Source organism: Nuphar pumila, chromosome 5 (genome assembly GCF_984573655.1).
Source record: "Nuphar pumila chromosome 5, dmNupPumi1.hap1.1, whole genome shotgun sequence".
Taxonomy (NCBI): Eukaryota; Viridiplantae; Streptophyta; class Magnoliopsida; order Nymphaeales; family Nymphaeaceae; genus Nuphar; species Nuphar pumila.
In genome coordinates this window covers 103,953,943-104,026,031 of record NC_143253.1, presented here as the reverse complement: position 1 = coordinate 104,026,031, position 72,089 = coordinate 103,953,943, and the positions used below count along the sequence as shown (strand labels likewise).

Here is a 72,089-nt window from a genome sequence, read left to right as displayed (position 1 = left end):
CACACATTTGATCTGGTAAAGACACCTAAAGGAAATAAGGTGTTGAAGAACAAGTAGGTCTTCAGGCAGAAGACTGATGGGATCAACTCTCAACCTAAATACAAGGCACAACTTGTAGTGAAAGGTTTGCTCAGAAGAAGGGAGTTGATTTTAATAAAATTTTCTCACCAGTTGTAAAGATGTCCTCCATCCAAACTGTGCTCGGTATAGCTACAAGCATGAATTTGAAAGTTAAGCAGCTTGATGTGAAGACTGCATTTCTGCATGGTGACTTATAAGAAGAAATTTATATGGAGCAACCTGAGGGCTTCATTGACAAGGGTAAAGAACACCTAGTCTGCAAGCTGAAGAAGAGCTTGTATGGATTAAAGCAAGCACCAAGGCAGTGGTATAAGAAATTTGATTCCTTTATGACTGAGCATGGATATTCAAGAACCTCCACAGACCATTGTGTGTTTGTGAAGAAATTTTCATATGATAATTTTATCGTTCTCTTGCTTTATGTAGATGATATGCTGATTGTGGGCCAAGAGATCAACAGGATAAACAAGTTAAAGTTGAAGCTGAGTGAGACCTTTGCAATGAAGGATTTAGGTCCAGCAAAGCAGATTCTTGGGATGAGAATCATTCATGACATGTCACATGGGTTGATCTGGTTATCACAAGAGAAGTATGTCAGAAAGGTTCTTGAGAGGTTCAACATGGACAAAGCAAAGCCTATTAATTGTCCACTTGCAGGCCATTTCAAATTTAGCTTAAATCAATGTCCTGCAAATGATGAAGAAAGAATTGAGATGCAGAAAATTTCCTATGCTTAGGCAGTAGGTTTGTTGATGTATGCTTTGGTCTGTACTCGACCAAACATGGCTCATGCTGTTGGAGTTGTTAGTCGATTTCTGTCAAATCCAGAAAAAGAACACTGGGCAACAGTGAAATGGACTCTGAGGTATCTTCAGAAAACTTCGAAGTTGAGCCTGTGTTTTGGAAAGGGTGAACCTATTCTTGAAGGGTTCACAGATTCTGATATGGCTGGTGATGTAGACAGTAGAAAGTCTACTTCTGGGTATTTAATTACTTTTGCAAGGGGAGCAGTTGCATGACAGTAAAAATTACAGAAATGTGTAGTTCTCTCCACTACAGAAGCTGATTTCATCGCCATTACAGAAGCCAGTAAGGAATTGCTGTGGGTGAAGAAATTCTTGCAAGAATTGGGCTTGAATCAAGAAGAGTATGTTCTTCACTGTGATAACTAGAGTGTGATTCACTTGAGTAAGAATTTCTTGTTTCATTCAAGATCAAAACATATCGATATTCGATACCACTGGATTCGAGATGTCTTGAATGAAAAATTGCTGCAACTGAAGAAAGTGCATACTGATGACAATACATCAGATATGTTGACCAAGTCACTGCCCAAGGATAAGTATGAGAAGTGTCGATTCCTAGTAGGAATGGAAGAAACTTCTACATAAGTCGAGAAGGGGGAGAATTGTTGGGTTACCCTCCTTTGTGGGATCCATTGGTTTGATGCACATTCAATATCGCTGCAGAATTCTAAGCACGACGTTTGATCTTCTAGACGATGATTTGGAGTATTCGCTGGATAGCGATTTGTAGAAGTCCTCTCAGCTGAATGACGATTCAGTTGTTCAGAGTTTGAGGTTCAGCGATTTGTCGATGACGATTTGTGGTGACTGCCTTCAGCTGCATAGCGATTTGTGGTTAGCATTATGTGCTTCAGGCGGATGACTATTTGTGGGTATCGTTGATTAGCGATTTATGGTTATCGCTGGATAGCGATTTATGGTATCGCTGGACAGTGATTTGTGATAAGGCGCTTCAGGCGTGTCGTAAATTGTGCAAGACGTTCATTATTTTGCATTAAATGCGGGTCTCATCCTCTTTATAAGGGATGGATAAGAGAGAGATCAGGGTAGTGCTGCAGAGCAAAAAGCAGAAGAGAGAGAAAAACTCTTTTAGGGCACCAAAAGGGTGTAGAGAGAACAAAGCAAGAAGTGTTGCTACACTTCTTTCAGAACAGTTTCGTGGAGCGGGTTCTTCAGATCATTCGCTCTTTGTTCTTTGTTCTTCAGTGAGGTATATCATCTTGTTCATCTCGTTACACCTTGTGTGTTTGTAAGGCTTATGCTTTTTGGCCACTTTGTAATCTTTGTAAGAAGATAGTGGAAGTTGCTAACCTATTGGTCATCGTGGACGTACCTCAGTTGAGAGAGAACCACGTAAATCGTTGTGTGCTGTTTTGTTTCCGCTGTTGGTTTGGTTTGGTTTTATTTCTTCCACTATCATTGCTTTATTGTTTCCATCGATTCACACTTATGGGGAGACCCGGTACGTCCTCTTTAACCCCCAACAAAAAGATGCGCTTTACAAGAGCACCAGAGCTTGGAAATGCTGGAAAAGATCAAAGAAAACAGTGAAGCTGGAAATATTGTTGCTGATTGTGATCTTCCGCACATGGAGGTATGTTCATCCTTGTCTGATACAAACCAGAAAATGCTTGTTGAAGATGCTTATAGTAAATCGAAGGATGTAAAAGGAACTATGGAGCTCATGAAGAAGAAGCCAGAATATGAGATTGCCCCTGAGCATGTAAACCTATCCCTTGAGCAGAGAGATCGAGGAGGTGCACACAATGATATTCAAGATGAGAATCATGCGACTGATGCTTATTTGGCATACAAAGAGCGTGTACAGACAAAAGAAGATGAACAATTGACCGATCAGTGTCTAGAAGGTTTTTATGGACAAGCTGACCCACAGGAGGTTGAGTTTAGTCGTTCTGAAAATGAAAAAGATACCCCACCACAACAAAGCAGTGGATTAGCGACAACCTCATTCTGTCGCTAATCCGTCGCTAACCAGCTTAGCGATGGATTAGCGATGAAAAGGAGACGGACAACTGACATCGCAAATTTTTCGACACTAACTGGCGGTGGAAAAATTCCGTCGCCAGTTCCATCACTAATTGTGATGGAATAACGAACGACGGATCACGTCGCAAATCCACCAGTACTAAACGACAACCTCGGCTTGGAGACAGATGTAAATCCGTCGCTAAGCCGTCACTAAATTATATGTATAGCGACAGATATATCCGTCGCTAATCCATCACAAACTTGAAAAAAAATTATTTGAAAATTAAATATCGAGAACGCTACAATTTATATTTCCTGTACAATTTATATTTCCTGTAAATAAAAAACAAAGTACACATAAAATTTCATATAAAAGGAATCTACAACAATTAATCGTTCCACTTTAAAATTAACAAGTTTAATTATTTAAAATTCAACAATTACAATTTTGAAACAAACAAAAAATAGAACTTCTTCAATACATTAATCTAATCATCGCCAAGATTTTGTGCGTCTTCTTGTTCATTGCCTTGATCTGTCCCTTCAGCTCCGCTACGCTGATTATCGCTAGCAGCCTACACAAGAAAAGAACAGTCAGTATTGATAAACAAAATATATTGAAATAAATCATACACTATATGTGATTCTATCATGTGCTCATATGTGTTCTAAGGCAGTAAAAAAACTTTATATGTGATTCTATCATGCTCATATGTGCTCTAAGGCAGGCAAAAAACTCTATATGTGATTCTATCATGAATGATATGTGTTCTAAGGCACTAAAAAAACTCTATATATGATTATATCATGCTTATATATGTTCTAAGGCAGCTAGAAAAACTCTATATGTGATTCTACCATGCTCATATGTGCTCTAAGGCAAGCAAAAAGCTATATATGTGATTCAATCATGCTCATATGTGTTCTAAGGCAGTCAAAAAATTGAATATGTAATTATAACATGCTCATATGTGTTCTAAGGCAGTCAGAAAAACTCTATATGTGATTCTATCATGCTCATATGTGCCCTAAGGCAGGCAAAGCAAAAAACTTTATATGTGATTCTATTATGAATGATATGTGTTCTAAGGCAGTAAAAAAACTAAATATGTGATTCTAGCATGCTCATATGTGTTTTAAGACAGTCAAAAAACTGAATATGTGATTATAGCATGCTCATATGTGTTCTAAGGCAGTTAAAAAACTGAATACGTGATTATAGCATGCTCATATGTGTTCTAAGACAGTCAAAAAAACTTTATATGCGATTCTATCATGCTCATATGTGCTCTAAGGCATGCAAAAAACTTTATATGTGATTATAGCATGCTCATATGTGCTCTAAAGCAGGCAAAAAACTCTATATATGATTGTACTATGCTCATATGTGCTCTAAGGCAGGCAAAAAGTTATATATGTGATTCAATCATGCTCATATGTGTTCTAAGGCAGTCAAAAAACTGAATATGTGATTATAGCATGCTCATATATGTTCTAAGGCAGTCAAAAAAACTCTATATGTGAATCTACCATGCTCATATATGCTCTAAGGCAGGAAAAAAGTTATATATGTGATTCGATCATGCTCATATGTGTTCTACGACAGTCAAAAAACTAAATATGTGATTATAGCATGCTCATATGTGTTCTAAGGCAGTCAACAAAAGCTGAATATGTTAATGTAATCAAAGTTACATGAAATCTAACAACATGCAATATATTGCATGAAACTTTCATACCTGAGAGGGACCTGCAATCAAAGTTTTCCTGTTCAGCAAAAAATCGTTGAACTCAGCTCGGAGAACGTCGGCGACAGTTTCATGGAAGCAGTCACGCATTGTGTCCTTAACGATCTGGCGTACATCATCATCGAAAAGAATAGGCTGCTGCTTGGAGCTTATGGTGGCGGAAGAAGTCTGTGAGCTGTAACTAGAAGAAGCAATAACATGTGAAGTGTTCATATTACTCCCAAACCTGAACACACGGCCATTTTTGGGTTCACCTGCTGCAGTCACCCATGCTGCAGGATCAAATGATGGATGCTGAGTAGCGTCATTGCCATATCACTCTACCATCTGTTGCTCATATGTCTCCTACAAAATAATGTTTAAAGTATGCATTAATAATTAATGATAACATTATGATAACTTGCATATTGCAATGATTATTAATAGAATAAATACATACCGTTGTCGTTCTCGCCTTCTCTGATACGAAGTCTCCCGTGGTCTTCCATTTATGTGTTTCAACAAACACATCCTTATATGGCACAATGTCTCATTTTTCTGCTTCCTGCGAAGTTAAATGATAAAAGATTTAGTTAACAAGTTTGCAAAAATACTTATAAAATTAATATTATATATTGATGAGTTACCATTTTCTTCAGGTAGCTCTCAAATGTCTTAGATCTACCTGTGTGTAGATGGGCTTCAGACATTTTCGCTCAATTTTGTGCAGCTTTCGCAGAGCGATTTCGAAATGCATCCCCCGCCCACTTATCGCACGTTCCATCCCAATAATCTCTCCTGATAGTAATAGGGTCATGGCCCTTCCACTGTAGTGGATCATCTATTCCGCCAGATGCTTTTTTTGCTGCAGTCTTCATATTGTGCAGCATGTCTGCGAATCGATTGACAGCCACCTTCTGCCACACCTTTCTTGCATCATTTTCCTCCACCGTAGTTGTGAAGCGATTCGAAGCCTACAAATATTTTCAGAAAGTTAGTAGACATACTATGAGAAACAACTGTATATCGTGAATGAGGACCACAATCTATCTATCACCTTTTTTGGATACTCTTTCCATTGAGCGACTGGTCCTAGTAGATGTTGAAGAAGTGAATTCCTAATCTCGCGTACTACTTCTTGTGGCTCAAACTCGTGTTGCACATGAATTGGTACATAGTAAATATCAATATAAAATATTTATAAGATATGCAATAATTGAAAACAAAATACTTACGATCGATTATCGATATACACTATTTGAATGAGTCTTCTTGTGCCAGACTGAGAAGACTCTGCTTCCTGTGTTGGCTCCTGACTTGTGTGATCAACTGGTGTAGGTGGGTTGTGTACAGGCGAAACATCATCTATAAAAAAATACGTTAGAAATTCTCAGAATGCGCATTTCAACTAATCAAGCATCCAATTAGTTAAATGATATACCTATCACAGGAGCCCGTGAAGATGAAGGTTGGGCCTGGCTGCTACTGGATGAGCAACCACCGTAACATCCACGAACCATATTTTAACAAATAACATATGTCATACAATACATTCAAATAATTCGCATCAAGTATTACAATACATTCAAATAATTTGCATCAAGTATTGCAATACATTCAAATGATTCACAACAAGTATTACAATACATTCAAATAATTCAAATCAGTCACATCAAGTACAATACAACTCATTCATTCGCATCAAGTATTACAATACATTCAAGTCATTCACATCAAGTATTACAATAATTCAAGTCATTCACATCAAGTATTACAATACATTCAAGTCATTCACATCAAGTATTGCAATGCATTCAAATCATTCGTATCAGGTACTACAATGCATTCAAATAATTCACATCAAGCATTGCAATGCATTCAAATCATTCACATCAAGTATTACAATGCATTCAAATCATTCACATCAAGTATTACAATACATTCAAATAATTCAAATCATTCACATCAAGTATTACAATGCATTCAAATCATTTGTATCAAGTATTACAATATATTCAAATAATTCAAATCATTCACATCAAGTATTGCAATACAACTCATTCATTCGCATCAAGTATTAGAATACATTTAAATAATTCAAATCATTCACATCATTCATTGCAATGTATTCAAATCATTTGTATCAAGTATTACAATACATTCAAATAAGTCAAATCATTCACATCAAGTATTGCAATAGAACTCATTCATTCGCATCAAGTATTACAATATATTCAAATAATTCAAATCATTCACATCAAGTATTGCAATGCATTCAAATAGAGGTTTGTATTACAAGATTTTGCTCACTAACTTAAGAATTCTTCCTCGTCACTTGTTTGACTTTCATATTCTTCTTCTTCTTCTTCTTCTTCTTCATTGTTTACCCATCTACTTGGTATATCATTTGGATCACATTCTTCTATGAATGTTTCATATTCCAATGGAGATATGACATGCATATCATGCGCAACATTGTGACCATAAGCAAAGTCATAGATATCATCTGATTGATAGTAATCATTGTCTTCCGCTAACTTGTCTTCCTGTAACTGATCATACTCAGGGTATAGTTTGGACTTCACCTTGCAAACTGCCCACCATTCATTTCTATCTGACTTTTTTATACTCAGATATGAAATATAATAAACTTGTTGAGTTTGCGAGGCTAATATGAATGGTTCATATGTTCTAAACCTGGATTTATGATTCACCTCCACAATGCCTGATGCTTTGTCGAGTCTTGTTGCAGTTGGATCAAACCAATGACACTTGAATAAAGTTACCCTGTTATTTATGCCTAAGTAAGTCAACTCCATTATTTCCTCTATAACACCGTAGTAATCATGTTCATTTTCATCATAGCTACTACCCTTGACACATACACCACTATTCATCGTTGATTTGTTTATACTGTAATCTTTTGTATGAAATCGATAACCATTTACGATGTAACCATTGTAGCATTGCACAACTTTGGTCAGACCATTTTCTAAATCACATATTTCTTAATCTTTAACATCACCATGGTGGACCTACGCATAAACATAAACAATGATTGTGATCATGACCAATTAAGTAGCTTAGTGTTGTTTACAAGTACAAAATTTATGTTAGCGTCTTTACCAATTGTTTGAACCACTCCACAAACTTAGTTTCACATTCTTTTTGTACTTCTGCATCAGTGAGATGTGAAACTTCTCTTTGCAAATCCAGATCAAATCGTCTGCAAACCACAAATACTTATATTACTGAACCATGTATGCACATATAGAACATAAAAGGATTTATAATTGTGTTGCGTCTACATATACTTACTCGATGTATGGGTCGATCGCTGAGCAATTAAAAAGAATATAGATGTGTGTTGCGTCTTGCTCTTAATCTGTCAAAAGCCTTGATCGGCAACTACCAAATGCATGCCCAAGTGGTTGAAATATCGACAGCTTATCAGCTATTATTACTTGTTCTTCATCATCGTTACTGGGCGGGCATGTATAACGTGTTGTAATGTGAGGTTCAAAGTACATAGATGAGAAATTTGAAATCTCTTCTAAAGTGTACGCCTCACAAATAGAGCCTTCTACTCTTGCTTTATTATGAACTTTTTTTTTAGGTCGAACATGCATCTGGCAAAAATATACATTTCAAATTTTAAATATCTGTCATTAAAAAGACAAATATAAAAAAACATATACCTTTTAAATCGGTACATCCATCGATATTGCAGAGGGCCACCAACCCTTAGTTCATATGGCAAATGTATGATCAAATGTTCCATAACATCGAAAAATGCTGGCGAAAATATCTTTTCTAGCAGACAAACAGTGGTGATGATAGAGTCCTCGAGATTCTTTACATCAGATACTATGACTTCCGATGCGCACAATGTTCTAAAAAATCCACTCAACTCAGGCAATACCCCCCATATAGGTTTGTCTAACATATCATGGAATGCTAGAGGTATCAATTGTTACATAAAGATATGACAATCATGGTTCTTCAACCCATATAACTGTCCATCGTCAATCTTCACAGCCCGAGCAATGTTAGAGACATATCCATCTGAAAATATCAATTGTCTCAGCCATTGACATACATGTTTTATTTGATCAGGTCCAAGCACGTACTTTGCCTTTGGTTTCAGTACTTTGCCATTATACTCTTTGAGTTCCAATTCTGGTCTTTTACATTATACTTTTAAATCCATACGGACCATCGGATTATCCTTCATTTTCCCTTTAACATTCATTACTATATTGAACACATTATCAAACATATTTTTCTCCACATGCATCACATTCAAATTATGTCGTATCAATAGGGTCGACCAATACGGTAGTTCCCAAAAATTAGATTTCTTCGTCCAATTGTAATCCTTCCCAAATCCACGGAAGGGTGTAGGACTGCGGACATTTGTTAATACATCTGGAAAGTAAAGCAATCTTCTTAGAATCTCTATGTCAGACAATCTTGTGGATGAACCTTCCATTTCAGTTGTGCATGCTTTAAACGCATTCTTTTGTCGTCGGAACGGATGGTCGCTAGGTAAAAATCGACGATGACACTCAAACCAGCAAGGCTTCCTTCCATGCGTCAATCTAAAAGCTTTGGAATCCTCCATGCAGTACGGACATGCCAACTTCCCATGTGTGCTCCAACCAGATAGCATACCATATGCAAGGAAGTCACTGATTGTCCATAGAACAACTGCCTTCATGTTGAAATTTTGTTTTTTGTGGGCATCATACGTGGTAACACCGTCATCCCACAGTACTTTTAGTTCATCAATCAATGGTCTTAAATATACATCAAGATTTTGGCCAGGTGAGGTCGGACCAGGGATCAACAGAGACAAGAAAAGATTTGGACGTTTCATACACAAGCTTGGTGGAAGGTTGTATGGAGTTACAAATACTGGCCAGCATGAGTATGGAGTTGATCTACCCCCAAATGGATTAAATCCATCTGTACATAGACCGAGTCTAACATTTCACACTTCCATTACGAAGTTCTGATGAGTACGATCAAAGTGCTTCCAAGCTTCAGCGTCAATAGGATGCGTGATTTTGTTTTCATCATGTCGAACTTTATTTGCATGTCATCTCATGTGTTTAGTTGTCCTTGAAGACATATACAATTGTTGCAATCTAGGAGTGATAGGAAAGTAGCGGAGCGACTTGTATAAAACTTCCTTTGATCTCGTGCTACCATTGCCTCTTGTCTTTGGCTTGAATCGATGATGCCCACATGACGGGCATGATAGGTTGTTTTCCTGCTCCTTGAAATACAACATGCAGTGATTTGGACAAGCATCAATCTTTTTGTACCCCATACCTAGAGCGTTGACCATAACTTTCGCACAATAGAAATTTTGTGGCAATTTCTCATCTTTGAGCAACATACTTTTCACAATCATGCATAAACGGTCAAAACATGATTGACTAAAATTATACTCGGACTTCAAATTCATTAGTTGAAGAACTGCAGACAAGATAGTGTGACTCTCACAACCGTTTCAAAGTGGCTCATCAGCATCTCTAAGTAAATCATAAAATCTACTAGCTGCATCGTTTGGTGATTCTTGATCTACGACAGTTTTTACATCACTAGAACTCATAGCAGAACCCAGTTTTGTTCCTGCGGCATCAAATATCAAATCCATATATGGATTATTGCGCACCATATTCACCCGTGCATCAAAATTATTTCTAAATTCTTCTCCATGAAACGTCCAGTTTTGATAATCACTCACAAAACCCTTCTTGTATAGGTGATGTCTAACGCCATGAGGTTCTATAAATCGATTATTATTACAAATCTTGTAGGGACACCTAATTCGACCAATGGGATCCACTGTACTGACACTTGCCGTTGCAAATTCAATAAAACTTTCAACACCATCCATATATTCATGCGATAACTCATTGTCCACTATCCTACGGTACATCCATTCACGGTTTGCAGTCATTTTCTTATGATGTTACGAATAATAACCTAACCAATTAAAAGAGAACCATCAGAATGCTATTATGAAGAAAATATCAAATTTATCATGCAATATATGATGTCATACAACAACAAGAATTTTGATGCATGCATTGATAACTTAATATTTTCATGTGCAAACTATTAATGACACAATACAATCATTCGAAACATGCTTTTATTATACAATTTCATATGGAAGCCATAATCAAATTGAAAGTAACTACATGTAAGCATGAATACAATTACATCAAACATTGCAATACATCGTAATCATTCATATCAAACAAATGACAAACATGTACCTTCAGCAAACACACTTCAATATTCCACTAACTACTACCATGCCTAGCATGGACTCCGTACTCCAAAAATAAGAACACTTCCATATTCATACATTAAAATCATGCTCAGCATGATCTTCGAACTCCAACAAAGCAACCCTAAATATCAACAACTAAGTGAGTGTGTGAAAAATAAAGTGTTACATCTAATAAATTAAATAACATATGATACGCTTGCATCACTTACTCACCATGGGTATTTACCCAATTTGCATTGTTTTTGTCACTTACTTACCACGGGTGGCTGAGCACAAGCGGGTTCCGTTGAGAAATCTGCAAAAAACAATGTTTTAAAATGAAGTCACCACAAAAAAAAACTGAGGCAAATGAAAATATTTTGCATAGGCCTTAAGAAGCCCAGTACCCAATGACCTACCAAAACCGCAGGGGGTCGACCCCCTACAGAAACACAGGGGGTCGACCCCCTGATGAAAACTGCAGGGGGTTGACCCCTTGTGTTTCGACAGGAGAGTCGACCCCTTGCCGAAACAATAGGGGGTCGACCCCCTGCTGTTCCGACAGGGGGTCAACCCCTTTCCGGAACATAGGGGGTTAACCCCCTGCCTTTCCGACAGAGGGTCGGGGTCGACCCCCTGCCTGTTACGGCAAGAGGTTAACCCCCTACCGAAACGGGGGTCGACCCCCTACCAGTTCTGGCAGGGGGTTAACCCCTTGCCTTTCCGGCAAGGGGGTCAGGGTCGACCCCCTGCCTGTTACGGCAAGAGGTTAACCCCCTACCGAAACGGGGGTCGACCCCCTACCAGTTCTGGCAGGGGGTTAACCCCTTGCCTTTCCGGCAAGGGGGTCAGGGTCGACCCCCTGCCTGTTCCGGCAGGGGGTCAACCCCCTGCCTTTCCCGCAAGGGGTTAACCACTTGCCGGAAAGGCATGGGGGTTAACCCCCTGTCGGAACGGGGGTCGACCCCCTGCCAGTTTCGGTAGGGAGTTAACCCCCTGCTGGAACGGGGGTCGACCCCCTGCCGGTTCCGGCAGGGAGTTAACCCCCTGCAGGAACGGGGGTCGACCCCTTGCCTTTTCGGCAGGGGGTCGACCCTCTGCCTGTTCCGGCAGGGGGTTAACCCTTTGCCGGAAAGGCAGGGGGTTAACCCCCTGCCTTTCTCCGGGCAAACGTCGGTCCCCGTAATACCTTTCTCTGGGCGAATGGCGAGAGAGGCGAGAGCGAGCGAACGACAGGAGTGGGCGAACGGCGAACGACGGGAGCGGGCGAACGACGGAAAAGAAGAAAAGGAAGGAAAAGAGGTCTGCTATTAGGTTTATCGAAGATTAGCGACGGATTAATTCCGTCGCTACGCCGTCGTAAATGAAATTTTTGAACTTAGCGACGGAATATATTCCGTCACAAAATAGCGACGGCAAATTGTCCGTCGAAAAATCTGTCGCTAAATGGTGTGTCCATTATGACAAAATGTTCCGACGCAAAATCCGTCGCTAATTAGCAACAGATTGTGTGAGGGGATACATTCCGTTGCTATTTTCGTAAATTTCATTAATTATAGCGACAAATATATTTCTCTCGTTAATCCGTCGCTAACTAGCGACATAATTATTCCGTCGCTAAATTCCGTCACTAATCAGCTATTTTCTTGTAGTGCCCCTCTCGACAAATCACTTCTTGCTTGCACCATCCCTACAACCTCCTCCAACTGTAAGTGAAATATTTTATTTTACTTTTTCTTCTCTTTTTTCTTTAAAAAATTTTCCTCTACAAATCTAATATCATGAGAAATGAGGAATTCTTGTCAGCTTCTTTTGGAGATATTTAGCCTCCAAATAGCTGACTAGAATCGTTGCAGGCAAAGAAAAGATTCTTGCTATTCCTCGTATAGATGAGGAAATTGATGGAGATAATGGGAAGGTGGATATAGATGAAGTGGTTCCTGAGGTTGTGACTGAGGCAACGAAATTTCCTAAAGTTGTTTCTGTAGAACATAGTGGTCAGGAACCTTGTTTCACAGAAGTTGGGAAGATTGATATGGAGTTTTTCTCTGAGATTGTTCTGGCTGATGAAAGTGCATCCGATTGTGGTCATTCTTGTTCAAATGAAAATTCACCTGCTGATGAACATAGTGAACTGTGTAAGTATCCTTATTCTTTTTTGCATTTTCCTTTCATGGTAAATTTGCAGAATTTGAATGGAAGTGCTAAAAGTACTACTCACCTGTCAATTTTTAAATGCGTTAAATATAGAGGCTTGACTGTAATCATTGCAAAACTGTTTCTCACCTTGCTAATATTGGTGTTGATCAAATGGATACGGCAGTTGATGAAGCTAGTAACAAGGAGAGCTTGGATGGTGCGATTACTGAGGTTATGAAAGAAGTAACAGAAACACCTAAAGATGTTCTGGATGTTGCAGAAAAGCTCATAGGTGACAAGGATTTAAATGAAGATATAGGTCTGCAAGAAACATCAGTAACAAATGTGCAGTTTTTTCCTGAGAATAGTACAAACGAGGAGTTGATAGAAACTAAAGAAACTATACTCGATTGTGCGTTTTCTTGCATGACACCCATGTCAACTGCCAAAGAACGAAGTGAAATAGGTAAATTCCTATATTGGCTCCCTTTTTGTTTGTATTATATGAACCACTTTCTATTTTAGAAAGGATTTTCCTTTTTGATGGCCGAGTGGAATTTTTGTAGGAAAATTCATGTCGAGCGGTTGTGTATCAGACAGCTCGAAAACAAGGATCCTAAAGAACACAGTCCCCAGAGGCATTACCAAACTGCCTCTGGAGTTCAGTCTAGAGGCTAATGCAGCAACAGAATCAAGAGAGAGCAATGAAGATATGACTGGCTCCAGGGCTTTATTTGACATAGCTGCCTCACCACCCTGTGGTGGACAAAATGAACTGGGTAAGTAATTTCATCTTTTTTATCTTATTCTTGATCATAAACTCTAGCACTGTTGGTGACTTGTTTAAGAACACGTATTCTGTAAATAGCTTACTGAAGTTCTTGCAGGCAAATCAGCGACCACACTTATTGGTACCAACATGGATTTACTGATGGTCAGTGATCCAGAAGATGATGACCAGTGTTGTGAGAGGCGTACACCTCAGTACTTGAAGCATATGCCTCACAGGCGAGGCGCACACTCAGTACCTGAAGCGTTGATACGTCTTTTAGCCTTTTTATATTTCATTTGTTCATAAGATGACTTTTATGACCTCTTAATACTTTGAGAATTCTATGTCACTAGGACGAAGACATTACAAGGCCTACAGAGATACTATGTATAATATTTTAGTAGATTTTCATAATAAAAAAGATCAAAAGTTATATATTAAATTTAAGAAATATATAATTATATATCATCACTGTGTTTGACCTTGCATATAATGTACTCATGTCTAGAATCCATATATCACATCCATGTTTGTATACGTATCCATGTGACGTCACCTGAGATATAATAAAAAGAACAAAGTGTGCTTGATTACGGATATGCTAGTATGCACCCGTCTGGATGCGTGTGTATTCCATAGTCATAAATCTAATTAGCGATTTTCTTGACAAAGGAAAATGTCATGATAATCTGTAAAATTTATTTTCCTCAGGAAAATCTTAAAAAATATCGGTATATTTAACATTTTAATATATATTAGATAAACTATATAGAAAAATATAGGCAAAAAATATAAAAATGCCAAGATCACATTATAACAAGAAAAAATTGTGATAAAAGATGTGATATTTTCAAAATTGGTGATATTTTGAAATATCACATTTTTCTCGAGATTGTGTCAGTTTTTTAAAATCTCACAATAAAATCACGATATTTTAAAAAATGGCCGGTATTTGTGACTATGGTGTGCACTTAGTTTGGCTATCAATGCAAAATCCTTTTGCCGGATCCATATTAAACTCTACCTTTATCAAATTTTGGATATGGATTTGGATTGGGATCTTGTACACAAAAGTCAGATTTGGATATGGATCTGGTGTGTTCAGTTAATGGCGGACGCATAGATCGGTGATGAATCTTTATTTTATTTTCTTATGATTTTGTACTAAAGTAACTAAAAGCAAATTAGTAGTTATTATTTAAAATTTCCATTATTTTATTAATATTATATATTTTATTATTCTGATCATGAAGCTTACGCTTCAACGCCTCGCTTCATAACATGCTCAACGCCTGGCTTCGCCTCATCGCATTTAACAACCTTGATGATGACGTAGACTACTCAGATGAAATAATCTCTGAGGATGTAGAAGATAAAAGAGACTTCCCTACAACTTTATCGGAAGAAACTGCATGTCATGGCCTTACAGAAGATGGAGGATTGAGAGAGACATCTGAAATTAAAGCACACAATTCAAGAGAACTCTTTGCATCATTGACAGGCAGTGATCCAGATCAAGCTGATCCAGATAAAGCTGATGATGCAAACTGGTCAGATGAAATAGTCTCTGAGGATCTAGAAGATGAAAGAGACTTCCCCACAACTATCTCAGAAGAAATTGCATGTCATGGCCTTATAGAAGATAGAGGATTGAGAGAGACATCTGAAATTAAAACACAACTCAAGTGAACTTGTATCATTGACGGGCAGTGGTCCAGAAAAGGCTGATGATGCAAACTGCACAGATGAAATAGTTTCTGAGGATGTAGAAGATGAAAGAGACTTGCATACAACTTTCTCAGAAGAAACTGCATGTTATAGCCTTAGGGAATATAGAGGATTGAAAGAGACGTCTGAAAATAAAGAACATGGAGACTCTACATCAGAAAGTGAATATGATGCTTCCTGCATCATCACAACCATGCTTGCTAGTGAACCGGGTAAGAGCTTCTTCTTGTGAACTGACCTAAATGATATATTTTATTCAAGCTTGTTCTTTGTTTAATTTAGAGTTTTGGCTTACATGTCTGAAATTAATTGCAGCCAAAACAACTTGTACCCATCTGGACAAAGGTACATGTAGCCAAGCAAAGGAGAAGCATTTCTTGTGTGAGGAGAACATCAAAGATGAATATAAAGGTCCGTACGATAATCAGATTTCTGATAATGCTCACTCCAATAGAGAATAGAAAAGAGTAGGCATTATTCGTTGATCTGGTTCTGCTTCCAGTTACGAATACCATTATATATATAGGGAAACTGAAATATATTTACCAATCAAATATAATTGCTGGTATGAATCAAGATTTTCATAGGTTTTTTTGCAAATCTAACCCTGCAGATGCATTCGGCGTGCTTCATTTGCTAATAAACGACTCTTGGATTATCTTAATCGGATAAAAAATATGACTTTTTATGCTCGAATATTTATGAAAAATCTAAGTCATTGATTTTCAACCCTTTAAAGATCCTTCTTATACATCGTAATTGGATGATCCAAGAGTCTGTTTCTATAAAACCAATCGTCCAGATCACATCAGTATGGTGAAATTTTCAAAAAACAGTAAAAAAAACCTATGAAAATCTTGGTTCACACTACAAGAAAAATGTTAATTAGCGACGAAAATTTACGACAGAAATAACCCGTCGCAAATTTACGACGGATTAGTTAGAGAAAACTAGTTGTCCTTAAAATTAGAATTAGCGACAAATAAATTCTATCTCAAAATCTGTCACTAATTAGCGATGAAAACAATCCATCTCAAAATCTGTCGCAAATTAACGATGAATGAGCGAAAGAATTTATCCGTCGCTAATTCTGTCGCGCATTTACGATGGATTTTGCAATAAAAAAATTTTGTCGCTAATTTGTAGTTGGTTGCCACGTTGGCAATTCGTGTGCGACAACATTCTACCAATCAAAGCACAAAGCGTCGTGCATCTCAAACCTATATAAGTACATCGCCATCTCTTGGTTCCCCATCGTCGGTGTCCCGATCACATAAAGTTGACCCTGTCATCCTCTCCTCCGGCCAGACCTACGAACGCAACTGTGCCTACGCCTGGCTGTACTCCAGCCAGACCTGCTGCTGCTCTCTCAGCAATCTCATGGCTCCAGGAGTTTCAGTATCGGGCACGATCGCAACCCCTCACCCTCGCCGATGATGACAATGAGGCTGAGAACACCCGCCAGTAGGAGCTCTTGCTAGTCCTGACTGAGCTCCCTCCACCACCACTCGAGCCTCTCTGCCTGCTTCGTCGATGCCTCGTGGGCCACAGCGCACCTGCGTCGCACCTCTGTGGCTGGCCATCGCTTTCCTCGTTACTGCAGATCGATGAGCAGCTCCCTGACGGGCACTTCTCCATCAATTCCAGCAAGACCACCGAGTTGGAGAGGTCCATTGGTGATGATCCGTCTTCATCTCTCATCTCTGCTCATTCCCTGAGGTCGTCGGCAACCCATTTTAGATCATTGTTGTCTCCGGGATCCTGTGGCGGATAGGCCAATTGCTCAATCCATGAGGTGAGAGAATCGACGTGGACGAATCCGAAGGCAGCAATGCGGGCTGAGACCAAAAACCCTAAACCCTAAGTGGAAAAAGAAATGTGCAAGGAATTTTTTTAATTTTAATTTTTTTTTTAATTTTGCAATGAATTAGCGACAGATATTATCTATCACTAATATCCATCGCCAATTTAACGACGGATTATGGACGAATATTTATTTGTCGCAAAACCAAATTTAACGACGAACTCGTGACAGATCATGTTCGTCGATTATCCATCGTAAATTAGAGACGGAAGTAGCGACAGATCCATTCTGTCGCTAATTAGCGACCCAGAATTTGCGATGGACTCTATCCGACGCTAATCTATCGTAAATTCGTTTAACAATGAATTTGCGACGGATTAACGTCGGATAGAGTCTGTCGCTAATTAACGTTTTTCTTGTAGTGTCATACTAGTAAACATATTTGGTTGGTAAATATATTTCAGTTACCCTATATATATATATATATATATATATATATATATATATATATATATATATATATATATAAGGAGCTTCTATGGTGGTATTGTACACATAGCTTACTGTGGTACACACTTGATTTGCGGAGATCTAAGCTCCAAAAGCAAAATCTAAACACTAGATCATGCTTAGAATATTCTATTTATTATTTTTATGTATTAAAGTTGATTCAAATATGATGTTTTATACCATTTTTAAACCACTCTTATTTTCATGAATTGTAAGAAGTTGATTTTCACCGTCTCAAAAATAGAATCATATGGTGTATTAAACATGATAAAACATTTTAATACATTAAATAAATTATGTTAAACACGTCTGTATGGTTAGATTTACCATTTGGTAGCTAGATCTTTGCAAACAAGAATATCACAATATAGTATCATGGTACAGAACCACCATATATTTTTCCATATATATATATATATATGTTTTGATTGATGATATTATTTTGATTGATGAGTTTAGAGCTAGGGTTAATGCTAAGTTAGAATTATGGAGACAGACATTGGAAGCAAGCGGCTTTAAGTTGAGTAAGAGTTACATGGAATGTCGGTTTAGTAAGCAAGGAAGTAGTGATGAGAGTGTAGTGAAGCTTGGTGAGCAAGAAATATTGGTAGATGATTCTTTCAAATATTTGGGATCTATCATTCAAAAGTATGAAGAAATTGATGGAGATATAAATCAAGGGATAAAGGTTGGGTGGATGAAATGGAAGAGTGCAACTGGAGTGTTGTGCGATCATAGAATGTCGTTGCGGTTGAAGGGAAAGTTTTATAGGACGACTATTAGGCTCACTTTACTATATGGTATGGAATGTTGGGCTGCCAAGAGACATCATATTCAAAAAATGAGTGTAGCTGAGATGTGTATGCTGAGATGAATGTGTGGAAATACAATAAAAGATAAGATTCGGAACGAGGAGATACGTAAGAAGGTAGGCGTTGCACCCATTGAAAATAAGATGAGAGAGAATCATTTACGGTGGTTTGGACATATTCGGCGAAGGCCTAATGATGCTCCAGTTAGAAGGATGGAGAAATGGGAAAATATATTAGTTAAAAGAGGTCGGGGTAGGCCTAGGAAGACATGGATGGAGGTGATAGGAAAGGATATGAATGCTTTGAACCTCACCGAGGACATGGCATTGGATAGAAATGATTGTAGGAGAAGGATTCATGTGGAAGACCCATAATGATTTTCTTTTTTGGTTCATATCGCCGACCCCAATTGTTTTGGGATGAAGGCGTAGTTGTTGTTGTTGTTGTTGATATATATATATATATATATATATATATATATATATATATATATATATATATATATATATCAGAGTTGTCAGTCGTTTAAGCAGGAGCGAAAAGCAAGGCACTTTCAAAATTTTAGGAAGCAGGAAGCATGGGACGACTTAGAAGCGACCTAGAAAGTGAACCGAAAGCAACCTAAGAAGCGAACTGGAAGCGACCTAGGAAGCGAACTGAAAGCGAAAAAAGAAAAAAAATAAAAATAAAAATAAAAATAAAAATACAAAAAAAGATAAAAAAGGTTGAAGCGAGCTTCCCATAAATGGGAAGCACACTTCCTAACTTTTTTTTGCGAGTGCGCTTCCCCACTTCCTATGGCGCTTCTGGTGTATATATATATATATATATATATATATATATATATATATATATATATATAAACACACACACACACACCTGTGTGTGTAAAATATTGGCTACACTCTATAGGTACCACCACACTCTAGCTAAAACCCATAGGTGTAAGTTTTATTTGATCAGTTTGACCCACAGGTGTTCTAGGGAATGCCCTTTTGGTTGAGTGGTTCCATGTAAAAACATGATTTTCTCAATCATGAAATTTCAACACATTATGGACTATTGAATTTTGAAGCCCTTAACAATCTGCTTACACAATGTGACTGGACAATCTAAAAGATATTTTTGACTGAACTCTATATATGGGTACTTCTATATTAATTATCGATAATCTTAATTTTTGTTTGCTTTTCCGTAACCTCTATTTGCTGTTTATTTTCCCATTTGCAATCCATTGAAGGCAGGTTTCGAAATTTTCATGGCGTACTAATCTTTATTATCTTTCGGGCATTATGAATGTGCAGGAACAGTGCAAGAAATGGATCAGTTTATCTCTGCGGCTTCTCCATTAAGCAGTCAGGCTGGTGCTCCTGAAAGTTCTCATATACTAGAATTGACGTCTGAAACCTCTAAAGTTTCTCGCTTCAAGAAACAGGAGGAAGGAAATTATCTCATCAAAGGTGTGGCTTGTGAAATAGTTGATACTGGGATGTGTCATGAGTTTAGAGGTGCCATGCACGCTGCAGAGAATAATCTCCGTCAGGGGTGTAAGGTTGGGTCTAAGGTTGGGTCTTTTGGGGGACATGACATGATCCGAGCAGGTTGTATGTTACCCCCTGGAACATACACCACCCTCTCTGACATGATGGAACAAAGTGCTAATCCTGTTTCAAAAGAGTGTGAACCTATTGCGAGTGAAGAGAATTCAGTGGTGAACAAACTGGAAGAGATAGTTATGGCCGAGGAGAGAAGTACAAAAGAAAATGGCCAAGAAGATTTGGACTATCAGAAGGATAACAAATATTCAATTTCTAATGACCTTGACCAAAGCATTTCGGGTGAGAGTCAACACCAAGCAAATGAGCTCATCATGGGTCCTTTGGTGGTGCCAACTTCAGACAGTGTTGAAGATGTTATTGAAGCAGTTCGACCTGCTGAGGCTATTCCGGAAGAGCATCAGAATGAGAATGGGTACGCTTCCGAGGAGCACACTCATGAAGTTTCAGAAAAAAAGTCTACGGTCTCTTCTTCAGATAATGAGGAGATCGAAGCTTATGATTTCTTTGACATGAGATGGGATGAATACTTGGCAGATGAAGAAATTAATGGAGCCAATGTCAAAAAAACTTCTGGTTGTATCAAGTACTTATATGAAGTTGCTGATGGAGGTGAAACTTTCACTTTATCAGGAAGTTGCAGAGGCTGAACAAGATGTTGAAACCAGAGTTACCGGAAGCTTCTTAGCTGGGTGGGAAGAATGCTTCCCGGAAACTTGCTTCGAAACGCAATACTCCTCGCTTCCAAAACTTCATGGGAATCTCGATTCCCCCACGCTTCTTCTATGCTTCCCACACGCATGGTATATGCTTCCTATATGCTTTTTCACATTTCTTTTCAAGTTTTTCATGTATTTTCTTTCACGCTTCCACTCACTTCCCATGTACTTTATAGAATCAGTAACCATCATTGTTAGATTTTAACAAAAATTTAACTCTTACTGAAAAATCATGAATTATAAAAATGATCAATTTTATTTTAGTTTTTATTTGTTTCTTGTTCGATTCCTATTCCGTTACCATATTGCTTCATTTTTATTCATATTTTGCTTTAAAATTAATACTTTACTTCTCGTATCCTATAAATTTTAAATGCCTTGCTTCCGCTTCCCGTATTGTTTCCCGCTCACTACAACAAACCAGCGGATTAGCGACGACCTAAATCCGTCGCTAATCCGACGCTAATCCATCGCTAACCTGTTTAGAGACAGATTAGCGTCGAATTAGCTACGGATATCTTCTATCATAAATTTTTTGACGCTAATAAGCGATGGCATATATCTGTCTCCAATTCCGTCGCTAAGTAGCGACATACTGTATATGTCGCCCGTTTCGACGCTAAATTTCGACGGAATAACGAATGACAAAATCCGTCGCACGTCCGTCTTCACTAAACGACGACTTCAATTTAGCGATGAATTTATCACCGTCGCTAATACGTCGCTGAAATCAATGCCCATACTAATTAGCGACGGATATATCTGTCGCTAATCCGTCGCAAAAAAAGGAAAAAATTTAAAAAAAATATTTGAAAATTAAATATCGAGAAAAAATTTCTCGTGATACAATTTATATCTCTTGTACAATTTATATTTTCTGTGAATAAAAAACAAAGTATACATCAAAATACATATAAAAGGAAACTAAAACAATTAATTGATCCACTTTTAAATTCGCAAGTTCTAATTATTTACAATTCAACATTTACATTTTTGAAACAAAAAGAAGGTAGAACAAATTCAACACATAAATCTAATCATCGCCAAGATTATGTGCGTCCTCTTGTTCAGTGTCTCTATCTGTCCCTTCAACTCCACTACGCTGATTATCGCCATCAACCTACATGAGAAAAGAAATGTCAGTAATGATAAACAAAATATATTGAAATATAGCATACTCTATATGTGATTCTATCATGCGCATATGTGTTCTAAGGTAGTAAAAAAACTTTATCAATGATTCTATCATGCTCATGTGTTATAAAGCAGTAAAAAAACTTCATATGTGATTCTATCATGCTCACGTGTGTTCTAAGGCAGCAAAAAAACTATATATGTGATTCTACCATCTCATATGTGCACTAAAACAGTCAAAAAGTTGTATATGTGATTCTACCATGCTCATATGTGTTCTAAGGCAAGCAAAAAACTGTATATGTGATTTTAACATGCTCATGTGTACTCTAAGACAGTAAAAAAACTTTATATGTGACTCTACTATGCTCATATGTGCTTTAAGGCAGTAAAAAAACTGTATATGTGATTCTACCATGCTCATATGTATTCTAAGGCAGGCAAAAAACTTTATATGTGATTTTATCATGCTCATATGTACTCTAAGGCAGTAAAAAAATTGTATATGTGATTCTACTATACTCATATGTGCTCTAAGGCAGTAAAAAAATTGTATATGTGATTCTGCCATGCTCATATGTGTTCTAAGGCAGGCAAAAAATTGTATATGTGATTTATCATCCTCATATGTACTCTAAAGCAGTAAAAAAATTGTATATGTGATTCTACTATGCTCATATGTGCTCTAAGGCAGTAAAAAAACTGTATATGTGATTCTATCATGCTTATATGTGTTATAAGGTAGTAAAAAAACTTTATATGTGATTCTATCATGCTCATATGTGCTCTAAGGCAGTAAAAAAAATGTATATGTGATTCTATCATGCTAATATGTGCTCTAAGGCAGTAAAATAACTTTATACATGATTCTATCATGCTCATATGTGTTATAAAGTAGTAAAAAAACTTTATATGTGATTCTATCATGCTCATATGTGCTCTAAAGCAGTAAAAAAACTGTATATGTGATTCTATCATGCTTATATGTGCTCTAAGGTAGTAAAAAAACTTTATATATGATTTTATCATGCTCATATGTGCTTTAAGGCAATAAAAAAACTGTATATGTGATTCTACTATGCTCATATGTGCTCTAAGGTAGTAAAAAAACTGTATATGTGATTCTACCATGCTCATATGTGTTCTAAGGCAGGCAAAAAACTGTATATGTGATTTTATCATGCCCATATGTACTCTAAGGCAGTAAAAAAACTGTATATGTGATTCTACTATGCTCATATGTGCTCTAAGGCAGTAGAAAAACTGTATATGTGATTCTATCATACTTATATGTGTTATAAGGTAGTAAAAAAACTTTATATGTGATTCTATCATGCTCATATGTGCTCTAAGGCAGTAAAAAAACTGTATATGTGATTCTATCATGCTAATATGTGTTTTAAGGCAGTAAAATAATTTTATACATGATTCTATTATGCTCATATGTGTTATAAAGTAGTAAAAAAACTTTATATGTGATTCTATCATGCTCATATGTGCTCTAAGGCAGTAAAAAAACTGTATATGTGATTCTATCATGCTTATATGTGCTCTAAGGTAGTAAAAAAACTTTATATGTGATTCTATCATGCTCATATATGCTCTAAGGCAGCAAAAAAATTGTATATGTGATTCTATCATGCTAATATGTGTTCTAAGGCAGTAAAATTACTTTATACATGATTCTATCATACTCATATGTGTTATAAAACAGTAAAAAAACTTCATATGTGATTCTATCATGCTCATATGTGTTCTAAGGCAGTAAAAAAATTGTATACCTGCCGAGCACCAGAGCTCATGTTGAATGCAGACAAAGTTCCTTTGTCTTGAAAAAGTTGCACAATTCATTATGGACAATGTTGGAAATGGTTTCATCTAAAAAGTACTGCATTTTGTCCTCAAGACGCTAACAGACACCATCCCAAGACATAGCAGGGTCATTTGGACGTTGAGAGTTGATGCTGACGGGAGAACTATGTGGGCCCAAGCTGCAGGAGGCAACGACTGGTGTGGTGTTCATGTGACTCCCAAACCCGAACACACAACCTTTTTTGGGTTCACCGGTTGCAGTCGCCCATGCTGCAGGATCAAAAGGCGGATGCTGAGTGGAGTCATCACCATATCAATGTACCATTTATTGCTCGTATGACTCCTACAATGTAATGATTAGAATATGAATTAATAATTAAGAATTACAATTTTTGTGATAACGTAATTCATAGTAACTTGTCTATTATAATGTTTATTAATAAAATAAATACATACCGCTATCGCTCTCGCCTTCTCTGATATGAACTCTCCCGTGGTCTTACGTTTATATGTTTCAACAAATACATCCTTGTATGGCACAATGCCTCCTTTTTCTGCTTCCTGCAAAGTGAAATGATAAAAGATTTAGTTAACAGGTTTGCAACAATACTTATAAAACTGACAATATATATATTGATGAGTTACCATTTTCTTTTGGTGGCTCTCAAAAGTCCTAGATCCACCTGTGTGTAGATGGGCTTCGGGCATTTTCGCTCGATTTTGTGCTGCCTTCGCTGAGCGGTTTCGAAATGCATCCCCTACCCACTTATCGCACATTTCCTCCCAATAATCTCTCCTGATAGTAATAGGGTCATGGCCCTTCCATTGTAATGGATCATCTATTCCATCAGATGTTTTTTTTGTTGCAGTCTTCATATTGTGCAGCATGTCTGCAAATCGATTGGCAGTCACCTTCTGCCACACCTTCATTGCATCATGTTCCTCCACCGTAGTCGCGAAACGATTCGAAACCTATATATATTTTCAGAAAGTTAGTAGATATGACTATAACAAAAAATTAAATATGAAACACATTAACTATGACAAACAACTATATACCGTGAATGAGGACCACAATCTGTCTATCACCTATTTTGGATACTCTTTTCATTGAGTGACCGGTCTTGGTAGATGTTGAAGTAGTGAATTATTAATATCGCGTACTGCTTCTTGTGGCTCTAACCTCGTGTTGCACATGAATTGGTACATAGTAAATATCAATATACAATATTTATAAAATATGCAATAAGTGAAAACGAAATACTTGTGGTCGATTATCTATATACACTATTCGAATGAGTCTTCTTGTGCCAAACTGAGAAGACCTTGCATCCTATGTTGGCTTCTGACTTGTATGATCAACTGGTGTAGGTGGGTCATGTACAAGCGCAATATCATCTCTAAAAAAATACGTTAGAAATTATCAGTATGCACATTTCAACTAATCAAGTATCCAATTAGTTAAATGATATACCTATCAAAGGAGCCCGTGAAGATGAAGGCTGAAATTGGCTACCACTGGGTGATCGACCACTGTAACCTCCACGAACGATATTCTAACAAATAAAAAATATTAAAATATACATTCAAATTGTTTCAAATCAATCACATAAAGTATTTCAATACATTCAAATAATTCAAATCAAGTATTATAATACATTCAAATCATTCAAATTATTCACATCAAGTATTGCAATAATGCATTCAAATCATTCACATCATGTATTGCAATAATACATTCACAATATTCAAACCATTCAAATCTAATATTGCAATAATACATTCAAATACAGGTTTGTATTACAAGATTTTGCTCACTAGCTCGATAATTCTTCCTCATCACTTGTTTGACTTTCATATTCTTCTTCTTCTTCTTCATGATCTTCTTCTTCATTGTTTGCCCATCCACTTGGTATATCATTTGGATCACATTCTTCTACGAATATTTCATCGACCAATGGAGATATGACATGCATATCATGCTCAACATCATGACCAGTTAAAAAAGAACCATCAAAATGCTATGATGAAGAAAATATCAAATTTATCATGCAATATATGATGTCATACAATCATAAGAATTATGATGCAAGCATTGATAACTTAATATTTTCATGTGCAAAACTATTCATAACACGATGTATTAATTTGAAGCATACTATCATTATACAATTTCACATGGAAGTCATAATTAAATTGAAATTAACTACATGCAAGCATGGATATAATCACATCAAATATCGCAATACATGGAAATCATTCATATAAAAAAATGTCAAACATGTACCTGCAACAAACATACTTCAATATCTCGCTAACTATTATCATGCCTAGCATGGAATCCGTACTTCAAAAATTACAACACTTCTATTCTCGTACATTAAAATCATGCTCAGCATAATCTCCAAACTCCAACAAAGCAGTCCTAGATATCAACAACTAAGTGAGTGTGTGAACAGTAAAGTGTTGCATCCAATAAATTAAATAACATGTGAAGCGCTTGCATCACTTACTCACCACGGGTATTTACCCGATTTGCATTGCTTTTGTCAATTACTTACCATGGGTGGCGGAGCACAAGCGGGATACGTTGAGAAATCTGCAAGAGATACTGTGTTAAAATGAAGACACTCCAGAGGCAGTGATCGTCTCCCAAAGCGGCAGACACAGGGTGATGATGTGGTTTAGGAACCCGACAAGCGTCGGGTTCCTGAACCACGACCTGTCGCCCCCTGCCGAAAAAAAAACAGAGGCCGAAGGGTCGACCATCTGCCAAAAAAAAAGAAGCAGGGTCGCCCCCCTCCCCCCTACCAGCGGATCACGGGGGTGACCCCCTGCCCGAATAAAAAAATGAGGCAGGGGGCGACCTCCTGGCGGAGAAAACAAGCGAGGCAGGGGTCGCCCCACTGCCGAAAAAAAAAAGTGGCATGGGGGCGACCCCTTGCCCGAATAAAAAAATGAGGCAGGGGGCGACCCCCTGCCCGAAAAAAAAAAGAGGCAGTGGGTCGCCCCCCAGCCAAAAAAAAAAAGGGGCAGGGGGCAACCCCCTGCCGGAAAAAAAAAAAAAAACAGGCAGGGGGTCGCCCCACATGCCGAAAAAAAAGGGGCAGGGGGCGACCCCGTGCCGAAAAAAAAAATAAATGGCAAAAAAAAGGGGCAGGGGGGCGACCCCCTGCCAGAATAAAATGAGGCAAGGGGGTCGCCCCCCTGCCGGAAAACAGAAAATGCGACAGGGGGTCCCCTCCCTGCTTCAGTTATTTTTTTCGGCAGGGGGGCACCCCCCCTGCCGAAAAACAAAAAATGCGGCAGAGGGGTCGCCCCCCCTGCCGGAAAACACAACACGCAGGGGGGCGCCCCCCTGCCGAAAAACAAAAAATGCGGCAGAGGGGTCGCCCCCCCTGCCGAAAAACACAACACGCGACAGAGGGTCGGCCCCCCTGCTGGAAAATACTAACGAGGCAGGGGGCCGACCCCCTGCTGGAAAACAAAAAATGTGGTAGGTGGGTCACCCCCTGCCGGAAAACACAACACGCGGCAGAGGGTCGCCCCCCCCTGCCGGAAAATACAACACGTGGCAGGGGGTCGACTTCCCTGCCGAAAAATACTAACAAGGCAGGGGGGCGACCCCCTGTTGGAAAAACTAAAAGGGGCATCCGCCCCTTTTATCAGAAAAAAATGTCTTTTATCGGAAAACCTGGGAGACGCCAGTAGGGGGGCGGCGGACCGGGGGCAACGGGTAGGGCGGCAGGCAGACCAAGGAGCGACGAGCGATGAGCGGCACGCGGTGTGGGTCGGGGAGACGCCGACGGGCGAGATATGGGGTGGCAGGAGGGAGAGGGTGGCCAGCGGGAACAGCGGAACAGAAAAGAGAAAGAGGGCTCTGATTAGGGATTTACGCGACATTTAGCGATGGATTTCACGACGGCCTAAATCCATCGCAAAGCCGTCATAAATTAATATAACTATGTAGCGACGAAACTATTTCGTCGCTAAATCCGTTGTGAGATAGCGATGACACACTTTCCCTCGCCAAATTTGCCGCTAAAATACGCGGTTATTACGACCAAACATTCTGTCGCTAAGCCGTCGCTAATTTGAGATGGATTGTGCGACGGAAGCTATTCCGTAGATATTTTTGTAAATATTACGGTTCTTAGCGACGGATTTGTTTCTCTCGTTAATCTGTCGATAATTGGCGATGAAATTTTTTCGTCGCTAATATCCATCGCTAATCCCCTATTTTCTTGTAGTGGCTTTCGCTTCCTAATTTGGCAACCTTGGTCGAAACAGTTCGGGAAGAGTCTGAGCATGATAAAGAGTCATCCATCGAGAGAGAAATCAGAACAGCTGATCTTAATAATCATGAAGATAGCTTGCGAAATATGGAAGCTGACAGAGGTCCTCAGTGCACTTCAGAAGCACATGATGCTGAACGTGATAGTGTTGCAGAGGATGGTTATATTGGCATAACCATTTCCGAAACCAGCTGTGAAAAGCAATACAGAAACTGTGAAGAGGCCAAAAAAGCCAGTCAAGAAAGGATCAATTCCACAACCCAGAACAGAATTCTAGAGGCTCAACCAGATACTGAAAAGATTCCTGAAGAGACTGCTCTAGAGGGAGATGAAGATTGCAATCTGGTGAAAGAAATTTGCGAATCTGTTCCTGAAGCCATTGATAATAACAATACCATTGCCCTATGTACAGTTATGGCAGATGATGGGAATGCAGAAGTACTCATTGCAGAAGAGGTTAACATGGATGAAAGCAATGGCTGCACCCTAGTACAAAAAATTCTGCAAGTTCAAGAACATCAAGAATGCACGGGGATCACTGATGCCGATGGAATTTCTCAATGTTGCCTACAGAAGCTGGATCTTGAAGAAGTTGAGAGTGCTCAAAGTGCTGCCAGAGTGCCAGGGCTCGATGATCGTGCGGTTGAAAGTGACAAACAAGTGAACCAGTTTGCTCTTGAAGAGAACCAGATCAATCCTATAGGAGCTCAGGATAAGAATGAAACTCCAAAGAGCATTTCACGGAATTTCAGCCCTGAAGATGCAATTCTAATCCATGAAGAAAGCGTAAAAAAGACAGGCAATGGACATCATGAGGATTGCATAAACATAAGATCGAGCTCACAGTAAGTGCTGATGAAGAGAGCAGTGAAGAAGCAGTGTGGCTGAACAGGACCATCATGGCTAGTTTAAGTTTAGAAGTTGTTGATGATCAGCAGTTCCGTCAGTTGAGGGATGATGGCACCACAATATGCATGGCGGCTGATGCAGGATGCAGCATTGATTCAAGGTCAATGCAGAAATTCGATATATGGATTTTTTTTGCACTTCTTATTCTACATGTTCTTTGAATTCAGAACACCAAATAGAATCTGTTATTTCAATTGGCCCTCTCATTTCTTCTTGAGGCAATTATGTATACAATAATGGTGCATTTTTTTTTTCTTTTTGTTTCGATCCGGCCTTTATTTTTATTTTTCTGTATCAAATAAATGCCTAGTTTGCGTGTTGGTTCTACCTACTTTTAGTTCTAAACTTTTGGTCGTATTCTTTTGGAAATCATTGAACAATTTTCTTAAAAAGATCAGATTCTTTAGGGCACTCTTCAGAAACTTTCCGTGTAAGTCCAGCACCCGTTCCGCGGTTGAGTATTATAATTTGTGAATATGAAGTCTGAAAATGTAAATGGAATTTGTTCAACCGGAAAAGGGGGCCAAAAAAACTTGATTTTGTTCCTTCTGAGTATGCAATTTAGGTAATCATAATGTTGTTATGCAATGTTTTTGCAAGAGACCCAATTTTCCGAGACGATCTTTACATGATCGCTACTTCAGCAGAGATTGATCCGGAAGCTGACAGCAAGGAGGATCGCATCGACATGTGAACAGTAGATCGTGCCAACGCAACGGACCAAAAAGATGGAGCAGAGAAAAGATGATGATGATGCCGATCGATTGTGCTATCTATCTAAATTATTCGAAGACGGAAAATAAAACGAAGAAATAGCTCAATTCGATGCCCTAGAGACCGATTCGGGACTATAAGAAAGAAAATTTAGCATTGATATGACTTTGTTAGACTAGAGATAAATTAAATTCTTTTCTCTTTCCATGTTTGCTAAGAAATGTTCATTTTTTAAGGAACCCACACTTTTATTTAGCATTTCAAGTTCGGCTTACCAAAAGATAACACTAGATCTATATATATATATATATATTAAAATTTAATTTTTGTTCTAAAATTTATCCATCGAAATAGCCTTATTTAAGGTTGGATCTGTAGCGGATCACACCGATTCGATTACCCACAAAGGCTCCTTTGAGTGGGTTAGGTGGGTCCTTTTAAGGCGTTCAAGTTGAAGAACATCACAAGTTCAATCTCCCGGGTGTATATCCTTTGCTGTAAGGTCGAAGAAGCAGGCTCCTTAGTAAGTGGGGCAGGCTACCTCGGGGTTTTGCACTAATAAACCAATGTTAAAATTGATTCACTAGGTGGATCGTTTTCCTTAAAAAACCCTGAACTGAATCGAATCGGACAGGTAACTTTTTACCAATGTTGTCACTATCGGAATCGAATCTGTCATTTGGCCAAGGATTCAGGTGCATCGGTCAATACCGATATTTAAGTGTATCGTTCTGAACCGGCCAAAAAATAATTTAAAAAACATTACATGTCACGTGTTAAAACCATTAAAAAAAATTTAAGTTAATTTTTTTACGATTCAGGTCAGTATGGCATCGATTAATATATAAAAAATGCATCATAATTCTGGATACCGTATAAGAAAATCACTGTAAAATGACGTTTAAAACAAGTTGTTAACTGTCCTAATAAATGTGAGCTGTCTCTCTTCGACCAACAAGTTGCTCTTTGTCAAGTATCATGTTGCCACCTCTGTGACAAATATCGCGAGATTTATAAAAATCTCGCGATAATATCCCAAGAAATTGGCTGAAAGTTTAAAACTGCAAAATCTAGCGAGATTTTCAAACCGTGACAAATATCGTGATATTTACATTTTTATCCGACCCTTGAGATTTTTATTTTTAAATGTATTTTATTTATATTTTCTTATAAACATTATTTTTAAATTTATTTTTTATTACCAAAATTTTGCCAAAAAATGCAAGATTTATGAAAATTTTCAAAATCTCCCGAGTTTTTGACTGCCAATATTTTGCCGTTTTTAACTCGTCACTATGGTTGCCACCGATAAAGTTGAAAGTAGATTTTTTTTTTTTCTACGAGTGGGGGAAAACTTTGTAAGTCGATTTTAAAAGTCATTCTCTGACTACTCTGTTCCTGTATGGCTGATGCACAGTTTTTATCTTGACCTTTTTTAACTCACAAACTCTGCAATGTTTCTTTTAAGGGATCGTTTGTTGCAAGAGGCGTGCTTTTCATATGAAAGGCGTGCATGCTCTTCAAAGAGTTCCCAGGATTACTGTGAAAAACCTTTTCCCTAGGAGCGCGTACAATTGTGCTTGATGGGCAGTGGGAAAACGGTGTTATGGGTGGTGGGAAAAGAGTTTCGTGCGAAACAAAGGCCCTTGCACGAAATTGCTTCCGGGGGGAGGGGGATGTGCGAATCTGTTTTCATACGAATACCTAGTTTTTATATGAAAAACGTGAGCACTATCTTACTCCCACTGTGGAAGTCGTTCATTTATGTCCATGAGAAAATGACATTTTTACACAAAACAGGGTGAAACAAACACACCATTAGGGTGCATTTATAATCTATACGGAAAGCTTCGTTTTACGAAATCATAAACCTCATAGATACCATATAAATTACGGGAATATAAGTCACTTGCCCCCATGACTTTTTCATCAAAACAATATGGTAGAATCATTCATACCCGGGTCACCCGAGTGGCAGCGGATCTGGAGAGAAGGTGATGACTCCTTTGTCCCAGTTTTTACTCTTACCAAAAGTGTGGTTGCCTTTAACTGGTGGGTTCTATAAGAGTAGGGATGGCAGTGGACCGGGGGACAACGGGGCTCTGCCCTGCCTCGCCCCGTTTGGACCGGGGATGAAGGGCATGAAACGGGGATGGAGGCGGGGATGAAGGTTAAAATCTATCCCCATGCGGGGATGGACTTACGCTTTTCCCCGCCCCACCCCATCCCATCCCCGCCTAGCCATGCCCCACCCCGCCCCGTTCCCAATCCTTTAAGGGATGACTATAAAACTAAGGGAAAACGGGGCCCCACCTCGCCCCCATTTGAATCGGGGATGGAGGACATGAAACGGGGATGGAGGCGGGGGTGGAGGTTAAAATCAATCCCCGTGTGGGGATGGAGGTTCGGATTTTGAAAAGGGGCGGGGGTGGAGACCTTGTCCCCCACCCCTGCCCCGGTCCACTGCCATCTCTACATAAGAGTTTGAGTGTCTGTGACCCAACCTGGGTTTACCTCGCAAGAAAGAGGGCCCATTAAGTGAGCCGGTTCTCGGCATCATAAAAAAAAAAAAAAAACGGTAGAATCCATGAGGGTCTCCCCTGTGCAGAACTCAAAACTTGATCCGAAGAGTGTTTTCGAGTAAGCAAGTAGATGCATCTACAGATTTGGGTTAAGCAAAAGAAACTAATAACCATGTTTTTTCAAGAATAAACGTCTTTAATCATATATTCATTTTTTTTTATTACCCTGAGAAACTGAAATGGACTCTTAAGTACTGGAAAGTCCCAGTAAGCTACGATCCCATAGATCATGTTATCATTATTGACTGATTTTTTTGCTATTTCAAGTATTGTTATAGGTAGCAAAAGATGAAAATTATTGCTAGATATATAATTTGAGAAAATTACAAATGCAAGGGTCCAATGAGATAGTTGGATGGTTAGGTCACACTAAGGGTCTCCAATCTAACAGGAGCCATCCCCAGCTGCCTATCAAAAAGAAATAATAAAGCAAAAATTAGGTTAGGCTGATTGTAAGGCTATAAAATGGCTTATCCATCTAAATCATCTCTTTCTGAATCGAAGATAGTTGTTGAGTCACATCTTCACGAAAAGTATGTTGATGCAGCTCTAAAGCTTCCAGTCTCTGCATAACTTCATCATGGTCTTGACTTGTCGAAAATTTCTTTCTTTTTGCATGAGATGAAGGTGTCGCAGAAGGTGAAGGTTCAGAAATTGATGGTTCATTAGGATCAGATGGTTCAGTTTGATCAACATTTAAAGGAGGCAGATATTTAATTTTCATTCTTTTAAAAATTGTTTGATCAAAGAACTCTTTTTGCTCAATGTATTTTTCATTTGTTAAAGAAACTTTAAAATGTCTAAAAATACGGGTTAAAAGACAACCATAAGGAAGAAATGGTTTTTGTTTCCACAAGTTTGTAAAATACACATTGGCCCAGTTGACAGAAATATTTCCAAATAAAACATAAAGAGTCGTAGATAGATCTGTGAAATAATAATCAAAAGAACCAGTTTTGGGTAGAACATTGTGGGCAAGGATTCGTCCAGCAATGCGTGCACGAGTTTGAAGATTAGTATTTTTGAAAGGAGGGCAGTGAGGTGCTCCTGGAAGAAGAATTTGTTCAAAAACTCTTTCATCATTCAATTCAATAGTGTTGAAAAGAGTGTCTGAAGGTGGAATTTCAAGAATTTCTCCAAGTAATTTCGAATCAAACTCGATTTCAACATCACGAACAAGAGAGGACAAAACTCCAGTTTCATGATCCATTTGTAAATTCGTGTAAAACAAGTGAATAAGAAAAGGATAGTGAAGGGCATCTGCACAAGCATCAAAAAGATGTGAAATACCAGAAAATAATTCTCTTATTTTGTAACGAGAAAACAAGTGAAATAGAACATTTCGGCCTAGTAAAATAGGTAGTGCAGAAATTGATCCAAAAGTATCATACAAAAGAGGATTGCGAAGTTATCTTAGTGAAAAACCATGTCTTGAAGAAGGTGTAGGAGGAGGAGAACCTAAACCTTTTGCAGATGCAGACTTCGTACGAGGCATGGTTAAAAAAAAAATAGAGTTACCAAAAACAATGACGACTTCCAAATGATTTCCGGCAGAAGTAGAACGCTGTCCGGCGATGTGAAACAGAACCAGAGGAGGATACAATGGCTGACGGCGAGTGAGAAGTCGGCCACAAGGGGATTCCGGCAATGCACTGTCACACAAGAGGGTTCCGGCGTGTTTTGAAGATGTGCCAGTTACTGCAGAAGGATTCCAGCGTTTTAAGATCACGGCCAGAAGATTCCAGCGTCTCCCTGTCACGGCAAGAAAATCTCGGCGAAAATGGGATCGAACGGCACTCCGAGGGTTTTTCGAAAGAGAGAGAGGCAAAAGAGAAAGAGGGTTTTCGTTTTAAGGGTTTCATTTTTAAGAGAAAATGAAAAGGTACGAAAACGAAGTGAAACGATGCCTATTTTAAAAAGAACGGATGTAAAAAATCCAAGGGGTATCGGGTCCCTTCATTTAAAAATTTTAAAAATTTTAGTCGACTAAATCTTTATCGGTCGACTAAGAATGTGCGACTCATTCTAAAAATATCATCAGTCGACTAGAAATATATCGGTCGACTAATATGGTGCGATACATTCCAAAATTTAAAACACCAGTCGACTAAAATTTTATCGGTCGACTAATATAGTGCGATTTTGAGATTTTGTTCAAAAATCAGCATTTTTATAAATCCAAAAACGAGCAAATACCTAGTTCTCTCCTAATTCTCATAAAATCTTCATTTTTAAGAGGTTTAGTGAAGATATCGGCATGTTGTGCTTTAGTGGAAATAAAATTTAACGAAATATCTCCTTTTAACACATGATCTCTTAAAAAATAATGTCTAACTTCAATATGCTTAGTTCTTGAGTGCTGAATAGGATTTTTCGAAAGATTTATAGCACTAGTGTTATCACAATAAATAGTTGTTGTGGAGTAATTCAAACCGAAATCTTTTAAGGTTTGTTTCATCCATAGTACTTGTGAACATGCTAAACTAGCCGCTATATATTCTGCTTCAGTTGTTGAGAGTGAAACTGAATTTTGCTTTTTACTAAACCAAGAGACTAAGGAATTTCCTAAGAAATGACAAGTTCCACTAGTACTCTTGCGATCAGATTTACTTCCTGTAAAATCTGCATCACTATATGAAACCAAATCAAAGGAAGATGATTTTGGGTAAAACAATCTGAAATCTGAAGTATCTTTCAAATAACGAAGAATTTGTTTTACTGCAGTTAAATGAGATTCCTTTGGATTAGCTTGAAATCTTGCACACATACAAACACTAAACATAATATCAGGTCGACTAGCAGTTAAGTATAATAGAGATCCGATCATACCTCTGTAGAGCTTAGTATCTACACTTTTACCATTTTCATCTTTATCAAGAGAAGTAGTTGTACTCATAGGATTCCTTCTTGATTTCGATGAGTCTATCCCAAATCTCTTGAGAAGTTCTTTTGTATACTTAGCCTGATTGATGAATATTCCTTCTTCAGTGTGCTTTATTTGAAGTCCAAGGAAGTAGTTTAATTCGCCCATCAAGCTCATTTCAAACTCTTCTTGCATAGCTTTAGCAAATTCTTTACAGAGAGAATCATTAGTAGAACCAAATATTATGTCATCAACATAAATTTGCACAATAAGAATATCTGAATTAAGATTTTTAATAAATAAAGTGGAGTCTACCGGACCAATGGAAAAACCAGATTGTTCTAGAAAATTTCGTAGTCTTTCATACCACACTCTTGGTGCTTGTTTGAGTCCATACAAAGCTCTTTTCAATTTGTAGACTTTTTCTGGATATTTCTCATTTTCAAAGCCTGGAGGTTGCTCTACATAAACTTCTTCATTGATGTGTTCATTTAAGAATGCACTCTTAACATCAATTTGATATAACTTGAAGTTCATGTAACTAGCAAAACCAAGCATCATTCGAATTGACTCTAATCGAGCCACTGGTGCATAGGTTTCATCAAAATCTATGCCTTCTTCTTGATTATAGCCTTGTGCCACTAGCCTTGCTTTGTTACAAATGACTTCACCATTTTCATCCAGCTTATTCCGGAAGACCCATCTTGTTCCAATTACCGGATGATCCTTTGGTCTATCAACTAGATCCCAAACATCATTCCTAGTAAATTGGTTAAGTTCTTCAGACATGGCCAAAAGCCAAAATTCATCAACACAAGCCTCATTGATATTCTTTGGTTCTAATTTAGATATGAAAGCAACATTTGCAATATATTTTTCTAACTGCCTTCTAGTTTGGACACCACTCTTTATTTCACCAATAACTTGTTCATGTGGATGATTAGGAACTTCTTTCCAAACCGGTTGAAGAGGAATATTTTCTTGAGAAGTACTCTCTATCAAGGGTTCTTCTTGAAGTATTACTTATTCTCCTTCGCTTAGAGGTATAACCTGCTCACAATTCTCATCAAATACAACATGTAAAGATTCTTCAATACAAGATGTTCTTTTATTGAAAATACGATATGCTTTACTTCTAGAAGAATATCCAAAAAATATTGATTCATCTGATTTTGAATCAAACTTATCAAGATTATCTTTGGTATTTAACAAGAAACATTTACTACCAAAAATTTTGAAATATGAGATCTTTGGTACACGATCACAATACAATTCAAAACATGTTTTATGTAAAATTTGTTGAATAAGAACACGATTTAAGACATAACATGCTGTATTAATTGCTTCAGCCCAAAAGTATTTTGGTAAATTTTTATCTTGAAGCATGGTTCTAGCACATTCTTGCAAAGTTCTATTCTTTCTTTCAACAACTCTATTTTGAGGAGTCGCTCTAGGAAAAGCAAAGTTGTGAGATATACCATGTAAATCACAAAACTTTAGAAAATATTCATTTTCAAATTCACCACCATGATCACTACGAATTTTTATAATAGATGTAGCTTTTTCATTTGTAATTCTTCTACAAAGTTTAGAAAATTCCGAAAAAGCATCATTTTTGCTTTTTAGAAAAAATACCCATGTAAACCGAGAATAATCATCTACTATAACAAAAGCATACTTGCTACCATTCAAACTTTGAATTCTAGATGGTCCAAATAGATCTAAATGTAAAAGTTCAAGAGGACGTTTTGTTGAAACTATATCTTTTGCTTTAAAAGAACTCTTGATTTATTTACCCCTTTGACAAGCATCACATAAGTGATCCTTTTTATATGGTATTCTAGGTAGGCCTCTTACAAGATCATTCTTGGATAACTTTGAAATAATTTTAAAGTTAACATGTCCAAGTCTCTTGTGCCATAACCATTGAATTTCATTTGAAACAATAAGACATTTTTCATTAAAAAAAGGTAATTCATCTAGATATAGTTCATACACATTGTTCTTTCTTTTACCTTTAAAAATGATCTTTTTAGATTGAAAATCAGAAATTAAGCATAAATCATTTTCAAAAGAAACATGAAAACCTTTATCATATAATTGACTGATAGATATTAAATTATGCATTAAACCATCTACTAAAAGAACATTTTCTATCAAGGGAAATTTTGGATTACCAATATTACCAATACCTATCACTTTTCCCTTGTTATTGTCACCAAAGGTGACGGTTCATCCATCCTTATTTTGGAGGGTGGAAAATAACTCTGGCCTTCCAGTCATATGTTTGGAACAACCGCTGTCCAATATCCATTTGCTCCTTATGTTGTGTACCTACAACAAAATCAGAAAAGAGAGCATTTGACCCCTTTCTATTTTCGGGTCCATGAGAGTTAGTCTTAGGAACCCATATCCATTTGGATTTTGGTTTCCTTTGATAATAAATATTCTTTCTATAAAAGGATTTAGAATAAACATGTCTAGAATAATCATATCTAGATGCATTTCTATTAGAACTAGAAAGTTTAGTTTTATGAACAAAAGGTTGAGAATAATGTCTTTGAATTTTCACCACATAGTTTGGTCCATTTTGAGTATCAAAGAAGCTATATCCCAATCCGGTTTTATTAACCGAGCATCTTTGAGAACCAAGAAGTTTTTCTAGATTCTCTTGACCATTTGTGAATTTGGTCACTATAGAAAGAAGATCATTTGACTTTTCTTTAAGACTAGATATTTCTTTTTGTAAGAGATTGGTTCTAACTCCAATTTCTTTTATCTCAAGTGCTTGGCAAAAATTTTCCTTCTTGAGATCTTCTATTTCTTGAAGTAACACTTTATTTTGAGAGTCAAGAGTTAAATTTTCAGTTTTTAACTCTTTATTTTTAGAACTAAGACTCTTAAATTTAGCATATAAATCATTAAATGCTTCAAATAACTCATCATAGTCAAATTGACTTACCGAATCTTCTTGTGCTACAAAACACATGTTGGCGACTTCTTCATTTGATTCTTCATCGAAAGAGGAGTCATTATCATCCCAACATGCTTGAAATGCCTTTTTCTTCTTGAATTGGTCCTTGGGCTTGATTTTGAGAAGAGGACAATCTTTCTTGATATGTCTTGCCTTTTTGCAGTTAAAGTACTTTACTTTATTGGGAATGGAAGAATTTGTTTTCTTTACCTTTCTTTGAAATCTTCCCTTTTTGATGAATCTTCTGAATTGCCTTGTGATGAGGGCAATATCTTCATCTTCATCTTCTTCTGAATTTTCTGAGTCAGAAGTAGCCTTAAAAGCAAGAGATTTCTTCTTAGGCTCTTCTTCTTGTCTGTCTTGAAGTTGGACCTCATATGCCATTAGGTTACCAACTAAGTCTTCAAGAGTGAGAGTATTGAGATCATTTGCTTCTACAATAGCAGTGGTTTTTCTCTCCCATTCAGGAGTTAAACACCTTAGAATCTTTCTGACTAAATCCACTTGTGAATATTCTTTTTCAAGGGATTTCAAAGTGTTAGTTATATCGGTCATTCTAGTTATCATGTCCGATATAGATTCATTTTGCTTCATTTTGAACAATTCAAATTTATGAACTAAAGAAGCAATTTTAGATTCCTTTACCTTTGACGTACCTTCGTGAGTTACTAGAAGAATATGCCAAATTTCATTTGTTGTAGAGCATTGAGAGATGCGATTGAATTCTACCTTGTCAACGCCACAATATAATGCATTCATGGCTTTGGCATTCAGTGAAGCAGTCTTCTTTTCATCATCGGTCCATCGGCTGAAATCAGTTGATGGAGTTTGGTACTTTTCTGAAACAACTCTCCAGATATCGAGATCCATGGATTGCAAGAATATTGTCATTCTTACTTTCCAGTATCCATAGTTTGTTTCGTCGAAGAGAGGAGGACGAACATAGGAGCTTCCTTCTTTGTGCTGAGATGTTGTAGTTGCCATGCTAGATGATGGTCAAATCAAAGTAATAGCAAACCTGTGCTCTGATACCAAATGAAAGTGCACTAGGATCGAGGCAACGAGCACTAGAGGGGGGTGAATAGTGCTTTTAAAAAATTGCCTGCGGAATATTGAATGATTTTGCAAATCTCAAAGCAAACACACAAAGAACACAAGATTTTATCCTGGTTCGGTCTAACCCGACCTACATCCAGTCCCCAAGCAAAACCCGCTTGAGATATTCACTATCAACCTTGTAAACTACAAGATCACACAGACCATAACTGGTCCCACTTTCAGTAACAACCCTACTGAAAGCAAACAACTCCTTTACACCAAGGAGTCCTTCTTTTTACAGAAAATAAGTAACAACTTACAAAACAACCTATGAGCCTTCCTTTTGAATGCAAATGAGATGCAATTGGCTTTTGAGGTTGTTGAAATACTCTTACTCACGAATTCACTGTCTCTCAAAGTGATTTGAGTGAAAAACTGAAGTGAAAATATCACGTGAGTGAGAAAACAAATACTTGAATGAATAGGAGTGAAAAGCAATAAGTAAATGATTCAAATCGATTGAATTCTTGTTGTTTTTTAGTGTACAATGCACTCATATTTATAGTTAAAGTTTTCCATATGTTGAGGGTATGAAAGGGTATCAAAACTGTCAATTTCGAACGATCAAAACGTTTGAAAAATGAAAAGACACGCCTTTTTGAAGTTTCAGGAAAACGACAAAATTAGTCGACTGAAACATCAGTTAGTCGACTAATAGTTAGTTATTAGTAGAATGACAGTTATCGTCGGTCGACTGATCTGTTAATCGAGCCGTTTGAAAATCTGAACTTTTGAAACTTAGTCGACTTGAAAAAAGTTAGTCGACTGATAATATCATCAGTAGACTGAAAAACCTTTTAGTCGACTGCTACTAAAATCTTCAAAAAAACAAACATTTTGTTCGGTCGACTGATAAAAAGCATTAGTCGACTGCTGCTAAATTTTCAGAAAACACATGTTCTGTTCAGTCGACTGATAAAACCATTAGTTGACTGCTGCTAATTTTCCAGAAAACAGACATGCTGTCCAGTCGACTGATAAAACCTTCGGTCGACTAATTTGACAAAAATGACTTTTTAGAAAATATGGCGTGAAAGGATTAGTCGACTGGTAAGTCTATTGGTCGACTAATAAACATGAAAATTTAAGAAAAGAGTTTTCTAAAAAGATTTTCATGAGGGTTCTTTTTAGAAAAGTTTTTCTAAAGACTTTTAAGGTGAAATGCAACCTAAATATGCACTCTAAGTAAGGCTCTTACAAGAATCTAAGACTTTTAATGAATTAAACATTTGCACACTAGTCTTCAAAGATTCTTCACTGAATTCTTCAATTTCTTCATAGCCTTAGCTGAAATGCAGTTGATTCCACTTGCTCATCATCAAAACCTTGTACTTGAAGTATCATGTATGGCTTCATTGTCGTAACAGATTCCGGTTCAAACCCAACCCATTGACACCCTTAGGTATGAATATTCTAGTCAAGTGCCATTTTCTAGGCCCAAGTTAGGTCTTAGCAAAAACGTGGCTGGAGATGATTTTTGCTTGATCTAAAAAGATAAATGTGTTTATCATAATTTATTTAGTAGTTAACATGCATTCAATTAGGTATTTTCATGCACGTGTTTTTTAGATGGATGAAAAATCAACAGTTCATATTGTGCTAAAATTTAATGACAAAAGATTCTACTTTGTTCGATGCAAAAATATTTTCCTTGGTAAATAAACAGTGAAGACAGGTTTAGGTTCCACAAAAAACACCTATATATAACCACGACCTAACAAAAATAAGACTTGATTAGAACATCTCTCTCTCTCTCTCTCTCTCTCTCTCTCTCTCTCTCTCTCTCTCTCTATATATATATATATATATATATATATATATATATATAGAGAGAGAGAGAGAGAGAGAGAGAGAGAGAAGCTAGAACATGCTTACCAACCAAATATGTTTCTTGGTATGAATCAAGATTTTAATAGGTTTTTTTGCAAATTTAACACTGCACATGCATTCGACATGATCCATTTGTTAGAAATCAACTCTTGGATCATCGTAATCGAATCAAGAAATGTGTTTTATTATGCTTGAATATTTATGAAAATTCTAAGTCATTAATTTTCAACTCACTACAAGAAAAACACTAATTAGCGACGAAAATTTGTAACAAAAAAAATTCGTCGCAAATTTTTGATGGATTAGCAAGAAAAAGATATTTGTCGCTAAAATTTTGCTTATTTGCGAAATTCGCGATAGAAAATATCATGTCGGTAATCCGACGCTAATTAGCGACGGATTAGAGATGGAATTTATTTCGTCGTAACTTAGTGACGGATCAGCGATAGAACTTTTTCATCGCTACATCGTCGCCAAGTAGTGCCGACCTAGAGATAAAATTCATTCGTCGCGAATCCGTCACTAATTTCCCCGTAAATCCCTAATTTGAACCTATTTCTTTATCTTTTCTGTTTCGCCTCTGCCGCCTATCGCCAGCCGTGTTTCATCTCCGCCGCCTGTCGCCCGCCGTGTTTCGTCTCCGCCGCCCGTTGCCCCCCAGCCCGCCGCCCACCGTCCCTCGGTCATCGCCCGACGCCTTCGACTCAGGTAACCCCCTGTGTCTTTTCTTTTTTCGCCGGCCATTTCCTTTTTCACCAAGGAGGGGCCGAGCCTCCCTGTCTTATGGGATGCGAGGGAGGGGCTCGGCCCCCTCCCTATGCTTTTTTTGCCAGGGAGGGGTCGAGCCCCTCCCTATCTTACAGGATGTGCGGGAGGGGCTCGCCCCCTCCTCTTTTTCCTTTTTTTTTTTGCCAGGGAGGGACCGAGGTCTTACGGGATGCCCAAGAGGGGCTCGACCCTCTCCCCCCCCCCCCCCCCCCCCCCTGCCCCTTTTTTTTGCCAGGGAGGGGTCGAGCCTCCTCCCTGATTTTTTTTTTCGCCAGGGAGGGAATGAGCCCCCTCCCTGTCTTACGGGATGCCCGTGAGGGGCTCGGCCCTCTCCCATTTTTTTCGTCAGGGAGGGACCCAGCCCTCTCCCTATTTTTTTCGTCAGGGAGGAGCTGATCCCCCTCTCTGTCTTACGGGATGCGAGGGAGGGGCTGAGCCCCCTCCCTATCGTACGGGATGAGAGGGAGGGGACGAGCCCCCTCCCTTTTTTTTTTGCCAGGGAGGGGCCGAGCCCCCTCCCTATCTTACGAGATGCGAGGGAGGGACTCCGATCCCTCCATGTTTTCTTTTTCGTCAGGTAGGGGTCAAGCCTCCTCCCTATATTGTTTGGTATATTTGTGCTTCGTAGGTACGTTGTTGAGCTAATTGGGTGATGCTTAGTGCAAAGCATCCCATGTGACTAAAAAAATACAAAGGCAAAAGCAATTCAAATCGGGTAAATACTTGTGGTGAGTAAGTGATGCAAGCGCATCATATGTTATTTAATTTATTGGATGCAACACTTTTTTGTTCACACACTCATTTAGTTGTGGATATCTAGGACTGCTTTGATGGAGTTTGGAGATCATGTTGAGCATGATTTTAATGTATGAGAATAGAAGTGTTCTTATTTTTGGAGTACGAATTTCATGATAGTCATGGTAGTAGTTAGCGGGATATTAGAGTGTGTTTGTTACATGTACATGTTTGACATTGTTTTGATATGAATGATTTGAATGTATTGCAATGTTTGATGTGTTTGTATCCATGCTTGCATGAACTTATTTTTCATTTGATTATGCCTTCCATGTGAAATTGTATCATGAAAACATGCTTCAAATAAATGTATCATTTTATGAAATGTGATTTCATATTTCTAAATATCCTCTTGATGTGTATAAATATGATGTGATGGTGTTACACACGAAAATTTACGCATTAATTGAAATAAAAAATTACTCACAAACAAACACCAAACAAGAATTAATAAATAAATTAGATATTTTTTTCATCATAGCATTATTAAGATTCTCTTTTAACTAGAGATGATAATATATGTAACATTATAGGTCAAAATGACTACAAACCGTGAATGGATGTACCGTAAGATAGTTTATAATGAAGTGTCGCATAAATATATGGATAGTGTTGACAATTTTATTGAATTCGCAACGACAAGTATCAGTACAGTGGATCCCACCGGTCGAATCAGATGCCCCTGCACGATGTGTAAGAACAATCGATTTGTAGAACCTCATGGCGTTAGACATCACCTATACATGAAGGGTTTTGTTAGTGGTTATCAGAATTGGACGCTTTATGGTGAAGAATTTTAGAATAATTTTGACGCACAAGTGGATTTGGTGCACGATAATCCATACGTGGATTTGATATTTGATGTTGCAGGACCAGAAATAGATTCTGCTATGGGACATAGTGATGCACCAATTGGGGTAGAAGAAGAAGCAACAAATGATGCAGCTAGTAGATTTTATGACTTACTTAGAGATGTTGATGAGTCACTGTAGAATGGTTGTGAGAGTTACACTATCTTGTTTGCAGTTCTTCAACTACTGAATTTGAAGTCAGAGTATAATTTGAGTCAATCATGTTTTGACCGTCTATGCTCTATTGTGAAGAGTATGTTGCTAAAAAATGAGAAGTTGCCACAAAATCTCTACCGTGCGAATGTTATGGTAAATGCTCTAGATATAGGGTATCAAAAGATAGATGTTTGTCCAAATCACTGCATGTTGTATTTCAAAGATCAATAAAATAGCAAATCATGTTCATCATGTGGACATCCTTAGTTCAAGCTAAAGACAAGGGAAAATGGTAGCACAAGGTCAAAAGAAGTGTCATATAAGTCACTCTGCTACTTTCCTCTCACCCCTAGATTGCAACGACTGTATGTCTTCAAGGACAGCTAAATAAATTATATGGCATGCAAATAAAGTTCGACATGATGAAGACAAGATCACACATTCTGTTGACACGGAAGCTTGGAGGCACTTTGATCGTACTCATCAAAACTTCGCAATGAAAGTGAGAAATGTTAGGCTAGATTTATGCACAGATGAATTTAATCTATTTGGGGGTAGATCAACCCCATACTCATGTTGGTCGGTATTTGTCACCCCATACAACCTTCCTCCAAGTTTGTGTATGAAGTATCAAAATCTTTTCTTGTCTTTATTGATCTATGGTTTGACTTCTCCAGGTTAAAATCTTGATGTATATTTAAGGTCATTGATTGATGAATTGAAAATATTGTGGGATGACGGTGTTCTCACGTAAGATGCCCACAAAAAACAAAACTTCAATATGAAGGTTGTTGTTCTATGGATAATCAGTGACTTCCCTGCATATGGTATGTTATCTGGTTTAAGCACACATGAGAGGTTGGCATGTCCGTACTGCATGCAGGATACAAAATCTTTTAGGTTGACGCATAGAAAGAAGACATGATAGATTGATTATCACTGTCGGTTTCTACCCAGCGACCATTCGTTCCGACGACAAAAGAATGTGTTTCGAGTAGGCACAACTAAAATAGAAGGTTCACCCACAAGGTTGTCTGGCATAGAGATTTTAAGAAGATTGCGATACTTTCCATGTGGACTAACAGATTTTCGTAGGCCGATGTCCTTCCTTGGATTTGGGAAGGATCATAATTGGACAAAGAAATCTATATTTTGGAAACTACCATATTGCTCGACCTTATTGATATGACATAATTTGGATGTCATGCATGTAGAGAAAAATATGTTTGATAATGTGTTCAATACGGTAATGAATGTGAAAGGAAAAATGAAGGATAATCTGAAGGCCCATATGGATTTAAAAGTAATACGTAAAAGACTAGAATTAGAACTCAAAGAATATAATGACAAAGTACTAAAACCAAAGGCAAGGTACGTGCTTGGACCAGATCAAGTAAAACAGGCATGTCAATGGTTGAAACAATTGAGATTTTTAGATGAATATGTGTCTAACATTGCTCGGGCTGTGAAGATAGACGAGGGACAGTTATATGGGTTAAAGAGCCATGATTGTCATCCATTATGCAATGGTTGATACCCCTAGAATTCCATGATATGTTAGACAAACCTATATGGGCGGTATTATCCGAGTTGAGTAGATTTTTTATAACATTGTGCGCATCTGAAGTCGTAGTATCTGAGGTAAAGAATCTCGAGGATTCTGTCGTCACTACTATTTATCAGCTAGAGAAGCTTTTTCCACCAGCATTTTTCGATGTTATGGAACATGTGATCATATATTTGCCATATGAACTAAGGGTTGGTGGTCCTATGCAATATCGGTGGATGTACCCATTTGAAAGGTATATGTTTTTTTATATTTTTTTCAATGCTATTAAAAAATTTATTATAATCTGAGATGTGTATTGTTGACAGATGCATGTTTGACCTCAAAAAAAAGGTTCAGAATAAAGCAAGCGTAGAGGGCTCTATTTATGAGGCGTACACTTTAGAAGAAATTTCAAATTTCTCATCTATGTACTTTGAATCTCACATTCTAACATGTTACACATGCCCACCTCCTAATGATGATGGAGAACAATTTACTGTAACTAACAAATTGTCGATATTTCAACCACTTGGACATGCATTTGGCAGTTGCCAGTCAAGACTCTTGGAAGATCGAGAGCAAGATGCAACATAAATATATATCATTTTTAATTGCTCAGCAATCGACCTATATATCGAGTAAGTATACTTAATATGTAACACTAAGTTCTATACGTATGTACATGGTTCGGTAATATAAGTATTTGCTAAGTGCATACGATTTGATCTAGAGTTGCGAAGAAAACTTTTACATCTCATTGATGCAGAAGTACGAAAAGAACATGAAAATAAGTTTGTGGCATGGTTGAAAGAGTTGGTAAGGACGATGATATACATTCTTTCCATGTAAACAACAATAAGATACTTAATTGGTTGTGATCACAGTCAATGTTTATGCTTGTAGGTCCGCCATGGTGATGATAAAGATCAAGGAATATGTGATTTACAAAATGATCCGACCAAAGTTGTGCAATGTTACAATGGGTACATCGTAAATGGTTATCGATTCCATATAAAAGACTACGGTGTCAACAAGTCAATGATGAATAGTAGTGTGTGCATCAAGGGTAGCAGCTACGATGAAAATGAACATGACTACTATAATTCTATAAAAGAAATAATGTAGTTGACTTACTTAGGCACAAATAATAGTATAACTTTATTCAAGTCTCATTGGTTTGATCACACAGCAACAAGAGTCGACAAAGCCTCAGGCATTGTGAAGGTGAACCATAAATCAAGGTTTAGAACATATGAACCATTCATATTAGCCTCGCAAGCTCAACAAGTTTACTATACTTCATATCCGAGTACAAGGAAGTTAGATAGAAATGAATGGTGGGCAATTTGTAAGGTGAAGTCTAAACTATACCCCGAGTATGATCAGTTACAAGAAGACAAGATTGCTGAAAAGGGTGATTATTATCAATCAGATGATATATATGACTTCTCTTATGGTCACGATGTCGCACATGGTATGCATGTCATAACTCCATTATCCGATGGCACATGCATGGAAGAATGTGATCCAAATGATATACCAAGTGGATGCAAGCTCAATGAAGAAGAAGAAGATGACAAAGAGGAGGAGGAAGAAGAAAAATATGAAAGTCAAACAAGTGATGAGGAAGCATTCTCGATCTAGTGAAATGCATCTTGTAATACATAACGTTGTTTGATGTGAATGATTTAAATGTATTGAAATGTATTGCAATGATTTGAATGATTTGAAGGTATTGCAATGTTTGAATGTATTGCATGAAGTTATTTTCGATTTGATTATGTATCTTCGATAGCTATAGAGTTATGATTTGAATGTATTGTAACGTGTTTGAATTATTTGAATGTATTGCAATATTTGAATGTCTTACATAAAGTTTTTTTCAATTTGATTATGTATCCATGAAGATATAGAGTTGTGTAACTGATCCAATTGTATTGCAAGTTAAGGATAAGTTATTCATAATTAGCAAGTAATGTCATATCTTATGTTTTAATGAATTATAATATTTGATGTGAATGATTTGAATGTATTGAAATATATTGCAATGATTTGAATGATTTGAAGGTATTGTAATGTTTGAATGTATTGCATGTCATTTTTTATTTGTTAAAATATGATTCGTAGAGGTCACAGTCATCGAACACCCAATGGTAGCATGTCTCATCCTTCATCTTCACGGGCTGCTTCGATAGGTATATTATTTAAATAATTATATACTTGATTAGTTTAAATGTGCATTGTATGAATTTCTAACTCATTTTTCTGTAGATGATGTTTCGCCTACACATGACCCACCTACACCAGCTACGCATATACATCACGAGACAACGCCGGATGTAGAGTCTTCTCAATGTGACACACGATGACTAATTCAAATAGTTTATATCGATAGTCGACTGTAAGTATTTCATTGTCACTTGTCCAATACTTATCTTATAAATAGTGTATATCGACAATCGATTGTTAATGTGTATCAATTCATGTGCAGTGCAAGGTTTGAGCAGCAAGAAGTAATACGAGAAATTAAGAAGTCACTACTGCAGTATCTTCCAAGACCGATAGCGCAATGGAAAGAGTACCCGACGGAGGTGTTGGACAGATTAATATCCTCATTCATGGTATGCAATCGTTTATCATAACTAATGTGTTTCAAATTTATGTGTGCTAACTTTCTAAAAGTATTTGTAGGCTTCCCATCGCTTCGTTATTGCGAACGAGGAGAAAGACGCGAGGGTAGTGTGGCAGAAGGTGGTTGTCAATCGATTTGTCAACATGTTGCACAATATGAAGACTGCAACAAAAAAAGCTGCTGGTGGGATAGATGATCCACTGCAGTGGAAGAGCCATGGGCCTTCAACTATCAAAAGAGATTATTGGGAGAGCATGTGCGATAAGTGAGCGAGCAATGAATTTCGAAATCGCTCAGCAAAGGTTGTACAAAATCAGCGAAGATGCTCGATGTCCATCTACACACAAGTAGATCTAGGACTTTTGGGAGCCACCAAAAGAAAATGATAGTTCATCAATATATATATATATATTGTCAAATTTGTAAGTATTTATGCATACTTATTAATCGATTTTTTTATCATTTAACATTGCAGAAAGCAAAAAAAGGAGAGAGTGTGCCTTACAAGGATATGTTTGTTGAAACACATAAACGTAAGAGCATGGGGGATTTTGTATCAGAGAAGGCGAGAGTGACATCGGTATGTATTTATTGTATTAATAAACATTATAATATACAAGTTACTATAAATTACGCTATCATAAATATTATAATTATTAATTCATATTCTAATCATTACTTTATAGGAGTCATACGAGTAGCAAATGGTATAATGATATGGCGATAACTCCACTCAGCATCTGCCTTTTGATCCTGCAGCATGGGTGACTGCAACTGGTGAACTCAAAAATGGTCGTGTGTTCGAGTTTGGAAGTAACATGAACACCACACCAGTCGTTGCCTCCTACAGCCACGACTCTCAGAGTTTTCCCGCCAGCATCAACTCCCAACGTCTGATTGACCCTGCTATGTCTTGGGATGGTGTCTGTCAGCGTCTTGAGGACAAAATGCAGTACTTTTTAAATGAAGTCATTCTCAACATTGTTCGTAATGAGTTGTGCAACTTTTTTCAAGACAGGAAAACTTTGTCTACATTCAACATGAGCTCCAGTGCCCGGCAGGTATAAAGATTCATGTCATTTGTTTCATGTCGTTAGATTTCAAGCTAGTATATGCATGATTGAATACATATATGCATGATTGCCTCACTATGATGTTTTTTACATTGTATAACACATATATGCATGATTGATTCACTATACAATTTTTATGACACCAGTATAACACATATATGCATGATTGAATCACTATGAAAGTTTTTTTACAACTTTACAACACATATATACATGATTTCATTACTATAAAATTTTCTTAGTGTCTTATAACACATATATGCATGATTTAAACACTATAAAAGTTTTTTAACAATCTTAGAACACATATAAGCATGCTTTCATCACTATGACAACCTTAGAACACATATGAGCCTGATATTAGCATAAATGAAAGTTTTTTAATGCCTTATAACACATATATGCATGATTGAATCACTATAAAATTTTCTGATTGTCTTAGAACATGATACGCATGATTGAATCACATATAAAGGTTTTTTACTGCCTTAGAACACATATGAGCATGATTGAATCACTATAACATTTTTTTACTGCCTTAGAACACGATATACATGATTGAATCACATATAAAGTTTTTTGACTGCCTTAGAACACATATGAACATGATTGAATCACTATGAAAGTTTTTTTATTGCCTTATAACACATATGAGCATGATATTAGCATATATGAAAGTTTTTTGACTGCCTTATAACACATATATGCATGATTGAATCAATATGAAAGTTGTTTTACAACCTTAGAACACATATATGCATGATTAAATCAATATGCAAGTTTTTCGACAACCTTAGAATACATATATGCATGATTGAATCACTATGAAAGTTTTTTGGCAACCTTAGAACACATACAAGCATGCTTTCATCACTATGAAATTGTTTTACTATCTTAGAACACACATATGCATGATTGAATTACTATAAAATTTTCCTTAGAACACATTTATCCATGATTGAATCAATATTCAAGTTTTTTTACTGCTTTAGAACACATATGAGCATGATTGAATCACTATGAAAGTTTTTTGACAACATTAAAATACATATAAGCATGATTTCATCACTATGGAAGTTTTTTTACTGTCTTGTAACACATATATGCATGATTGTGATACATAACACATTTATTTGACAGCCTTATAAACCATATATGCATGCGTGAATCACTGTGACATTCTTTGACAACCTTAGAACACATATCTGCATAATTGAATCACTATAAATTTTTTTCCAGTCTTAGAACACATATCTGCATAATTGAATCACTATAATTTTTTTTCCAGTTTAGAACACATATTTGAATTCTGTTAATGTCTTTTAGTTTATTGTTAGTCTATGTGTCATTCAACCATTTTGTATTAGATTAGGTGCATTGTATATAATTTATTTCATTATATTTTGTTTATAAATACTAACATTTTGGTTCTCTTGTAGGATGCTGTAGATGATCAGCGCAGAGGAGCTAATGGAGGCATGGAGAGAGGGGCAGATCGAGAAAATGAAGCGGATGATGCCCAAAATCTTGGCGAGGATTAGAGTCGTTTGTTTAATTTGTTTGACGTACTTGTAACTAATTATAACTTGGCAAGAACTATATTTGGTTGTTAAAGTTTGCTTAACTTAGAACTTATGTTAAATTTGTTTCACCTGCATATGTATTTTTTATGTGTACTTTTTTTATAAGCAGGTTATATGAATTGTATAGCGAGAAATTTTTCTCAAGTTTCAAAATATTTTTAAAAAAATAATTTTTTTATTAAAAATTAGCAACTGATAACAGTTGTCGCTAATCTGTCGCCAATTTGAAGCAGTCATCGATTTGCGACGGAATTTAAGTTGTCGCTAATGGTCGTCGCCAAAGTGGCGACGAATATATATCCCTCGTTAAATAGTAGCGACGGATTAAATTCCGTCACATAACCAAATCAGTCTCTAATTAGCGTCGGACATGATCCGTCGCTAAGCCGTCGTTACTTAGCGACGGATTGGCGACAGATAAATTCTACCACTGTTTAGCGACTAGGGTTATACGATGGACGATATCTATCGTAAATCCGTCGCTAACGTATTTAGCAACGGATTAGCGATGGATAGCGTCTGTCGCTAATACGCATTTTTCTTGTAGTGACTCTTAAAAGATCCTTCTAATACATTAGATGATCCAAGAGTCTATTTCTATAAAAGCAAGCAGTATGGTAAAAATTTTGAAAAAAGAAAAAAACTAATAAAAAAGTTGGTTCATACTAATAAACATATTTGGTTGGTAAATATATTTTAGTTACCCTATATATATATATATATATATATATATATATATATATATATATATATATATATATATATATATTGGAAAATGGGTGCATGCTAAACCAATTTGGTGCTAAACTGCATGCTAAATGGGTTTATTTGGGCTTCTCCAGTGCTTTGTATGTAGTTTCGGCCCCATAAATATGTTGGGCATGGTCGATTTGCTAAGAATCCACACTTTGATCATGTGTTTTCAATTTAAAAAATGATATTTGAAGCCTAACAAATTTACAAATATTTTGGACAGTTGATTTTTTGAACTTCATAAAATTAACCTACCCATGTGTTGGAATCAAACTTTTCCAAGAGTTGATCTTTATACAATCAAGTATATATATCATATATATCCAGTCAGAATTTAAAAATAAAATAAAATAAAGCCTGAAAAACTTATTTAGCACCAAATTGGGTTAGCACTGGCCCATTACTCTCTCTCTCTCTCTCTCTCTCTCTCTCTCTATATATATATATATATATATATATATATATATATATATATATACACGCTCCTTTTTGGGCATTAGCAAAGAGTACCCATGCTCACTGGAGCTCTGCTCATCTGGTAAGGGTAACTTGTAAATATCACCAACACAAGTTCGAAACCCGTGGGTGGTGTCCCTTGCTGAAAGGTGGAAGCTGAGGGTACAAACCAGTGGGCAGGGAGGACCTCATGGGTGTTACCAACAGGCAACCAGCCAATGTGTGGTCAGTGATGTTTTTATTTTCCTTAGATTATCCAAAAAAACAAATTCAACCAGGCTCGTTTTTTCATGTTATCGATTTTTTGCATATAAAAACTTTCTAATCAGGCATTTATTCTTTTAACGAATTCTGAGTGACTGCTCTCATTACTATGATTTGCCATATGGAGTCAAGTTCTGAATTTTTAGCACAATATGCTCTCTCTCTCTCTCTCTCTCTCTCTCTCTCTCATGCATACAATACTAATTAGTGCAATCTCACCTACTGATGCATTTTCATCAGAGATCTTAGCATATAGACCGGATAACCAAACACAGCTTATTTAGTAGTACAAACATCTAACAATTTATAGGTAAGATGCCTTCTTTTGATATTTACAACCTCGTGCAATTGGATCATTGTTGAAATTTATTTTGATATCTAAATTTATCCATTAAAAAAACGTTCTAAAGCAAAGGAACCATGGGAAATGCATCTGTGCAGTCAGATGTACTCAAAATGCAAGTCGTGTGTGCGTGAATGCGTGTGTGCATAGGCGTGCGCAGCAAGTTTACAGTTTATTGATGAGCTTATTGTTATTGTCACATTTTTTAAGTAGAAATTTATCACTATGTAATGTCGGTGAACCCAATACTCTTGGTGAGTAGATGAGCACATTATTCTTTCCACTGTTTCTAAATTCCAAGTAAAAATCTATGATGATCTAATATTCTTGGTGACCAATTCGATAATAGAACGAGCCTAAATGAAAATTCAACCAGATCCTCCTAGGCAACCCAATATGCTCAGAACAGAAAGAATTAAGTAGTTGGATAAAATGCAAAAATATGGTTGAATTACAGAAGCAAGTTATACAGAACCCATTAGCCAACCAGACCGTGGACGCGTTTGCTTCCAAGGTGGTGGGAAATTGGAAATAATACAACCTCGTCTTAATAGGTGGCCAATGTAATTCCTAGTTCTACCAACTTTACCTCCACTCTACCGAAGAAAACAAGTCCCATCCTATCCAAACACGGCCTGAAATATAAAAAGAAGAAAGGTTTCTGGTTCAGAGGTTTTGGTGGGTATACCCAAAGAAACCAATTTTCCCAAAAGCACAGAACCAAACACAGAGTGGCTCTATTGTTGGCATCAGAAATCAAGACAACAATATCAAGAGAGAGAGAGAGAGAGAGAGAGAGAGAGAGAGAGAGAGAGAGAGCAATATTTTTCCATTACATGAACGTGTATTATTTCTCGGCTATACAAACAAGAGAGAGACTGGTAAATACCATCTTTCCATGATGCGCATCACATGTCGGCTCTGTACAGAAGGAAGAACGCAACGACACGACGAGCTCTATGGCCGGAATCCAGGGGGACACAACCGCTCCCTTCTTGGTCGTGTTCACGAAGTAGGAAGAAGGCATAAATTAGGGAGGAGGAAGGGGATCAGAAATTTAGAAGTTGACTCTCTGGGCCTTCAACGGCTTGGTCCGAGAATAGATGGAGGCAATCGACGCGAACCGGCGTTTCCGGCGAGCGAGCGCAGGAGCAACAGCAGCGGCATCGCCCTTTGAGATCTCGCTGGTGGTGGTGGGGTCGGCGTCGCCGCTAAGATGGACGAGTTGTTGAGCAGCGGCGACGTCGGGGTCCGATGGAGGCCTGAAGGGAGGAGGAGGGAGGGCGAGGGAGGACAAGATTGGTGGTGAGGGGTTTTGGAGGAAGGGCTGTTGCTGTAGGCATGTGGCCATCAAAGCGCCTAGCGCCATTAGAAGAAAGGAGTTTGTGCTTGAGAGATCTTTTAGAGATGATCGATGGTAGGGGACGGGACCGATGGTAGGGGACGGGACAAAGGGAAAGGGTGAGGCGGGGAATCAAGGGTTCAGGATTTCGAGAAAGATCGAGAGAGAGCACAAAGATTTTAAGACGTGCAGGGGATTCAAAGACTTTAGTGAGAGAAAAGAGGGGGCGACAAAGGGGGATTTTACACCATCTAGAGAGAAAAAGTAGAAATACAACATACGGAAGCGTTTCGACTTTTTGAGAGATTTTGCCGAGAGCGAAGAATGACATATCACTTTATTTAGAGAGAGAGAGAGAGAGAGACCACAGAGACGCGTTTATAGTTTTTACGTAGAGAGAGAGAGAGGTGAGAATAAGGATCTGTTTGGGAGCCAGCAGTCGGAGACAGCTCGTTAGGCAACTAGGAAATCCACAAGTAGTGTGGATTTGAAATTTCCAAGGTAGCCCGTTTGGGAGCACCACAAAATTTCCGGCTATGGATTTTACATATCCACCATCAGCTGTTTGGGTTATCAATTTGAAACTCAGATTTTGCAAATGCCTTTGGCTCCCAAAGGGTATTGGTGTATTTGGATTTTGGACCTTTCTTTGCGCTCTCTGGTTCAAGTATTGTGTCTTTTCTTGCCAAGTGAGAGTAATTGAGTCCAGCTAAAATTGAGAGAGAGTACAAGGAGGCCCTTATTTGTTTTTTGGCCAAACACGTTGACAGATATTGGCCTGAAAAAGGCTAGAATCATGCTCTTTCCCGGCCAAAAAAAACAGAGATAGAGAGGGCTCTAGGGCGGTCACCAACATGACCTCCGTTCTGGGCCAGGCCAGAGAGACAGAGAGAGGGCCCCGTTGGTGTAGTAATTGATAATTACCACCTCCTAATGAAGGCAGTCCTTTCATGGATTTGGAGGTATTTGCTATCTCATCACCCTCCACAACCAGTTTTCCATGCTTCCAAACAGCGTTAGATGTTGTGGAATCCACAACATCCACGCTAGGGGTCACATTTGGTCATGTACTCGCCATGACCTACAAAATTTTTGTTTTTTTTTTGTTGTTTTTCATAAAATCAACCTTACAGATGTGATCTACATGTTTCACTTGGTGGGGAACAGCTTTTGAATCGTCCAATTACGACACCTAGGTAGAATTTTATAAGACTTCAATAATCACTACAAAAAAACAGTTGATTAGCGACGGAATTTAGCGACGGAGTTATATCGTCGCTACTTAGCGACGGATTAACGAGAGAAATGAATCCGTCGCTATATTTGTAGAATTTTACGAAACTAGGGACAGATTATATTCCCTCGCAAAATCCGTCGCTAAGTAGCGACGGATTGTGCGAGAGAATATTTTGTCGCAATAAATACGGCAGTTAGAGACGGAATTGCGACGGCTAAAATTCCGTCGCAACATAGCGACGGCCTAGGCGACGGAATATTTTCTGTCGCCATTTCGTTTTTTGAATTACGATGGCTTAGCGACGGAATTAATCCGTCGCTAAATGTCGCATTACCCCTAATCCCAACCCTCTTTTTCCTTTCTCCTTTCTCCTTTCGCTGCTCCCGCCCGCCGCCCTCTCCCTCCTGCCGCCCTCTTCCTTCGACCGCCCTATACATCCCGTCGACCTCTCTGCCGGCCCCCACCGTTCGCCGGAATTCGATCTCCGTCAACCTTCCGCTGCCGCCACCGCTGCCCGGAGCAACTGCAGGTATTTCACCGTTAAATGGATTGGGGGCCGACCCCCTGCGTTTTCCAGCAGGGGGTCGACTCCGCCAGGCGGTCGACCCCGGTAGGGGGTCGACCCCCTGCCGTGTCTGGCCGGGGGTCAACCCTGGTTGGGGGTCGACCCCCTGCCGTGTCCGGCCGGGGGGGGGGGGGGGTCGACCCCCCGCCATGTCCGGTCGGGGGTCGACCCCCCGCCGTGTCCGGCAGGGGTCAACCCCCTGCCTTGTCCGGCAGGGGGTCAACCCCTTTTGATGTCCGGCAGGGGGTCAACCCCCTGCCGTGTCCGGCCGGGGGTCGACCCCCTGCCGTGTCCGGCCGGGGGTCAACCCCCTGCCTTGTCCGGGGGTCAATAAAGTGTTTCAAAATGGTGCATTCTCTCTGAAATGTTTTAACAATTTGCCAAAATCCTCTTATTCTCGACTTTTTAAAGATATTTTTGTTCTGCAATTAAATATAGTATGATTATCGTAAATTGTTTTTGTGAACATTACACAAAATATGTAAACCTTCTTTAATTAAGCACTCTTGACGTATGCTCGAAAATATGGTATGACCTTCCCAAATAGTTTTTTGCATCATCCCAAAATGTGTTAACATATACTCCAAAACGTATGTCCACCAATATGCTATGATCGTCGCAAATCATTTTTGTGAATGTCGTTCAAAATGTGAACCTTTTTTAAATAAACACTCTTGAGGTACGACTGTAAATATGGTACAATTGTCGCAAATCATGTTTGTGAATGTCATCAAAAATCTGCAAACCTCTTTTAACTATATTTCTCATCGTATGTATGCAAATATGATATGATTGTCGCAAATCATTTTTGCAAATTTCACCTAAAATATGTGAATCTCTTTTAACTAGTTTTTTCAACGTACGTTCGCAAATATAATACGACATTCGCAAATCATGTTTATGAATGTTTTCAAAATCTATGAACCTCCTGTAACTAAATAGTTACCTTTATAAATCATTTGTTTAGAGTGAGATACCATTTTTTTTCATGGTATTTGATTCACCTCCTGTAACTAAATAGTTACCTTTATAAATCATTTGTTTAGAGTGAGTTTTTTTTCATGGTGACTTCATTTTAAAACATCATTTTTTTTGTGCAGATTTCTCAACGGAACTCGCTTGTGCCCCGCCACCCGTGGTAAGTAAGTGACAAAAACAATGCAAATCGGGTAAATACCCGTGGTGAGTAAGTGATGCAAGCGCATCACATGTTATTTAATTTATTGAATGTAACACTTTATTGTTCACACACTCACTTAGTTGTTGATATCTAGGACTGCTTTGTTGGAGTTCGGAGATCATGCAGAGCATGATTTTAATGTATGAATATGGAAGTGTTCTTATTTTTGGAGTACGGAGTCCATGCTAGGCATGGTAGTAGTTAGTGGGATATTGAAGTGTGTTTGCTGCAGGTACATGTTTGAGATTTGTTTGATATGAATTATTTCGATGTATTGCAATGTTTGATGTAATTGTATCCATGCTTACATGTAGTTACTTTCAATTTGATTATGTCTACCATGTGAAATTGTATACTAAAAGCATGCTTCAAATGAATGTATCGTGTCATGAATAGTTTGCACATGAAAATATTAAGTTATCAATGCATGCATCATAATTCTTGTAATTGTATGACATCATATATTGCATGATAAATTTAATATTTTCTTCATCATAGCATTCTGATGGTTCTCTTTTAACTGGTTAGGATACTATTCGCAACATCATACGACAAAATGACTGCAAACCGTGAATGGATGTACCGTAGGATAGTGGACAATGAGTTATCGCATGAATATATGGATGGTGTTGATAGTTTTATTGAATTTGCAACGGCAAGTGTCAGTACAGTAGATCCCACAGGTCGGATTAGGTGTCCCTACAAGATTTGTAAGAATAATCGATTTGTAGAACCTCATGGCGTTAGACATCACTTATACAGGAAGGGTTTTGTGAGTGATTATCAGAACTGGACGTTTCATGGAGAAGAATTTAAAAACGATTTTGATGCACGGGTGAATGTGGTGCACGATAATCCATATACGAATTTGATATTTGATGCCGCAGGAACAGAATTGGGTTCTGCTATGAGTTCTAGTGATGTAAGAACTGCCATAGATGAAGAATCACCAAACGATGCAGCTAGTAGATTTTATTATTTACTTAGAGATGCTGATGAGCCACTTTGGAACGGTTGTGAGAGTCACATTATCTTATCTGCAGTTCTTCAACTAATGAATTTGAAGTCCGAGTATAATTTGAGTCAATCATGTTTTGACCGTTTGTGCATGATTGTGAAGAGTATGTTGCCTAAAGATGAGAAATTGCCACAAAATTTCTATCGTGCGAAAGTTATGATCAACACTCTAGGTATGGGTTACAAAAAGATTGATGTTTGTCCAAATCACTGCATGTTGTATTTCAAGGAGCAGGAAAACGACATATCATGCCCGTCATGTGGGCATCCTCGGTTCAAGCCAAAGACAAGAGGCAATGGTAGCACGAGATCAAAGGAAGTTTCATACAAGTCGCTCAGCTACTTTCCTATCACTCCTAGATTGCAGCGATTGTATATGTCTTCAAGGACAGCTAAACACATGAGATGACATGCAAATAAAGTTCGACACGATGAAAACAAGATCACACATCCTGTTGACGCTGAAGCTTGGAAGCACTTTGATCGTACTTATAGAACTTCGCAATGGAAGTGTGAAATGTTAGACTCGGTCTATATACAGATGGATTTAATCCATTTGGGGGTAGATCAACTCCATACTCATGCTGGCCAGTATTTGTAACTCCATACAACCTTCCACCAAGCTTGTGTATGAAACATCCAAATCTTTTCTTGTCTCTGTTGATCCCTGGTCCGACCTTACCTGGCCAAAATCTTGATGTATATCTAAGGCCATTGATTGATGAATTAAAAGTACTATGGGATGACGGTGTTACCACGTATGATGCCCACAAAAAACAAAATTTCAACATGAAGGCCGCTATTCTATGGACAATCAGTGACTTCCCTTCATATGGTATGTTATCTGGTTGGAGCACACATGGGAGGTTGGCTTGTCCGTACTGCATGGAGGATTCCAAAGCTTTTAGATTGAGGCATGGAAGGAAGCATTGCTGGTTTGAGTGCCATCGTCGATTTCTACCCAGCGATCATCCGTTCTGACGTCAAAAGAATGCATTTAAAGCAGGCACAACTGAAACGGAAGGTTCATCCTTAAGATTGTCCGGCATAGAGATTCTAAGAAGATTGTGATACTTTCCAGATGTATTAACAGATGCCCGCAGTCCTACACCCTTCCGTGGATTTGGGAAGGATCACAATTGGACGAAAAAATCTATTTTTGGGGAACTACCGTATTGGCCGACCCTATTGATACGACATAATTTGGATATGATGCATATAGAGAAAAATGTGTTTGATAATGTGTTCAATACAGTAATGAATATTAAAGGAAAAACGAAGGATAATCCGAAGGCCCGTATGGATTTAAAATTAATATATAAAAGACTAGAATTGGAACTCAAAGAGTATAATGGCAAAGTACTGAAACCAAAGGCGAAGTACGTGCTCAGACCTGATCAAATAAAACATGTATGTCAATGGTTGAGACAACTGAGATTTCCAAATGGATATGTCTCTAACATTGTTCGGGCTGTGAAGATTGACGATGGACAGTTATATGGGTTGAAGAGCCATGATTGTCATATCTTTATGCAACGATTGATACCCCTAGCATTCCATGATATGTTAGACAAACCTATATGGGGGGTATTGTCTGAGTTGAGCGGATTTTTCAGAACATTGTGCGCATCGGAGGTCGTTGTATCAGATGTAAAGAATCTCGAGGACTCTGTCATCACCACTGTTTGTCTGCTAGAAAAGATATTTCCGCCAGCATTTTTCGATGTTATGGAACATTTGATCATACATCTGCCATATGAACTAAGGGTTGGTGGCCCTGTGCAATATCGATGAATGTACCCATTTGAAAGGTATATGTTTTTTTATATTTGTCTCTTTAATGACAGATATTTAAAATTTGAAATGTATATTATTGTCAGATGCATGTTCGACCTAAAAAAAAGGTTCGTAATAAAGCCAGAGTAGAAGGCTCTATTTGTGAGGCATACACTTTAGAAGAGAGTTCAAATTTCTCATCTATGTACTTCGAACCTCATATTCCAACACGTTACACATGCCCGCCCCGTAACGATGATGGAGAACAAGTAACTGTAGCTGACAAGTTGTCGATATTTCAACCACTTGGGCATGCATTTGGTAGTTGCCGATCAAGGCTATTGACAGATCGAGAGCAAGATGTAGCATACATCTATATTCTTTTTAATTGCTCAGCGATCGACCCATACATCGAGTAAGTATATGTATATGCAACTCAATTATAAATCCTTTTATGTTCTATATGTGGATACATGGCTCGGTAATATAAGTATTTGTGGTTTGCAGACGATTTGATCTGGAGTTGCAAAGCGAAGTTTCATATCTCACTGATGCAGAAGTACAAAAAGAACGTGAAACTAAGTTTGTGGAGTGGTTGAAACAGTTGGTAAAGAAGCTAACATAAATTTTGTACTTATAAACAACACTAAGTTACTTAATTGATCGTGATCACAATCATTGTTTATGTCTGTGCGTAGGTTCGCCATGGTGATGTTAAAGATCAAGAAATATGTGATTTAGAAAATGGTCCGACCAAAGTTGTGCAATGCTACAACGGGTATATCGTAAATGGTTATCGATTCCATACAAAAGACTACGGTATAAACAAATCAATGATAAATAGTGGTATGAGTGTCAAGGGTAGCAGCTACGGTGAAAATGAACATGATTACTACGGTGTTATAGAGGAAATAATGGAGTTGACTTACTTAGGCATGAATAACAGGGTTACGATATTCAAGTGTCATTGGTTTGATCCAACTACAACAAGACTCGACAAAGCTTCAGGCATTGTGGAAGTGAATCATAAATCCAGGTTTGGAACATATGAACAATTCATATTAGCCTCGCAAGCTCAACAAGTTTATTATACTTCATATCTGAGTATAAAAAAGTCAGATATAAATGAATGGTGAGCAGTTTGCAAGGTGAAATCCAAACTATACCCCGAGTATGATCAGTTACAGGAAAATGAGTTAGCTGAAGACAGTGATTACTATCAATCAGATGATGTCTATGACTTCGCTTATGGTCACGATGTTGCGCATGATATGCATGTCATATCTCCATTGGCCGATGAAACATTCATAGAGGAATGTGATCCAAATGATGTACCAAGTGGATGGGCAAACAATGAAGAAGAAGAAGAAGAAGAAGAAAGTCAAACTAGTGACGAGAAAGAATTCTCAAACTAGTGAGCAAAATCTTATACTACAAACCTCTACTTAAATGCATTGTAATACTTGATGTGAGTTGTATTGCAATACTTGGTGTGAATGATTAAAAATTTTATTTGAATGTATTGTAATACTTGATACGAATGATTCGAATGCATTGTAATACTTGATGTGAATGATTTCAATTATCTGAATGTATTATAATTTATGCAACGAATGATTTGAATTAGTGCAATACTTGATGTGAATGATTTGAATTATTTGAATGCATTGCAATGCTTGATGTGAATGACTTGAATGCATTGTAATACTTGATGTGAATTATTTGAATGTATTGTATGACATATGTTATTTGTTAGAATATGGTTCGTGGAGGTTATAGTGGTCGCTCATCCAGTAGTAGCCAGGCTCAGCCTTCATCTTCACGGGCTCCTGTGATAGGTATATCATATAACTAATTGGATGCTTGATTAGTTCAAATGCGCATTCTGAGAATTTCTAATGTATTTTTTACAGATGATGTTGCGCCTGTACACGACCCACCTACACCAGTTGATCACACAAGTCAAGAGCCAACACAGGAAACAGGGTCTTCTCTGGCTGGCACAAGAAGACTCATTCGAATAGTGTATATCGATAATCGACCGTAAGTATTTTGTTCTCAATTATTGCATATCTTTTAAATATTTTATATTGATATTTACTGTGTAACAATTCATGTGCAGCACAAGGTTTGAGCCACAAGAAGTAGTACGAGAGATTAAGAATTCACTTCTTCAACATCTACCAGGACCAGTTGCTCAATGGAAAGAGTACCCAAAGGAGGTGTTAGACAGATTGTGGTCCTCATTCATGGTATACAGTTGTTCCTCATAGTTAATGTGTTTCATAGTTAATTTATTTAAGCAATGTCTACAGAATGACTGAAAATATTTGTAGGCTTCGAATCGCTTCGCAACTACGGTGGAAGAAAATGATGCAAGGAAGGTGTGGCAGAAGGTGGCTGCCAATCGATTTGCAGACATGCTGCACACTATGAAGACTGCAGCAAAAAAAGCATCTGGCGTAGTAGATGATCCATTACTGTGGAAGGGCCATGGTCCTATTACTATCAGGAGAGATTACTGGGATGAAATGTGCGATAAGTGGGCGGGAGATGCATTTAGAAATCGCTCTGCGAAGGCTGCACAAAATCGATCGAAGATGCCCGAAGCCCATCTACACACAGGTGGATCTAAGACATTTGGGAGCCACTTAAAGAAAATGGTAACTCATCAATATATAATATTAATTTTATAAGTATTGTTGCAAACTTGTGTACTAAATCTTTGGTCATTTAACTTCGCAGGAATCAGAAAAAGGAGGCAGTGTACCATATAAAGATGTGTTTGTAGAAACACATAAACGGAAGACCACGGGAGTCTTCGTATCAGAGAAGGCGAGAACGACAACGGTATGTATTAATTCTATTAATAATCATTGCAATATATATGCAAGTTATCATAATGTTATCATTAATTATTAATGAATACTTTAAACATTATTTTGTAGGAGGCATATGAGCAACAGATGGTGGAGCGATATGGCGATGACGCTACTCAACATCCATCATTTGATCCTATAGCATGGGTGACTACAGCAGGTAAACCCAAAAAAGGTCGCGTGTTCAGGTTTGGGAGTAATATGAACACTTCACCAGTTATTGGTTCTTCCAGTTACGGCTCACTGACTTCTTGCGCCAACATAAGCTCCAAGCAGCCGACTATTCTTTCCAGTGATGATGTACGCCAGATCATTAATGAATCACTGAATAACTACTTCCAATACATTGTCGCCCCCTTTCTCCGAAATGAGATCAAGGCTGCTGTTCAGGATAGGGGATCTTCGATTCCAGGTCCCTCTCAGGTATAATCACATATTCAGTTTTTTGTCTGCCTTAGAACACATATGAGCATAATCGAATCACATATATAACTTTTTGCCTGCCTAAAAACACATATGAGCATGTTATAATCACATATTCAGTTTTTTGACTGCCTTAGAGCACATATGAGCATGCTATAATAACATATAGAGTTTTTTTAATGCATTAGAGCACATATGAGCATGCTATAATCACATATAAAGTTTTTTTGCCTGCCTAAGAACACATATGAGCATGATAGAATCACATATAAAGTTTTTTTTACTGCATTAAAACACATATGAGCATGCTATAATCACATATTCAGTTTTTTGACTGCCTAAGAACACATATGAGCATATTATAATCACATATTCAGTTTTTTGACTGCCTTAGCACATATATGAGCATGCTATAATAACATATAGAGTTTTTTTACTGCCTTAGAACACATATGAACATGTTATATATCATTTATGATAGAATCACATATAAAATTTTTTGCTTTGCCTGCCTTAGAGCACATATGAGCATGCTATATTCACATATTCAATTTTTTTACTGCCTTAGCACACATACGAGCATGATTGAATCACATATATAGTTTTTTGCCTGCCTTAAAGCACATTTGAGCATGGTAGAATCACATATAGAGTTTTTCTAGATGCCTTAGAACACATATGAACATGCTATAATCACATATTCAATTTTTTGACTGCCTTAGCACACATATGAGCATGATAGAATCATATATATATATATATATATATATATATATATATATATATATATATATATAACTTTTTGTCTGCCTTAGAGCACATATGAGCATGATAGAATCACATATAGAGTTTTTTTATTGCCTTAGATCACACATGAGCACATGATAGAATCATATATAGTGTGTAATTTATTTCATTATATTTTGTTTATCAATACTGACTGTTCTTTTCTTGTGTAGGCTGCTAGCGATAATCAGCGTAGTGGAGCTGAAGGGACAGATAAAGACAATGAACAAGAAGACGCACAAAATCTTGACGATGATTAGAGGACTGTGTTGAAGAAGTTCTATTTTTTTTATGTTTCCTAATTGTAATTGTTGAATTGTAAATAATTAAACTTCTTAATTTTAAGGTGGAACGATTAATTGTTGTAGATTCTTGTTATATGAAATTTTTTGTGTGGTTTGTTTTTTATTTACAAGAAATATAAATTATACAGGAAATAGAAACTGCTCGGTATTTAATTTTCAAAAAAAAAAATTTAAATTTTTTTTCGTGTTTGCGACGGATTAGCGACGGAACCATCCGTCGCTATTTATATTAATCTAGCGACGGCATAGCGACGGAAGTAAATCCGTCGCCAAGCCGTGGTCGCCGTTTAGTACCGGCGGATTGGCGACGGAATATAGCGCTCGTTATTCCGTCGCAATTAGCGACGGACCTGGCGACGGAATAATTCCGTCGCCAGTTAGCGTCGAAATATTCGCAACGTAAGCATACTGTCGCCTCGTTGTCGTTAATCTGTCGCTAACCATGTTAGCGACGGATTAGCGACGGAATGTGGTCGTCGCTAATCTACTACTTTGTTGTAGTGAATTGACAGCCTACAATGGACGATACTTTCAGTTCCCGGGTCATAAAATCATGTTTTTCAAAAAGTTCGGTTCCCACTATTTTGAACATGCAGAATCCATTCATGAGGTCAATTTGGATCAAAAACAACTTGTACATAAAAGATCCAAACTCGTTTGTACGTAATTACAAAACGGCATCAATTTTCTTGGATCACATCCATACGTTTGTACTATTTTGAACATTTAGAATCCATCCATGACGACAGCTTTTTTGCTGAATTCTGACGGTGCCTCACGATTCCAACCGGGCAGGCGCTCCCCTTTATTCCCAATTAATTAGTCACCATCCAAGCACATCCCCTGATCCAGTTGTTTCCACCTCTATGAGATCCACTCTTTTATCCAAACCAGTGACCATCCACCAGTTAAGACTGTAGGTGGGTTAGCCTTGTTTCTCACTTGGTCCAGCAGATCTATGACCCTTGACCTGAGCTCACTTTTAGATTTGTTCTCCTATTGTCTACCATGCAGCCTTAGCTGCATCTTACTATCATATTTTCTTACCGTGAATGAAGGTGTGATTCAATTTCCTGATCCCTAGCAAATAGGGATGCACATGAGCTGAATTGAGTCGAGCTTGGGCTGTTTAAACTTGGCTTGGTTCATAATCACTTTGTTCAAGTTTGGCTCGAGCTCGGAGCCGAGCTTGTAAGGCATTGTCCGAACTCGACTCGGTTTCAAGCTCGAGCCGAGCCGAGCTTAAACAAGATTTATTAAAAAAAAATTTGCTTAGAAACCTCTTCACATTAACCAAGGGACTTACCATTAAGCCAAAACATGTCTTTTGATTATTATTATTGAAAAAATTCTATGCATACTAAAAATTCTCAACGAAAAAAGGTGGGATTCAAACCCAACACATTCTTAATAAAAACTAATGCCCTACCCATTATAATAACAATGCATGCAGTTATGAGTTTTTTTGCAAAGATATTATATATATATATATATATATATATATATATATATATATATGGGGTTTGCAATGAACGAAGCCATATCGAGCCATATCAAGATATGATTCGACAAGTCATTCAAGCTTGGCTCGATAGCTCGGCCGAGCTTTATACACCAGTTCAAGCTTGGCTCATTTACGAAGTTGACGAGCCCGAGCCAGCTCGGTTATGTGTGCATCCCTAGCAGCAAGTAAAAAGGCAAGAACATTGTTGATCAACTTCAAGCTGTGACAAATTGGTTCATTGTCCTGGCTTTTCTGGCCTTTGTAGTCCAAGTTTTCTAACAATTTATGCACAACACTTTATTTTTCAGTGTATTCCATTTAGATTCTGCAGCTCTGGCAGTTTAGTTTAGGGAGATTAATTACAACCTATGTCACATGGACATGTCTCAAAGGACACGGGACACCATTTTTATGAGGTTTCCTATTAAGAGCAGTATACAAAGGGATATGACACGAGAGAAAAGTAACGTATCCCTGTGACAGGTTTCAACTTTTTTTTCTCCAACAGTTTCGTTTATGATGTGCACCCTCATTTTGTTTCAGTAATTTAGTTTACATTGTTCCAAGTACTCTTTTTTTTTTTAAGAACAAATATTTTGACACTTTTACCATGTTATATAAAACATTATCAGCAATATCTGTGACTATGGTTTGGTTTTGTTACGCCTTTGAATTGAGTTTTGTGCACGTTTGATTGCCCCCCTTCACACAGTAAATCAGATTCATAATCACATTTGAAGGTGGGAATGAAAACATGTGAAAATCAATCACATGAACTATGTGAGTAAAACGTTCGTATTGGAATGGGGTTTATACTTATTAACACGTTGAGGGGTGTGAATGGGATTCACATGCATCAAATCGCATGTGGAAAAAAGGCCAAGCCAACGTGCGACAGCTATATCTTAAGAGAGCCACTGATTTTGGTATCCATCTCTGGCAATGACTATCTTGTAAATATCCAAAATTTTGGAAAATGCTATGATCCAGCTGGGTGAGCCAACTTAAGGCATTCAAGTTGAAGGGGCATCAGAAGATTGATACCTAGGGTGCTGGTTATAAGGTCAAAGAGAATGGGAAACTTTCCTAGTGGATAGGGTGTTAGAGACAGTTTAAGGGTTTAAACGGATTTGGAGTGTGTTTGAGGGGAGAGAAGTGGAAGGAAGCATAAATGTGGGTTGGGATTCAGCTAACTCCAAATACAAAAATTTTAAATTTCAACTTCTCAGAATCACAAGGATTTTGATGGGTTACTAAATTTTCGATGGTTCAAAATTTTACCCCATTTACCTCAGTAAATCTTATATTCACCTACTTTACCTCGTTATCAAGTGCAATAATGATGCAGTTAAGAGGCTAACAACTAGCAGTAGGCAACTGGCCAACCTGGCCCGCTAATAGACAGGGCCAACTAGGGTGTTGAATCGATCGGCCCGGTCAAAGCCCCGATCGACATTAAATTGATGGGTTGGGCCAACAACCTGATTCAAGCCGACCCATTGGGAAAACCTCAGCCCACAACCCAGTCTATTTTGGCTCAGTTTCGATCAAACTTTGGCCTAATTTATAGTCCCAAGCCCGGATGCCCGACTCATTCCCCACCTCTATTTACAACTACACTCACCCACAACAAAAAATGGTGAGGAATCAAGAGGAGTTGAAAGCCTTAATACTTGAAAATGTTACTTATGCTTCCAAACACTAAAAGAAATCCACTACTCCTTTAAGGGCCTGTTTGAAATCTTAGCGTCCATGGTAGATGGAAAAGAAAGTATGAAATCCACAAATCCCGTGGATTTCATAGTTGCTTCTTCGGATATCAGTTAACAAACAAATATGAGAAGTATTGAGAAAAATATAAAACAAAAAATAGGAAAAACTATATTTTCAGAAATGAAATATAGAAAAAACATAAAACAAAAAATCAAAAAATCTAAAACAAAAAAAAAAAGATTTTCAGAAATAGAATCTAAAAAAAACATAAAAGATATGAAATAGAAAACATAAAAAATTAGATTTTCAAAAATAAAATATCAAAAAAATATAAAACAAAAAACAAAAATAAAATCGCAAAAAAAAAAAATAAAACAAAAACAACAACAAAAGAATCTCACAAAAACATAAAAAAAAAACTAAAAAACACGATGGATTACTTGGTGACACAAAATGGTAGAGTAGGTAAAGTTATGCTCTACCAAATGTAGGTTAGTCGTCACTCAACTTGAGGGTTGTAATGACTAACTTGTTGTAAGTATAATATTAAGGTATGATAAAAGCATGGACAAGGTCTTGGCCATAGAGTGTAGGTTGGGATCACATCTGATCCATTTAACATCCAATTCTCTAACTTTTATTGTTAAGCACAAGACAAGACCTGATTTACACTTGCTTTTTCTAACTTATATTTTATTAATTATAAAATAAAGAGAGAAAGTTTGAGGTTTTCTGTTTTTTATGTGGTAATGATCTTTGCATAAGGAAGAGATTTCCTGCTTTTATGTGGCCCATTTTTTTTTTTGCATATTTTAGCTCGTCTAGTCACTTCACACATCGTAGTTATCCAAGGTATTGGGTATCTGCCATTTTCTTTAGGGAAAGAAAAACGGGAAAAACCACAAATGGGAATTCTCATCGGGGAGGGGGGCTCAAAGCGCGGGAGGTCGAGGGAAGGTTACTGACGGAGGCCGCCATCGCCTCATCCATCTGCAAGTGGAAGGTGAAGTCGAGATCTGACTCTAGAGTTTTGACCATCCTCAGCTCCATTTGGTGGGAGGCCAGAGCGCCCAGGTTATCCATTTGCGCCGAGTTGACGATGGAGCAGGTAAGGAATCACAATTCCGCAACGGGTTCGGCACTGTGGCCTCCAGCTCCTCCTTCCACTTCCTCTCCCCGCTTATGCTGAGGATGTTTCTGTTCTCGACTTGGACGTTAAGAAGGTTGGTGGGGCTTTATTGTGGGAGATGGAGATGGCGTCAGATCAAAACGAGGAAAGCAACATCGGAGTGGGCATTGGCGTAGGTGTTGTCGACTACCACCTATCTATGGTGGCAGTCGAATCGTAAAACTGGATTTGGTTTTTCCCATGGCAGTTCCACGATTCAATGCTTTTCTCTCGTCCCAACAGAAGGAAAAATGTGTAGATTCCACTAATCCAATCTAACGCCCTCCGGTCAGGAGATCTCAAACAGGGCCTAACGCTCTGTTTGGGAACGAGTGTTGTTGAGATTTGCTCGGAGTCCGAGGAAATACAAAAGTTGTACAATGGATTTTAAAGGAGTTGTGAATTCCTGGTATTGTTTTGAATCATATGTAACTCTTTCATGGATTTAGGCTTTCAACTCCTAATTTCTCACATGTTTGGCCAGGGCCGTAGCTAGGATTCATGGGGGGGGCAAACAGGGGTGTAGAAAAAAAAAATTGTGTGATAGTCGGCGGTTCCGGGGCAGCGCCCCCGAAAAAAAAAAATTGAGATAAAATAAAAAATGGCTACAATTATTAATAAAAATCTATTTCATATGGACAAATCAAACTATTTGCTGCAGTCAGGGCTGGGCTAAAAAATGGATCTATTTCATATGGAATTAGGGCTGGGCTAGGACTGGGCTTTTAAAAAAAAAAAAAAATTAACTGTTTCGGGAGGCAGGACTGGGCTACAGCCCAGTCCTCCCCCCCCCTAGCTACGCCTCTGTTTTGGCTGTAGGTGGGTGTAGTTGTAACTTGTAAGTAGAAGTGGGCAATGAGTAGGCCCAGCCTATCATGAGCGGAGGGCTTATAAATTAGGTCCAAGCTCGACCCGAACTGTGTTGAAATGAATTGGGCGGTGGCTTTGCTTGACCTATATATATAAGAGAACTGAACATATTAGGCTTTATTTTTCATTATGTCCTATAGTTTTGAAGTGTTTTACGACAGATCTGAACTGTTAGATGTGTTTAGCATGCTCGATTTAGTGAGAAACGACTCTTAGATCATGTTTTTTAATGAAAAATATGATTTTATGAACTTGAAAAAACTATTACCTTAGTAGCTATTGATTTTGGATCACCAAAAGGACTCGTATACAAGCAAAGCCGTACCTGTGTTTCATGGGGCCTGAGGCGGAGGGGAAAATGGGCTCCTTCTTAATAGTAGGAGTTCGGGAGCAGCGCCTCCGATTTTTTTTTAAAGAATCAAAATAACAATAAAATGGGTCTCTAAAATTTTTTTGGGCCCAGGGCCCTAAGGCCCAAACCTCATTGGCCTCTTTACAGGTCCTGCTCTGTATTACATCTATGGTGTTAGATGTGAGAATAAAATCCAAAAATGACCTTGTGATTCAAGGAGTGGTATTTGGAGTTGACCGACTCCAAACCAACATTTATTCTCCCCTCTACTTTACTCTCCCAACGTTCATGTAACCGTCTTCAACACCATCCCAACTCCTCCAATACCCTTTTCTCAAACAAAGCATAAATTTCATTTTTCTTAAAATTCAGTTTTTGTATTTTCTCGGACTCCTGGCAAATCCCTTCAGAGCTTTAATGTGGCACCTCTCGCCCTATGGGATGTCCAAACGCTGGTTTTTCTCCAGTATAAAGAAAAAGAAGAAAAGAAGGCGCGTACTTAATTATTGCCCTAATCGGATGAATATGAAGGCTTTTAGCTTGGCATTGGAGTTGCTTATAGCAAGTGCATTCCATGATTTCCTTGTCCCATACGTGAGGTAACTGCAATAACTGCATCATCAACTCTTAGTTTTGGGTATCAAATTTTCTTGGTGCCTGCTGCTGCTGTAAGACAAAACATGGTGAGTGGAGGCACACTACAAATCACAATTGTTCCGGTAAGTGTTCCTTCTTTGCTTTTTTGGTTTAAAGCCCTTTCAACTACTTGGTCATTTTAAATATTGTGTTGGGCTTTTGCCTCAAAACATTTGGAAAAGACTCAAGTTTTTGGCCCTATTAACTTACCTTCTTACAAAGATTTCATGCTGAAGACTTTTTGGAGGGAAACTCTGCCTTTTCTCAAAATGTTTAGATCATTTTCATGTAACAACATGGGCTTATAAATTTAAAAATCTCAGTACTTGGCTTAGGCTTTGATATTACCTTTATTGAAAACTATAAGTCAAAGGTAGAACCCTAATAAATCAACCATAGCGAAGGCAAATAACACGTTCACATCAAAGAATTATATATATATATATATATATAGAGAGAGAGAGAGAACTGAACATATGAGGCCTCATTTCTCGTTCTGCCCCATGGTTTTGAAGTGTTTTATGATAGATCTGAACTGTTAGATATGTTAAGCATGCTCAATTTAGTAGAAATCAACTCTTAGATTATGTTTTTTCGACGAAAAAAACATGTTTTTATGAGCTCAGAAAAACTGGTACCTTCGTAGCCATTGATTTTGGATCACCAGAAAACCTTATAAACAGGTGAGATTCCGGTGATCCAAAAGCCTGTTCCCACTAAACAAAACCTATAGAACATATCTATGATGTTAGATGTGAAAAAAAATATGATTTTAAAAGGACATGCCCAACACATTATATATATATATATATATATATATATAAAGACGGTGATAATGAAAAACAGACCCAAGTTAACCCAAGGGACTTTGCATAGTGGGCTAGGCCTAGACGGTTTGACGAAGACGTGACTCCATTTTTTTAGGCTTGTCAGATTGACAGGAAAAACTCAGAAAGAAGACTTCTGGCTCTTGGGCCAAGTTCAAACACAGCCAAGCTAACCCTGCGTGACAGCTTGGCAAACTGGCAGTCTAGGTTCAAATCCCATGGGCATCATCCCCCTGAGTAAGCCGAAGCTTGGTGACTCCCTGGGGTAGAGGGGTAAGCCCTCGTAGTTTTACTCCGACATGAACAGAGACCGTAAGTATGACAGGCTGAGCCAGCGCAGCTCGGTCTCTGAATCTGGGGCGGTTTCTCCAAGTAAAAAAAAACACCCAAGTTTTTTATATTATTAAACCTGGAAAAGGAAGCTACAGGGACAGACTTGTCACCCTCTTTCTCAAGGAGATGCGCCTCTAATGTCTTCCAAGTGAGAAACAAAGTTGTTTGCAAGGATGTGAGAGAATAGCTGTGCTGAGAATTATTCTCTCAAAAACCTAAGAAATTTATTTTCTCAAAAAGGGCGCTGGCAAACGTGCACAAAGTGTTGCAACGGTGTGCCATTCTAAACTAATCAAAAAGTTGAAACCCTAATTGTATGTCCCATCCATTCGCGTTTCCTTTTTTTGTCTTCTTTGGAAGCAACCAAATGGGCCTGTCTATAACTCGCATCGAAATTTCAAAGATCCGTATTGTTATACTGATTGGTTGACGGGTTCCATTCAAACAAGACGGTTAGGAACTTTGGTGCCTGTTGAGAATGACAAAAGGTCAATGGTCTACAATCCTTTTTTTTAACCATTTCAGCAAGTAGAAGCAACCAAGACTAAGTATGTAGAAGCAAGTCATTTTTGACATTTTTTTTTTTAAGGTAAGAGTCTTATGACCCTTAATACGAAGCTGCTAACCATGTATATGACATTGTGTGCAACCTAAACACCTAGCTATATCATTCGATTCTGATCATTGACCTATAGCATGGAGAGAGGGCTGTCTATAAGTTAGATTCCCCTGTGGTGTCTGGCTTGGTAACATGACTTGGATCAGACATAATCATGAATATCACATATTAAACCACTGGACTTAGGTGTG

The 72,089-nt window shown here is 37.9% G+C and overlaps 1 long non-coding RNA gene across 1 annotated transcript; it reads right to left on the bottom strand.

Annotated features, from left to right (window-relative positions):
• Positions 1-52,799: 52,799 nt before the first annotated feature.
• Positions 52,800-53,951, bottom strand: LOC149837989 (uncharacterized). Its single transcript, XR_016432150.1, has 2 exons — positions 53,256-53,951; positions 52,800-53,001 (listed from the first exon to the last, which is right to left on the bottom strand). It is a non-coding gene; the product is annotated as an uncharacterized LOC149837989 (long non-coding RNA).
• Positions 53,952-72,089: the final 18,138 nt, after the last annotated feature.